We start from the raw sequence: 72089 nt of genomic DNA on the forward strand, positions 1-72089 counted from the left end.
CCTGCGGGGGGGGATAAATGCCACATGTATACCATCAATGGCACCAATGATGTTGGGGATATGTCCCAGGGCATAGAAGTCACCTTTCACTGTGGGCAAATCCTCCACCTGAGGGAAAACGACGTAGCTGCACATGTGTTGCGGCAGGGCAGACAACACTATGGACAACACGTTAGAGAACATTGGCTGGGACATCCCTGATGCCATGGCCACTGTTGTTTGAAAAGACCCACTGGCCAGGAAATGGAGTACAGACAGAACCTGCACTAGAGGGGGGATTCCTGTGGGTTGGTGGATAGCTGACATCAGGTCTGGCTCCAACTGGGCACACAGTTCCAGGATTGTTGCACGGTCAAGTCTGTAAGTGATGATGATGTGTCTCTCTTCCATTGTTGATAGGTCCACCAGGGGTCTGTACACCGGAGGATGCCGCCATCTCATCACCTGCCCCAGCAGACGTGCCCTATGGAGGAGAACAGTGAGCAGAGGGTCATCTAGCACTTCGGTATCACAATGCGTTATTTGCTAAAACATTGGAGATTCGCAATGTGCCTTTATCTGTCCGTATTCCAAGCCTAAATAGGAGTGACGCAGTTTTTTTTCCTGCCATGTGGCCCCCTGAAATGGCGGCTGCCTGACCTGTAAGGTGGGACAAGGGGAAATGAGGTAACTGCGCTGGCGTAGTACACCATGGCGGTAGGCGGTCAAAGAATACGGTGCAATTCTGCATTGGTTAACATTGGGCCCTATGGGTCCCAGGAGCCAATGACGATGTACGCCGGCGGTGACGGTACGCACCGCCGCGGACGTGGCAGCCATTTTCTAACCGTTCCCTCACTTGATACCTGACCTTCAACAGGAGAGGACCTACACTGCAAGTGCTGCTGTGACCTGTGTCTGGAAGCGACGATGGCTACAGTGTCTGGGGAAAGGGCCCCTGCCTTCACTTCAGAGGAGTTGGATAAACTGGTGGATGGGGTTCTCCCCCAGTACACGCAACTGTACGGTCCTCCAGACAAACAGGTGAGTACACTGTGAGCATGGTGGATGGCACATGATTGTTTAGAGTGTCGTGGATGGAAGAGGGTGGGGAGGGGGACAGACGAGCATGTCAGGATTGTGTGTGTATGTATCTCTGGGCCAGGGTGGGAGGTGTTTGGCAATGCATGAAATTAAATGTACGGGATAGAAACATCCATTGTAACTTCACTTTTCCTCTAGGTCAGCGCCCACCAGAAGAAGGGTATTTGGCTTGCCATCGCCAAGGATGCCCGGACCCTGGGGGTCTACCATAGACGCAGCACCCACTGCCGTAAAAGATGGGAGGACCTGCACAGATGGAGCAAGAAGGCGGCGGAGGCCCAGCTGGGGATGGCCTCCCAATGTGGAAGGGGTGCCCGTCGCACCATGACCCCCTGATGTACTGGATCCTGGCGGTGGCCTATCCGGAGTTGGATGGGTGCTTGAGGGCATCACAACAGCCACACTCTAATTCAGCTGACCCTGCGCGCTTTACGAGGTGTCTGGGTGGAGGAAGTGGGCTGTGGGTTCCCCTAGGCCAGGGCGAACTTGGTAGGCTAGGTCCTTTGTTAGACAGGCTCTGTGGCACCCCATCCCCACTACTGGTAATAGCCATCTATACCTAGTCAGGCTCCTGTGGCTTCCAGGTGTGCAGCAATTGGGCTTAGGCATCGTCCCCCATGGGCATGTGAATTTGTCAAGAACTGTTAGTGCATGGCTTAGTGCATAGGGGTGCTTCCTGTGTGTTGTGTTCGCCAACAGTAGTGGTGTTGCATGCACTGACCATGTGTTTTTTCTGTCTCCCCCCCTTTTTGTTTTGTCACCCTGTTCTAGCGTGCATTAGCATCATCTGGTGGAGGAGCAGTGGCACCGGAGCAGGAGGTAGCTGCATCCCACATGGCCCTGGAGGGTGAAGCAACAGAGTCTGTAGCCACCATTGGGACAGAGGGCGAGGGGAGCTCGATGACGGGGACAGGAGCACACACCAGCGACAGCGACTCCTCCTCTGATGGGAGCTCCCTTGAGGTTGCGGTCACCTCTGTGCCCACCGCATCAACAGGTACAGCTGCCACCCCCCCGTACCAGCACCGCCCTTCCAGCAGCCCCTCAGTGTGTGTCCCGTGACTGCTCACCCAGGAGGGTGGGCATCTCCTTCGCCCCAGGCACCTCAAGCCCTGCCCCAGTCAGCCCTGCTGCCCTCAGTGAGGAGACAATTGACCTCCTGAGATCCCTCACTGTTGGGCAATCTACCATTTTGAATGCCATCCTGGGTGTTGAGAGGCATTTGCAACAAACAAATGCATATCTGGAGGGCATTCATTCTGGCATGGCGGCCCAACAGAGAGCGTTTCAGGCTCTGGCCTCAGCACTGATGGCAGCCATTGTCCCTGTGTCCAGTGTCCCCCTCGAACTTCCTCCACCCAGACCCAATCCCCTGTACCTCAGCCTATCCCAAGCACACCATCAGACCAGCATGCACACTCATCAACACACAAGAGTGGACATGGCAAACATAAGCACCACACATCCCACAAGCACTCACACAAGCACCATCCCAATGCAGACACAGCAACATCCACTGCCTCCACTGTGTCCTCCTCCTCCACGTCCTCCTCCTCCCTCCCAGTCTCAACTCCACTGACACCTGCATGCACTGCATCCTCAGCCACTACCTCCATCACCAGCATGCCCATCACCGCACACCGCTCACGTGCAATCACCACCCCCACTGCCATTCACATATCCCCAGTGTCCTCTTCCAGTGTGTCTGTGAGCCGTCCTCCCAAAGTACACAAACGCAGGCACACACTCACCCAACAGCCATCCACCTCACAACAGCCTCCGGCCCATGCACCTTCACCCAAATTCAGCAAACGTACACCTCCTACAACCACTACTTCTTCCTCCACTCCCAAACCCCCTCCATCTTCCCGTCCCAGTGTGTCTAAAAAACTTTTCCTGGCTAACATTGACCTCTTCCCTACAGCTCCCCCCACGTCCTTCCCCTAGGGCCAGGCATTCCAGGTCCCAGCCCAGCACCTCAGCCACCAAATCCCCAGGCACAGTGGTGCCAGCAACTGCAGTGTCATCGAGTGCGCCACCCATCAGTGCTGCCAGTGTGCCACCCAGTGAGGCCAAGGACATTCCGCCACCTGCCAAGGTGATGAAGGTGCCCATATCCCGGAGGGAGAAGCCGCATTTACCAGCCACCAAGGGCTCCTCCAATCCAAAAGGGGACAGTGACAAGACACCTGTGGCAACATCAAAGGTGGGGAAGGGACACAAGCCGAAGAGCAGGTCAGGACAGGGCACAGTGGCTCCGACTGAGGGACTAGAGTCACCCCTTCTGTCAACCACTACACCAACCTGTACGGCGGTGGGCCTCGCCACCTGCACCGCCACCAGCATCGCCACCTGCACCGCCACCAGCACCGCCACCTGCACTGCCACCTGCACTGCCACCTGCACGTCTGCAGCCTCAGCAACAGTCCTCAGCATCTTCCCCAGTGGGCAGCTGTCCGAGGCTGCAGGAGACGTCCTGCTGTGTCCCTCAACAGGTGCTGACACATGCACCACCGCCAGCACCTCCACCACAGACACCACCGCAAGCACCGCCACCATCCCAGCGACGTGCTCAGACAGTGCCAACACATCTGACATGGCTACCATCCCCAGTGGGCAGCAGTCCGAAGCTGGAGGAGACTTCCTGGACCCTGCCCAGCTTCCATGAGGCATGACTCTCATCACTGTTTGCACCTGCATGTGGCAGGCGAAGCCGCAGCAGGGTGGAGTATGTTTCTGCCTCCATGGCGTATCATGTTACCTCTTCCTAGGCAATCTCATGGCACACACACCCATGTGAGGTAATGGGACCAGCACACTGCATGTGAAGCACTCTGGACACCAAGCCTCCTCCAGAGCCAGTGGAGAGATATATCCACTTCCTCAGTCCTTGGCAGGATGAAGCACTCTGGGCACCAAGCCCCCTCTAGAACCAGTAGAGAGATACATCCACTACCTCAGTCCTTGGCAGGATGAAGCACTCTGGGCATCAAGCCCTCTCCAGAACCAGTGGAGATTGTTATCCACTTGAGAGACTGTGGCTTTGCACTCCCCAGGATGAAGCAGTGGGCAAACCACCCACTAGAAAGACTTGAGAGATTGTGGCTTTGCACTCCCCAGGATAAAGCAGTGGGTAAACCACCCACTGGAAAGACTTGAGAGACTGTGGCTTTGCACTCCCCAGGATAAAGCAGTGGGCAAACCACCCACCGGAAAGACTTGAGAGACTGTGGCTTTGCACTCCCCAGGATACAGCAATGGGCATGGAGCCCCCTCGTGCAGCAGTGGCATTGTGCGTTTATCCGGCTGAGGTGCCCCCCATGCCCCTGAGGTGCCTGTTTAATTTCGATCTGATGCCCCTGCAGTGTTCTCTCCGTTTCGAGTCATGTATCTTGTGTGGGCTTCGCCCATGCATTTTGGGACCACTTGTCCATGGACAATGATTGTAACACTATCCGGACTTGTGTAGTTGGTGTACATATTTGTATATACTGATTTTAGAAGTTGCACTATCTGATTTTTCTTGATTACACACGTTACAATCATTTCTTTTTGTCCTTGTGTTCTTCCAGGGGGTGAGGAGGTGTATATGTAATGTTGCTGCATGTATTTGTGTGTATGGTGTTGTGGGTGATGGTGGGGGTATTGCGTGTTGCGTGTGTGTGTCACTCTCTTATCCCTTCACCCTCCCAGTGTTGTAGGTGCAGTACTCACCGTGGTCGTTGACGGTGTCTGTCCTGCTCCCTATACAGAAGGAGGACCTGTAACTCGGGCTCCATGGCATCCTGGTTCCTCGTTGGGTGTCGAGAGGTGAGTGGTTTCCCTGCTGTGTACTGTTTCCACCATACTTTTGATAGCGTTGTTTCCCCCCGGAAAAGGTGGTGGATAGGTGTGTTGTAATACAGTGGGCGGTACTTTGTCCTCCGCCTGTCTGTTGGCGGTGACCGCCGTAGTGGTTTTTGCTACCGCCGTGGTGGTTGGAGTGTTAAAGTGGCTGTCTGTGTTGGAGGCTTCCGCCATGGTCGTGATTCCATTTTTTTTCCACCGGCCTGTTGGCGGTATTACCGCTGCTTTAACACCGACCGCCAGGGTTGTAAAGAGGGCCAAAGTCTTTTTTGACAATTGAATACACTCAGAGACCCAGGTCATATATGCTTCCTAAGATTCATAAACATTCCTGTGAATCACCCTTCAGACTGATGGCATTGGCTGGAGAGTCTCTGCATGAACCTGTTGGACAATATCCAGACTTTTTTCTTCAACTATTTTTACAACTGTGGCAGTCATACATCAAAGAAACTGTAGCCTTCCTCAACACATTAATCTAATTACCAGCAGATGACATGTCACATTGGTGGTTGTGCACCATAGATGTGAATGCGTTGTACATGTCCATTCCTTACAGTGAGGGTATGGGAGCAATAGAGGGGGCCTTATTGCAACAAGATGAAATAGGTGTCAACAAAGTTTTCATTTCACCCTATATCACATGTACTTTCATTGGCAAGACAGCTTCTATTTGTAAATGAGGCGTACTTCCATGGGTTTTTCAGGAGCACTGAGCTACATTAACATTTTATGCCTATATTTTAGACACATTTTGTGTTGGATAATGAGTACTGGTAGAAAAATCTGACAATGTAAAAACGGTTGATAGATGACATTTTTCTGATATGGAAAGGCAATTCGCAAACATTGGATTAAGAGCAAATATCCTTTCTGGATATTTTGGTTAAAAACACAACTACAGGCATTCGAACCAGCATTTGCACAGAAACCATGGACAGGAACAACAGTCTTCATTATTGCAGTTTCCATCAAGCAGCCTTGAAATATCATCTCTCGTTTTCACAGGTCATCATATTAAAAATAATTAATTCAGATCCTTAAGACTTTGTGTAAGAAAGTACCATCTTCCTTGGCATGTTACCCCTATTTTTACCTGTATGGCAGTATGTTTTTGCCTGTCTCACTGGGATCCTGCAGGTCAGGACCCCAGTGCTCATAGTTTATTGCCTAATGTGTGTGTCTGTACAGTCCTTGACTGTGTCACTGAGGCTCTGCTAACCAGAACCTCAGTGCTTATGCTCTCACTGCTGTTAAATTTGTCACTCTAGGCTAGTGACTTCATTTACCAATTTCAATTGACACACTGGACCCCCCTTATAAGTTCCTAATATAAGGTACCTGGGTACTTAGGGCATTGGGGTTCCAGGAGATCCATATGGGCTGCAGCATTTCTTTTGCCACCCATAGGGAGCTCAGACAAACCCTTGCACAGGTTTGCCATTGCAGCCTGCGTGAAATATTGCACATGTTATTTCACAGCCATTTTCACTGCACTTCAGTAACTTATAAGTCACCTATATGTCTAACTTTCACTTGCTGAAGGTTAGGTGCAAAGTTACTAAGTGTGAGGGCACCCTTGCACTAACAAAGGTGCTCCCACATAGTTCAGGGTAATTTCTCGTGACTTTGTGAGTGCAGGGACGCCATTACAAGTGTACACTACATATAGGTCAATACCTACATGTAGCTTCACAATGGTAACTCCAAATATGGCCACGTAACATGTCTAAGGTCATGGAATTGTCCCCCCATTCCAAATCTCGTAGTGGGGAGCCAATTTCATGCATCCTGGGGGCTCCACTATGGACCCCCAGTACTTCCAAACCAGCTCTCTGAGGCTTGCACTACAGCTACAGCTGCTGCCACCTTACAGACAGGGTTCTGCCCTCCTGGGGTCTGAGCAGCTCAGTCCCAGGAAGGCAGAACAAAGCATTTCATCTGAGAGCAGGGTGTTGCACCGTCTCCCATTGGAAATAGGTGTTACAGGCTGGGGAGGGGTAGCCTCCCCCAGCCTCTGGAAATGCTTTGAAGGGCACAGATGGTGCCCTCCTTGCATAAGTCAGTCTACACTGGTTCAGGGACCCTTTGTCCCCTGCTCTGGCATGAAACTGGACAAAGGAAAGAGGAGTGACCACTCCCCTGTCCATTACCACCCTAGGGGTGGTGCTCAGAGCTCCTCCAATGTGTCGCAGACATCAGCCATCTTGCTTTTCTAAGGCGTGGAGGCACTCTAGAGGGCTCTAAGTGGCCAGTGCCAGCAGGTGACATCAGAGACCCCTCCTGATAAGTCCTTACCTGATAAGATAGCCAATCTCCCTCTCAGGGCTATTTAGGGTCTCTCCTGTTAGGTGCTCTTCAGATTCTGCTTGCAAGTTTCCTTCAGGAATCCTCTGCAACTACTACTTCATCCTCTGACCTCGGATCAACCGCAGTCTGCTCCAGGAACCGCTGTAACAGCAACAAAGTAGCCACAAGGGATACTTTTCCTCTGCAACTTCAGCTCCAGCCAGCAACTGCAACAGTTTCCACAGTGTGCAAGCTCTGGGGACTCCCTGTCTTCATCCTGCATCAGAAGGACCAAAGAAATCTCTTGTGGGGTGACGGAGTCACTCCCCTGCTCACGCAGGCACCTTCTAAGATGATGACAGGTACCCTTGGACTCCTCTCACAGCAACAAGCATGCTCCTAAGGACAAAGAGGGTGGACTCCATCGACATAGACTGTCCTGAGGTCCTGCTGATGCAATTTGGAGGAGGTAAGACCTTGCCTTCCCAGAGAGCAACAGTACCCCTGTGTACTGCATCTTCTTCACCTCCTGAGGCCTCTGTGCACTATTTGCAAAATTCCTTCATGCACAGCCTGGCCCAGGTCCCCAGCACTCCATCCTGCAACGCTCAACTCGCTGAGTTGTTTTCCAGAGGCGTAGGACCTTCCTTTGTTGTGCTGCACCAACCGTGTTTTGCACCTCCTTTGTCCCTGTGTCCTGGGACTCCCGTGGGTGCTGCCTGGCATCCTTAGGGCTCTCTGGAGTGCTGAGAGCCATTTCTTCCTCCTCACACAGAGTTGAGGCCCCCAGGTCCCTCCTGGGTCCAGCCAGTGCCATTTTGAAGCAAAACACACTTCTGTTGTAACCAATGCCTGTTGGCGACTTCCAACATGAAATCACATCTGCATCCATCTTCATATCGTGGGACATCCTTTGCATCATGCAGGAAGCCACTGGCATCTTCCTAGGGTGCATTCCTGCAGTCTTCGTCCAACCGGGGACTCTTCTTTTGCACCCTCTTCTGGGTTGGCAGGGGCTCCTGCCCTTCCTGGAACTTCTTTCGACATCTGGACTTGGTCCCCTTCTTTTGAAGGTCTTTAGGTCCAGGAATCCAGCAGTTGTTGTTTGCAGACTTGGTTGGTTACTGCAATTTCCCAATCGCGAGGTATAGTGTGTCCTAAGGAAACTTGCAGTACTTTACTCCTGCTTTTCTGGGCTCTGGGGTGGGGTAATTTACTTACCTTTACTGTATTCTTACTCTCCCAGTGATTCTGCACACACTACACTTGTCTAGGGGGGAATTTGTGATTCGCATTCCACTTTCTTAGTATATGGTTTGTGTTGCCCCAGACCTATTTTCTGCCATTGTATTCTATAGCATTTCCTATTGTTTGCACTATCCTATGTCTAATTACTTACCTTATTTTAGTGTCTAGTGTATTTATTGCGTATAATACTTACCTCCAGAAGGGGTATTGTCTCTAAGATATTTTTGGTACTGTGTCACCCAAATAAACGACCTTTATTTTTGGTAACACTGAGTATTGTCTTTACTTGTGTATAAGTATTGTGTAACTATAAGTGGTATTGCAGGAGCTTTTCATGCCTCCTAGTTCAGCCTAAGATGCTCTGCTATAGCTACCTCTATCAGCCTAAGCTGTCAGAACACTACTACTTCACTAATAAGGGATAACTGGACCTGTATAAGGTGTAAGTACCCAAGGTACCCACTACAAACCAGGCCAGCCTCCTACACTTACACTCAACAAATGTGTTATTCAAAGCAAGGTTCCGAAACATAGGTTAGCCTCATTCAATTTTGGATCAACCAATGAACCGAATATAGATCTTAGACAGGAGAAAACATCTTTTGGAGAAAACTGTCAAAGCTGATCTGAGAAGGATGTTATGTGTGTTGAAACATTCCACAAAATTGAAAACAATCCAAAACATCATCAACAAAAGGTGGGAAATTCTACAAAGCGAACGTGATTCTCATGGATAAGCCGCTGTTTGCACATAACGGATCCAGGAATATCAAAGAGATTTTATTTGTAAAGCACCCAAAACACAAAGAAAAATTTTGAGGCTTGCAAAGACGTTTGAATTGTGTCCATGGTAATAATGTTAAACCAGGCGACACAGTGACATATTCTAAAAAGGGCAACAAAATAAGGATGAAACGTTCTGCTGATTTCTGTACAAAAAATGTAATATACCCCTTGAAATGTCCATGTGGAATGATGTATGTTGGAAAAACTGAGAGAAAAATTAAGGTTCGAATCACCCAACACAAGAGTAATATCCGCAATAAATCAAAAACCTCCAGTGTAGCCACCTATTGGTTCGAGACAGGCCAAAACATTACACAATTTCAATTTCAGGCTCTGGAAGTAGTCATACCAAGGGTGTGGATAGACACTCATAAGAGGCTTTCACAATCTGAAAAGACTAGAAACTATGCAACCACATGGGATGAATGATAAACTGGAGTACGCTTGTTTACTTTTATTAACAATTCAAAGAAAATGGTTTAAAATCATCTCACTTTCTGAGTTCAGTAGGACCTAAGTAGTCAGTTGTCATGATTGCTATATTGATATGTTGACATGTTTTTGTATTTTTGTTTTTCAGCATGCTCCCTGGGTAACATCAGGTTTATAGAGCTTACAGGGTTAGAGATAATGTTTTGGGTTTGTGAGGCATCTTTATTGCCAGCCAGTTTTTAGGCATTTCCATAATCCTCTTCAGGAGTAGGTTAGGCTTTGTATGGGTCAGGTAATAATTCAAACACCAAGGAATTCATTCAAATTTGTGGGGAGGGAAGTGTGACAATTACAGCCATATATAAGTATGTTGGGGGAGTCATTTACCTATGCTGTTCTGTTTAGTATATGCCAGGGGTTTTAGGGGCTCCTTATGAACACGGCGGTCGAGACCGCCACATAATGAACACAGGGAGGACTGCCACAGGCGGCCCACCACCACCACCGGCTACCACCGACAGGCAGCCTGACTATGGCAGAATTCTTCTTCCGACAGGGCAGAGCTGCAAGCAGCGCTGGCCTCCGGATGAAGAACTCGTGTTCCGCCAGCCATTCCCTGGCAGTTTCACCTGCCAGGAAAAGGCTTGCTGAAGGGGTGCTCCGGGGCCCCCCTGTGGGCCACTGCACTGCCCATGCACTTGGCCTGGGCTGTGCAGGGGCCTCCATGCACAGCCCTGTTGCACAGGTCACTGCCCGATTTATGGGCAGTGATTTGCGCGACAGGTGCTGCTGCACACACCGCACTGCGGCTTTGACCACGGCTCCATGTGGAGCTGTCGGCAATGTCCTGGCCCAGCATTCCGCCGGCCCAGTGGAATGTTGATTATACGGCCAGCGGGTCTCAAAGGGGCTGGTGGTCTATGTTTAGACCTCCGTGTTCATAATGTACCCCTAAGGATTGAATCCAGTAGGGCTTCATATGAGCACTTTTGAGTTACTCACAAGTCAGGAGCATGGGTGAACATTTTTTGCCAGTTTTATTTATATTCATTTTTGTTTAGTTTCACACTTGTCCGTACGGGACTACACAGCACACGAGTTATGCTTATTCACTTTGGCCGAGTGGGTCATGCAGTTTTATCATATATATAATAATGCGCCGCTCAGGATGGTATTGTGGAAAACTGTGTGGTTCCTTTACATTAAAATTGGCCCATTCCGGACCCAATATTACATGGCTGACTGGTTCATTCATGGTCCATCCGGAGTTATAAGAATGCCTTCCAGGGCACCGCGTGGTGGAGAGAATAGTAGCACAAGTCTGAGGCACATTTACGGTGAATTCTATCATGGGGCACTTTGTTCACTTTTGCCAGCAGTAGCTGGTATACATAAGAAAATATAATTGGTGAAGTTGGTCAAGTAAGAGCAGAAGCACATTTTCGCATGGAGTACTTTATTTTCCATTGAACTGAGAGGTGTGCAGCATAATAGTGCAGCATTAAGAAAAGGAGCACAAGCATTGTGATTTATGGAGCTCTGTATTTACCATTGAATTGTGAGGTTTGCAACACAGTAGTGCAACGATTGAACACGGGAATTCGGACACATTCAGCATTGTGGTTTGTTTACAGACTTTTTTTCACTGGTTTTATTCTCATGTTTTTTCAAGGACGTAATAAGTGCACAGAAAATGTACATTGCTCAGTTTGCATCTCAGAATTCTACATTAATTAGTAGGATTAGCCACCTTGTTTGGAAATTATCTCACAAGGTAATTGTCATTGGTGGTGCATGGCAGATTTAATTTGGGCACAAAGAACCGAGGTGTCATTTGTCTTTGAGTCGTACATTTTGTTGTTTAATTGTTTAATTGTGGTCCTCTGGTGTGCATGATACATACAGTGATATGTTGTTTTGCTATAGAGACCTCTGATGAAGGGTCCCATGACTCAAAATGCATTGGGGATAAAAAGTCGCCAGGTGATGGAGAGTTAAATTTGTTGAACAAGATGTTATGCCGAGATGGATGTTAACAGTTGAAGAGAATCATGTTAACAAATGAAAATAATAAACAAGGAATAGTCAATAAAAGGAGATTCATCTAATAACGTGTTTAAGGAACATTTATTCAAAAAGCTTTTGAAAACTGAGGTCCTCATTATGACTTTGGCGGGCCGAGGACCGCCTCGGTGGAGGTGGTGTTGCGCCGCTGTGGGCCGGTGGAGTAGACTGCCATATTAAAACCATGGCGGTGATCCAACCGCAACACAGGCAAGACACCGCTTGTGCCGCTAATGCGGTCGGACCACCGCCAACGACAGTAGCAATTTCAGGTCATCAAGGACCAATTCGCCGCCCACCATATTACGAGTCAGCAGACCGCCAGGATTTCTGGGGCGGTGCACCGCCACTAAAAGCCTGACTGAAACTGACAGTATAAAAGGAGACACTTACCTCCAGGTACACAGATACATCCGCGGCCGCCATGGCAAACGAACTGCAAGTCTTCCCAGTATTGTACCTTGCCTTACACCTTCATGGCAGCGATGAGGACGAAGACAACAACCATAAGTACCCCCGCCTAGCACACATTGGAGGGAAAGGCAGCATTACACACCCACACACAACACACTCACCTGGCATGGACAGCGAAGGCCACACACTGCAAACAAACGTACCTTACCAGCACACACATGTACATACACACATGCACAAACAACACACAACACATCCAACATACACGTCATTTCACACACCACACAGCACACACACACCACCGCCACTGTCAGACACATCCACACTCGACACCACCGAGTCACACAACCGCAACACCATCATAACCACACAAACGCACTGGCAGAGAGGCACAACACACCTCCACAGGAAAACACATACTACCAGCAACACGTAACAACAGCACACAACCAATACAAACAATCACAGTCCCAAACAACGTGTCACATCACATGCCACGTCCACCCAACACACATAGTACATCACAGATGCGTCACAACATGCGCACCACCACCACACTATGCCACACAACACCAACACAACACATCACAACAAGCCCATAGCACAACTCACCCACACAACTCATGCTGCTACACAAACACATCACATACATTCACGACATACACCAAATTGCACATATACAACACATAACTCTAGAAGGAAAGGCAGGACAAGTATGTAAACCATGATACCAATGGGTGACTGGTGCAGATATATTAAAATCATGTCCGAATAAAATTATAAAACTACATACAACAGAGGTCTAATGTCCAGTCCAAATTTTTCAACTGCCCCAGGCACACTGGGCAGAGTTCCTGGCTCCAACTTGATTCCTGACAGCAAAGTGGCCTCCATATTAAAGGGTCATCAATGGGGCAGGCAGGCATCGCCGAGGTAGGTAGGTGGGGGTTTGGGTTTGGAAGGGGGGTCCTTGGGTCTGGGTTTGGGGGAGGTGGGGCTTGGGGCTTCTGTCTGGAAGGTCAGGTGGGGTTTTGGCAGGGGGAGGGACATGGGCACTAGTAGGGGGGCCCTGGGAGTACTGGGAGGTGGAAGGGCTGGATAGGGGCAGGGCTGCATGGCATCTAGGGGCAACACGGGGTGGAACAGGAGTAGGGAACAGGTCTAGGAAGACTAGGAAGACTGTCTTAGGGACATGGGTGTGGTCAACTGAAAAAGGTTTATGAGTGGAAGTAGAGGGACTGCTTGTTTGATGTGTTGGTGTGCTGGACATGGATGCAGGCGTGTGAAATATGTGCTTGTGTGTGGTGCATGCATGTTGGGTGGGTGAGTGAGTGAGTTTGTGTTTCTTGGGAGGAGGGGAGAAGAGATGCAGGGAGAGGGAATGGAAGATGTGTGAGTGTATGCTGGGGTGATGGCTGCAAGTGAGGAGGATGTGCTGCATGTGGTAGTGATGGTGGTTGTGGTGACTGCGGATGTAGTGTGTGGGGTGGGTGTCTGTGCATCTGGTATTGTGGTGTCTGAGGGTATGACAGGACTGGTGGCAGTATGAGGGTGTGATGATGCAGTGACAGCAGGTGTCAGGAATCCCCAAGGTGCCTCCTGCATTATCTGTCAGCATCCCCAGGTATTAGGGTTAAATCATGTCTCTGTTCTTGGTTAAACCTTTATGTTTTTAAGTAATCATAATGTGCTGTGTTACACAATTGGTTTTATCAATGCTTTTTTTTTTACCAATGCTTGTTTGCTAATGTGAGTAGGTGTAGACATGTGCTTCTAATTGGGTGTGGTGACTCATCCACATGTGGAAACTCAACTGCTTTCCTGATTGGCTATAAATAGCAGAGTGAAGCATGCCTCCCTGCTTGTCTTTGTTTTGCTTCCTGATCTCAGCATCTGATTTGGCAGTCCAGCCACTCCTGTCATCCTCCTATTCAGGACTTTTGAGGCAATTCTTTTCTTCGTTCCTGTACCATCTGACAATAGGCATTCCTCCAGCACTCCGGAAAAGACTGCAGCTAAGTGACTAGTATTCTCCAGGGAGTTTGTTCTTTGAGCGCCGCGCTTTCCTAGAACAGCTGGTGTATTTCAGACCTCGTATTTTGGCAGAGTGCTTATCTTGAAGAGACAAATGCATTTCTGGACATTCTACATTATTATTGTAGTTACTTGCCTAAATGTACTTCAGGAAATCTGCTTGAGCTCAAGTACTACAAAAAGTGACAGTGCAATTTTAAAAGATCATTTACATGACTTTTCTTTCTCTAATAGCATAACTCTTGGGTTTAAATTGTGTCATTCATGCCTGTGTTTCAGGTTTGAGGAATTTGCTTTTGAAGGGTTTTCCACACCCGCATTGAAACCAAACCAAACTGTGCCACCCTAACTGTTTAAAACCAAAGTGGTCATTTGTATTTCTTGGATTGTTATTGTTCCTTTTAGTTTAACCCTATGCATGCAGGAAAGTTATACATGATATAATGAATGCCCTTGTTTGTCTTTCTTGTGCATGATAAGTGCAACCACAGTTCTAATTGTAGTGTGCAACAGTGAATCTCTGTGAAGACTAGCCCTAGTTTTGCAGTACTTGTTGTTATGGTACTCAGTTTGGGTTTTTGGTAATGCAGTGTTAGTAATTGTGCCAACAGTTATTATTATCCAAGAAAGTGCTGGAGCATCCCGGTGTTCTTCTACCACTCCCGTACCCTTATCAGAAAGAGAGATTCAGTTTCAAGGAAGTTGAGTGCACTAACTCTACTATCACTCTGTCAACAACGACCTGCCCCCCCAAAGATACAGGGTGCCTGGCTGGACCGGCAAGATGTGGCAGTGTTTTGTCTTTTTCTCTTCCACTCCCCCTTCCCTTTTAGGACATCTGCTGCGGTTTCTGTGTCCACCAGGAAGTGCTGAGTGGTATTCCAGGAGGTCGGGGTATACCATCGCCCCTGCAGACATCCTCCTTTTAAGGTGAGTGGCCCCGTCTCGAAATAAAGCCAAGCCACAACATACTGGGCTGCCTGGGCGATAGATTCCTCAATGGGCACTTTCAAAGGTTTAGTACAGGCTTTAACAGCTGATCAGGATGCACCGTCTTTATTAGCTTTAACTAGGGCCCTAGCGGGATTACAGAAGGAAGTTATTTACTTAAAGCAAGAGAACCTGGAGTTGCACACTCAACTACAGCAGTATAAACCACAAGACACCCCCTGGGGAGGAGTCAAACTAAAACAACGATCTCCAGAACTACAGGCCCCTCGGTTTGACCCGTCCAATCATGTTCCTAGACCCGATTCAGGCCCAACCACTTCCACCACACAACCCATGCAGGTAATGGTCACAACACCAACCCTGTGCCCTTAGCTCCTCCAGAAAGGTTTTTTGGAGATAGTGCCAAGTTCAACATTTTTCTTAACCAGTGCCAGCTACAGTTTTTGTGTCGGGCAGCTGCATTCCCCAACAATGCTGCAAAGGTAGCTTTTATTATCTCTTATTTGGGAGGCAATGCAGCTAATTGGTCTATTCCGCTGGTGGAGCACAATTACCCTATACTGTATGATTTCAACCGGTTCAAGGAAGCCTTGCAGAAACTGTTCGCCAAACACCTCTTCATGCAAGCCACTGACAATGAGTTGCTGAATTTGCACCAGGGAAACAAGGATCTACTGTCCTATATCACCTCTTTCAATCGGTTGGTGGCAGAGACTGAGTGGCCCAAGGAGAAGAGGACCTCCCTCTTCTATCGTGGCCTTCGGGACAATCTCAAGGATGTTCTAGCCCAAATTGTGAAACCTCCTAAGGAGTGTTCCGAGTTAATTGACCTAGTGGTACGATTGGATCACCGCTTGAGTGAACATAAGGGAGAAAAATTCCGGGTAGTATATTCTGGCTAATACTGTTAGGGTTTGTACACGGCAAAGAGCATGTCCCCTCTCACTGCACTAGTGGGTTCTGTAATAGCTCCCTTTTAAACTTACTATTGAAAGCCTTTCTTGTTATCTCACCTTCCCCCCCCTAGGCTTCTGTGTATGTTGTTTAATGTGCTGTTTTGTTTACACATTGGGCCTTGCTTTTACCAAGGCTTCTTTAAAATACTCCTCCCTAGGCCATGTGTTAATCCAACTCATTTGTATAATAACTGAAACTCTGCACACCTTTCAAGAACATGTGCAGCATGTGAGGACCACACCTAGCTCTTCAAACCACACCCAGCTCTGCACACCTTCCAAGAACATGTGCAGCATGTGAGGACCACACCCAGCCCTTCAAACCACACCCAGCCCTGTCTATAAAAGGCATCCCCCGAGCCTCACCCAGTGCTTGTGCTCGTCTACCTCCCGTTTACCTGAGAACAGATCCCTCGGCGCTGGCACTCCTGCTCTTTACAGACTTTCATTGACTTCAATGGGCGCAGCTTCTGGCTCTTCCTTCTTCCGGTTTCCGGTTCCTCCTTGCTTCAGCCTCTCTCCTATGAGTAACCTGCAAAAGAGAAAGAAGACAAGGTTAGACTGATCAGTATCTTTTGCCAGCAACAAGTAAGTGCAAAACCTTTTATTACCTGAAAGAACTTTGACAACAATTTCTGGATTCGTGTATAGACAATTTGAAACGAAATACCTTCCACGAACATTGTGATTCAAACTCTTTGTTACAAGAATATTTTGCAGAACTTTGTGAAGCAAACATTGTTTTTTCTCATGGAACTTTTAAGAATCGAACAGTGGAAACCATTAACAGCAAGGCAAACAGTAAATCAAGGACTTGCACAAATTACATGCTGTATTTTGATGTAAAAGTACAGTATTTGTTTTATAAAAGATTCTGGAAATATGGGAAAAGTGAGTCTGCTATTGGGAATTTAGGCTTTAGTTATATTATGATGAATGTTTGATATTGGTAATTCTGATAACGGTATTTGTTTAATATTTTAGAAGCTTTACAGTAATAGAAAACACATCCCAGAGCAGTAACACATTCCAAACCTGGAAACTAGAGACCAGGATCCAAGAGGTACTTTTAGAAGAGAATTTCTAATAATTAAAGGGATAGTCAGGAACCCATTTAGGAATAGGTTGCACTTATCTGTTCTTTGTTTATGTTTCATTAGGCACCAGTTTCTACAGAAGTCAGAAAGGGCTGCAGATTTGTGCAGCACTTCAACAGTGGAAACGCAAGAACGGTGTTGTCTCTCTTTTTTATTTTATCCACTTCCCCCCTTCCCTTGAGCTTCTGTTCTTAGTGCACTGTTTTAAAAACTAGTGTGCTGGAACAAGCAGTTTCAGGGTGGGGTCGGATTGTCTTCAACCTCCATCAGAACTGAACAAGAACTCAGGTGAGCTGGGCTTTGACAAATACCACCAGTCCAGTACCTCGACATCTAACTCTTATTGTGACGTTAGTGTTGTCGTAAGGTCATTCTCATATTGCTTGAATCTGGGGCTATCGGAAACTTTTTAGACTTGGGTTTGGCTAAAACCCTAAATATTACGACTATCATAAGAGAAGTCCCTGAACCAGTCAGAGCCGTGGATGGCTCAGAATTGTCCTCTGGGCTTACCGTTTATCAAACAACACCCTTGCCCATGCTTTGTGCAAACAACCCTACAGAACAATTTCTGTTTTACCTCATAGATACCCCAGTATTTAGAGCCATTTTGGGGATACCCTGGCTTCAGTTACACAATCTCAAAATTGACTGGGCAGCAAGGACAGTGACATTAGACTCTAAACATTGCTGGCACTCCTGTTACCAAGACAAGCCATTACTAGTAACACCCTTGCATATTGGGTCCACACATAGTATGGCTATCAAGTCGGACAACACACTGGCCATTCCTGCACCATATAAAGACTTCCATGATGTCTTTAGTGAACAGAAGGCCACCCAGTCAGGTGATCTATTGGCTAAGGGTTTCATTCATCATTCAACATCTCCAGTATCGTCGTCTTTGTTCTTCGTGCCCAAGAAGAATCATGAGTTACGCGCCTGTATAGTTTATTGCACAGTGAACAAAGTGACCATAAAAAATCGGTATCCTCTTCCGTTAATCCCGGTACTTTTAGATCAGGCACGTCAGTCGACCATTTATACTAAACTCGACCTCCGGGGCGCCTACCACTTGATCTGAATGATGAAGGGGGATGAGTGGAAGACGGCGTTCCGAACTAAATTCGGACTCTTTGAGTATACAGTTATGCCCTTCGGGTTGTGTAGCACTCCTGCAGGGTTTCAATTTTTCATCAATGAAATGCTGCAGGAGTTTCTGGATATCTGTGTAGTGGTATACATAGACAACATTTGATCTATTTGTCTTCCACTGAGGAACATATAGGGCATGTAAGAGCAGATTTACAATGGCTTCGTGAGCATCATCTCTTCGCCAAGCTGGAAAAATGCGTTTTTCACGCTGCAACTGTAGAATTCCTGGGATGTGATCACTCCCGATGGAATTTCCATGGATAGGTCCAAAGTACAGGCCATCCTGGATTGGGTAGCCCCAAGATCCATCAAGGAAGTGCAACAGTTTTTGAGCTTCACATATTTTTATCAGAGATTTATACCCGACTTTTCTACTGTGGAATCTCCCATAACTCGTCTCCTACGAAAGGGGGTTAAGTTCCTCTGGGATGCAGAAGCTGAGAAAGCCTTCCATCATCTTAAAAACACATTCACTGAAGCACCCATTCTCCATCATCCCGACCGGGCTCAGCCATTTTTCGTGGAAGCAGATGCCTCCCAAATGGCAGTGGGTGGTGTCTTGTCTCAACGTGATCCTGAGTCTGGGCATTCCCATCCAGTAGCTTACTTCTCAAAGAAAGTACTACCCGCAGAGCAAAATTACATGGTGGCGGAATGGGAACTTCTGGCCAACTAGCTTGCCTTCCAGGAATGGCATCACCACCTACTAGGGGCTAGACATACCGTAACTATTTACTTCGATCACAGCAATCTACAGTTTTTTCAAGCAACCAAGGCCCTGACACCTCGTCAATTACACTGGCTTCTATTCTTTAATAAGTTTGACTTCGAAATCACCTAAAGGCCCGGTACTAAACAACAAAAGGCAGACACATTGTCTAGGATGGGTTTCTCCTCTGATGTTGCGCTAGAACAGGTCAGAAGCATTATACCCCCAGAAAAAATTGTGGATGTGTGCACTTCCCAAGAGTTCCTTGAGAAAATACGGGTAGCCCAACACAAGGTTCCCTGTTCAACTGATGTGTATGAAAAAGAGGGTTTACTATACCATGCTGATCAGTTGTACGTCCCTACCAAAGAATTATGGGATACAGTATTACATTGGGGACATGATTCTGTTCTCGCAGGTCACCCAGTGAGAAAATGATGTTAGATCTCTGTCATAGATGGTTTGGGTGGCCCACACTTGTGCAGGATGTCAGAAGCTACATCCAGACTTGTTCCACCAGTGTTCGAGCTAAAACCCCACATACTCCAGCCACAGGATTGTTACTTCCCATGCCAATTCCGATGGCCTCATGGCATACCATAAGTATGGATTTTATTTCTGATCTCCCAGCTTCCAATGGACAGACTGTCATATTGTAGACTACCTAACTAAAATGGCTCATTTTGTTCCATTAAAATGCCTCCCTACGGCTTTCAAGCTCTCTGATTTGTTTGTCCAACACATTGTACGGCTTCATGGGTTGCCCACCACAATTGTCTCAGATCGTGGGCCCAAATTATATCACGGTTTTGATATAGCTTTTGTTCCTCAGTCGGTATGGAACTCTGCTTGTCCTCTGCATATCATCCACAAACGGATGGGCAGACGGAACGTGCCAACCAATCGCTGGAGCAAACCCTGAGATGTTACATTGACACATGGTCTACTGAGTGGGATAAGGCTATATCTCTTGTTGAATTTTTATATAACAACAGTGTCCACATGGCTACAGGAGGATCCCCATTTTACTGTTTGTTTGGTCTGCACCCAAGAAGGCTACCTATAACTGGGTCCCAAACATCCACAGGAGTCCCATCAGTACAGAAACAGCATAAAGAGTTAGAGGAGATTCAAAAACAAGTACAACACCATTTAAAACTCTACCAAGCTCAAGTAAAAAAACAAGCAGACAAAAGATGGAGACCTGATCAGGTGTGGCTCTCATCAAAAAATCTCCATCTTGCAGGATCCGGAAAATTAACCCCCCGATTTCTAGGCCCCTTTCCTATTGCCAAAATCATCAATCCTGTGGTACTAGAACTCACATTGACAGATGATTTCAAGGTACACCCCGTGTTTCATGTGTCGTTACTCCATCCCTATTCCCCTGATGTCCGCAATGCCCCACCACCTCCCCTGGTAAAAGTACACGGGCAATGGAAATTTGAAGTAGCCAAAATTCTTGACTCCATGCACGTCCATGGTGTTCTACACTATTTATTGGCTTGGTAAGGCTATGGGCGTGAGGACAATTCCTCGGAACCATCGTCCACAGTTCATGCTCCACGTCTTACTAAAAAATTCCATCTCCTGCACCCTTCCAAGCCCCGCCCTTTGAGAGGGTCCTTGGTGGAGAGGACTGTCAAGAATCCCCAAGGTGCCTCCTGCGTTATCTGTCAGCATCCCCAGGGATTAAGGTTAAATCATACCTCTGTTCTTGGTTAAACCTTCATGTTTCTCAGTAAACATAATGTGCTGTGTTGCACAATTGGTTTTATCAATGCTTGTTTTACCAATGCTTGTTTGCTAACGTGAGCAGGTGTAGACATGTGCTTCTAATTGGGTGTGGTGACTCATCCACATGTGGAAACTCAACTGCTTTCCTGATTGGCTATAAAAGCAGAGTAAAGCATGCCTCCCTGCTTGGCTTTGTTTTGCTTCCTGATCTCAGCATCTGATTTGGCAGTCCAGCCCCTGCTGTCATCCTCGTATTCAGGACTTTTGAGGTAATTCTTTTCTTTGTTTCTATACCAGCTGACACCAGGCATTCCTCCAGCACTCCGGAAGGGACTGCAGCTAAGTGACTAGTATTCGCCAGGGAGTTTGTTCTTTGAGCGCCACGCTTTCCTAGAACAGCTGGTGTATTTCAGACCTCGTATTTGGGCAGAGTGCTTATCTTGAAGAGACAAATGCATTTCTGAACATTATACATTATTATTGTAGTTACTTGCCTAAATGTGCTTCAGAAAATCTGATTGAGCTCAAGTACTACAAAAAGTGACAGTGCAATTTTAAAAGGGCAATCATGTCTGTGTTTCAGGTTTGGGGAATTTGCTTTTGAAGGGTTTTTCACACACACACAGTGAAACCAAACCAAACTGTGCCACCCTAACTGTTTGAACCCAGAGTGGACATTTCTATTTCTTCGATTATTTTTGTTCCTTTTAGTTTAACCCTATGCATGCAGGAAAGTTACATGTGATATAATGAATGCCCTTGATTGTCTTTCTTGTGCATGATAAGTGCAACCACAGTTCTAATTATAGTGTGCAACAGTGAATCTCTGTGAAGACCAGCCCTAGTGTTGCAGTATTTATTGTTATGGTACTCAGTTTAGGTTTTTGGTAATGCAGTGTTAGTAATTGTGCCAACAGTTATTATTATCCAAGAAAAGTGATGGAATATCCCAATGTTCTTCTACGGCTCCCGTGCCCATATCAGAAAGAGAGATTCAGTTTCAAGGAAGTTGAGTGCACTAACTCTACTATCACTCTGTCAACAACGACCTGCCCCCCGAAGATACAGGGTGCCTGTCTGGACCATCAAGACGAGGCAGTGTTTTGTCTCTTTCTCTTCCACACCCCCCTTCCTTTTGGGACACCTGCTGGGGTTTCTGTGTCCACCAGGAAGTGCAAGAGGTGTTCCAGGAGGTCGGAGGGCATACCATCGCCCCTGCAAACATTCTGCTTTTCAGGTGAGGGGCCTCGTCTCGACAGGAGGTGTGACTGGTGATGTGATTGTAAAGGAGGAAGTGGTGGGGGACAAAGTGTATGAAGTGTCTGTTGTTTTGTTTGTTGATGTGTGTTGTGTGTGTGCATGCTTGTGGTGTTGCTTGTGGTGCCTGTGTATGTCTTTGCGCACCTTGTCTGTTGTAGTGGATGAATGCTGGTCTGTAGGTGTGCTCTGGATGGGTGAAGGGAGAGGGGTCTTGGATTGGGAACAGGTAGCTGGAGGGGGAACGGAAGATGAAGGGACACTGGCTGCTGTCAAAGAGGAGGCCAGAGCCTGAAATGATCTCTGAAGGCCAGACAAGGCACTGTGAATGCCTTTCAGACAGGCAATGGACTACTGCATCCAGGATGCCCGTCCCTGGATGGCATTCATTATGGTTGACTGCCCCACAGAGATGGACCTCAGGAGGTCAATAGCCTCCTCATTCAGGTCAGCAGGGGTGACTGGGACAGGGGCAGAGGTGCCTGCGGCAAAGGAGACGCCCACTGTCCTGGGTGAGCGGGCACTGGCAACTGGGTGGGGAGCCACGGGGAGGGCAGTGCTGGAAAGGAGGGTGGCGGACAAGGATGGTGCTGGGATGGTCCCCGATGAGTCCACCACTGCCAAGGAGCCACCATCCAGTCTCCCCGTGGTGCTCCCCTTGCCCTCAGTCCCACTGGTCTCCTCGGCATCAGTGGACTCTGCCTCCTGGGTCCTATGGGATGCAGCTTCCCCACTTGCCAGTGGCCCTTATCCTTCGCCAGATGACGCTAATGCACACACAGACAGAGGAGGACAGAGAAGGAGATTGGGAGAAAGGGTCAATACCTACCCCTCTTGTACACATACCGACCAGATAGCCACTTTTTCCAGCGTGACTATTAGTGGGTATGACACAAATGCTATAAACATAGCTCAGGTAACCATGACTAACTATGCAACCTATTACCTCACCTCTTCACCCAAGAGACAATATTGAATCTCCTACCTGTCTTTCATTTGTACTCACATGTTTATTTATAAACTCCATGAACATACTTACTTACATGTCAATCATAACACAATGAAAAATAAATACATTTCAGAGGTACTGTATACACATACAATATGACAGGTATGCGTGGAATACATATTGTACACATTTCTTTTCTTATTGCAATGAATCCTCTTTCAATGTTCACTACACACACCTGTCAAAACTTTGGCCGAGTAAAGTAGAATCAGGGATAGAGAATGAAGGTTGTAGAATGCCTCAGTATTAAATTATTTACTAATTGCAGTTGACAATTTGGTACAGCACCACCACATCACTGTTTGCATGGCTTTACAAAGCTAACGCACATCACTGCAACACAATTGGAGTCACAAACATGACTGTATACCCCTCTATTTCCATTAGACCTCATCAATACCTATGTCCAGTAAGGGACAGAGTAGAAAACCTTTTAAATGTCACCTAACAATCTGCACTCACCCCCTTGTGGCTGCTGTGCTGCCCTCAAGTACCCATTGAAATCGGGGTAGGCCACCACCAGTATGCAGGCCATTAGGGGGGTCAGTGTCCGATGAGCACCCCTTCCTCACTGGGAGGCTGTCCCCAACTGGGCCTCTGCGATCTTCCGGGCCCAGCGTCTCAGGTCCTTCCACTACTTCCTGCAGGGGGTGCTCCACTGGCTATGGACCCCTAGGGTCCGCATTTGTTTGGCGATGGTTCTCCATAACCCTTTCTTCTGTTGGGCGCTGACCTGCATAGGAGACGGACAAAAAAAGGAGAACCACATGTAGATGATACTAAACATCATCAGTATTTACTGACATACAGCATACATAGCACATGCACATACCCAGTACCCAGTACACTGTACACCACGCACATGATTACCATGCCATTCCACCTTTCTGACATCCCATTTCAATGTGCACATACTTTCTCTGTCAAACACCACCCGAGATGTAAGTAATCAAATGCTGTACTGACCTGTTTATCAGAAGCCCTATACAACTAACCATACAGGGGAAGAACCCATTCCACTAGTTTTTCCAGTTCTTCTAGAGTGAAAGCTAGGGCCCTATTCCCTGCAGCATGGGCCTTGTGGCTCCCAGATACAGAACACAGCAGCTCAAACAGTGGAGGTCTTGCTTGCTCGAATGACAGGAGTCAAGTGAGCTGGGCTATACAAAATGGCAGGCTCATCCTCTGCAGTCATGACTGTCACCGCAGGCTGTGATCATTATTGGCTCCAGTTTCCCATAGACATCAATGTTAACCAAAGAGGAGTTGCACAGCGGATCCGACCGCCTTTTGTCATGATGACTTCTGCAGGCGGAATGAGGACACTTCCATCTGTCCTCTGCATGCAGGACAGGCTGCCATTTTACATATTTAAATGTATTTTATGTGATCCCACTGCGTCATTACTTGAATATTTTCTCAAAATGCTTAATGCAAGGTGTCAACTCATTGATACTCACATATGAAGTGGGTGTCAGCTGGCAATACTTTAGGTGTATGTGCATATCCATGTAAGAACATTCCGTACTATGAAACATATAGGAAGCTTTTGTTTGTTCATGACGTCATCTCCTGTACATGTCCCGCAGTCACAAGTATGGCAATATGGGGTACTACCATAATGTCTGGGTAGGAATGGTGTGTGAATAAATGTTTCCATCTGCAACATGCCTTACAACTTACAGGACCAATCCTTTCTGATTATCCTATGATAGTTATTGGTCACGACAGTGTAAGAAATGTACTGAGTACTGTTTGTTCCCTTGCCTAGATACCGCCAAATTTGAGTGATGAGGAATGCACCAGTCTACCAGCCCCTAGTAGATCTGAAAACCATGGAAGAGAGGCACATTATGATGACTATCAACTAAACCATCTGACCATCAGGGAACTTGTTGCCCAGTTGCAGCCTGACCTCCTGCCAGTCTTAAGGAATCCCCATGCCATCCCTCCAACAGTACAGGTGTTGTCTGTCCGCCATTTTCTGGCTATTGGCTCATTTCAGGTGACTGTGGGACTGGCTGCAGGGATTTCACAGCCGATGTTCAGTGTAGTGTTACAGGATGTGCTTAATGCCCTACTAAAGCATATTGACAGGTACCTAAGGTTCTCACAACGACCAGAATTCAACACTGTTAAGGCTCCCTTTTACAACATAGCTGATGTGCCACATGCAATAGGGGCCATTGATGGTACTCACATCGCCTTGGTACCTCGGAGGGCCAATGAACAGGTGTACAGAAACCGGAAGAGGACATATTTGATTAATGTTCAAATGATGTGTCTTGCAGAGCAGCATATGTCACATGTGACTGTGAAATTCCCTGGTTTGGTACATGATTCCCACATCCTGAGGAACAGAAGTGTCCCTGCATTGATGTTACATCTACAGCGAGAAAGGGCCTGGATCATTGGTAAGTGTACTGATGTCCATGTCAGACGTCTGAACTACCTCTCCGCACAGTCAGCTCTATGTCTATCATAGTTCCCTAATGTACTGTTCCCATGTCTACACAGGTGACTCTGGATACCCCAACCTGCCCTGCCTCCTGACTCCAGTCAGATATCCAACTACAGATGGGGAGGACAGGTACAAGCAATGATACGGCATGGCAGTGTTTTGCTGGCGGACGCTGCTGCTGACAGCAGCGCTGCAGACCGTCTTAGACCCGAGAGAGGGGTGGGGGATGTTGTGTGTATGTATGGGGGGGGGATGTGTATGTTTTGGGATGCAGGTGGGAGTCGCGTTGGATGCATGCATGAATGAGTGATTGCAAGTGTTGTGTGTTGTGGATGCGTGGTGTGACAAGGTATGTTGGTGTGTGTTGTGGTGTGTGGGTATGTATGTGTGAATGCGTGGGTGGAGGTGGGTATGTGTGTGTGCATGTGTGTACATGGGTGCGCATGTGGGTGTGTATATGTTTGGGGGCAGGAGAGGGTGGGGAGGGTGGGGGAGGGTGGGGGAGGACTCTGGGGCAGAGGTGGGGGGCAGAGGGGACCCCTATCAGTGCCAAGGAAAGGATTACCTGGCACTGATAGTGCCTACCGCCATGGTTTTCATGGCGGTACAGAAACCACGAAAACCATGGCGGTAGGCTGGGTCGTAATGCCGAGGGTGGGAATGTGACGGCTGCTGGGCTGGAGACTGAAGTCTCCAGCCCAGCAGCTGTTACCACCCTGGCGGTCGGTGTGTTAAAGTGGTGGTGTTGGATGGCGGTAACCACCAGGGTCCAAATCCCATATTTTTTACCGCTGGCCTGTTGGCGGTATTACCACCGCTTTAACACTGACCGCCAGGGTTGTAATGAGGGCCATAGTTTGCAGTTTCCATTAAATCGCAATTTATGCATGAGTATACATTAAAGAGTCAGTAAGTCTAGATTCTAGGATCAGCCAAGTGACCCCTCCTTTCATTGCTATGATATGAGCCTCTCTCTGAAGGGATCAAATGCCCTCTCTCCCCCCTCCCTTCCCACTTGCCGGTCATGTGGCTGGTCAATGCTATGTGTCAAAAGATTTCAGGGTACATGTGTTTCCCTGTGAGGTGACAATTTATATACCCTAAAAAATTAGTTTTATTGGTTCGTTCCTGTCTCAGTACATATTTATTTTATTGTACTGTGGGTAGTTTTGAGGGTCTGTAGCCCTGTGAGGTATTCAGGAGTTTAATATGTCCTCCTCTCACTGGTCCCAGTCGTTTACTAGTGTACTCCAAGCCCTAGTTCTTTGCATTGGGCCCTGGCCTCTCTGTGCCTCCTGGTGCCTTATTGTCTCCTCAGCTTTAGCCCATTTTAGGACTTCCCTTTTCCATGTGTGTAACCGTGGTCCAGCTGCTGCTTTCCATGTCATTGCAATTTCTCTTTTGGCCAAAACCAAGGCCAAATCTTGAAATTGATTAGTATATTTATGTTTGGGCTGTTGGCCATAGCCTCCCAACAAACAGTGTCTGGGGTCATTAGGTACCTCCCGTCCAACAATGTCAGTGAGGAGCTGCGTGATCTATTGCCAGTATTCCAGTAATGTTGGGCAGAGCCAGAACATGTGGATGAATTCAGCACCCTCCTCAGCGCATCTGGGACATCCGGCCCCCAGGGCCCCAAAGTGTCTCTTGATTCTACCCAGGGTCAGATATGCTCTGTGTAAAACATATGTGTTGATCAATTTAAATTGAGCGTTCCTAGAGGCTCTCGGGTCCAAGTCAGTATTTCCTCCCAACCTTTGTCCTCTATAGTGGTTCCCAAATCCATTTCCCATTTTTATTTAAGATCTGTCAGTGGTTGGGACATTGTGGTTCTTATTCTTCTACAAAGGCAGGTCACCGCCCTATGCGTCCCCGTGGCACTTACAAGGTATTGAGTCACCTCTGAAGTAGGGGGTTCCGTACTCCCGGTTTGCCAATGCCTGCCCATCACCTCTATGATCACTCTGTGAAGTAGGAAATTCCTTGCTGGAATCTGATATTGGGTTCGAAAGTCCTCAAAAGGCAACAAAGAGTCTGCCTCATATAAGGCACCCAGGGTAGTAGCCCCCACCATCTGCCATCTTCTGATTTCCCCCCCTCCAGTGTCCCCCATGCGGTAGCATTAACAGGCATCGCATCGGTGTCTCAGGAGCATAAGCTCTGGGGAACCCTATCCTACGCAGGTGGCGTCTCCAGCATTTATGGATTACACCCAATGCCTGAGGTCTAGATGTCGCTGGGAGGCCAAGACCCAAGATCACCCTGGCCACTGTGGGTAGTTCGGGGGTTAGAGGTAACACTTCATGTCCTGGCCTCACACGGCTCGCTATCCATCTGGTTAACCATTGTAGTTGACCTACCAGGTAATAAGCTTCAAAGTCTGGAACAGCCAGTCCACCTCCTCGAGAGAACGTTGTAGCACCGCGAGTGCCAGTCTTCGTCTACCCGTTTCCCATATAGATCTCGTGATCATAGAATTCTGATCTTTAAAGAAATACCCCGGGATCCACACTGGTAAGGTTGCAAAAAGATATAGCAGTCTGGGGAGGGCTATCATCTTCAAGAGCACCACCCTGCCTGCAACTGAAATTGGCAGGGTAGCCCAGAACCCCATGGAGCCCCTAATGCCCCTCAGAGCCCGCTGCACATTCCCCTCAGACAAGTTCTGGACATCGTGGTAGACATGGACCCCTAAATATGTCAGGCATCTAGGTTCCCACTGTAATTCCCCTATGTCTGGGTGGTTGGTTCTTCCCTCCATAGTTGGGAATAGGCTGTATTTCTGCCAGTTCACCCTCAGCCCAGACAAAGCACCAAATTCTTTTAGCAACGTCTGAGTCCCCCGCAGATCACTTTCTCTATCCTTCAAAAAGGGTAGGCAGTCATCTGCATAAAATGCTATATGATGAGTCTGGCCTGCCAGCGTGATACCTCTATAAGCTCTACCCTCTCTGGACATGCAGGCCAATGGCTCTATTGCTAATGCAAAGAGTAGAGGGGAAAGAGGGCAACCCTGCCTAGTTCCCCTAGCCACCTCGTAACCTTCAGAGATAGTATTGCCTGTTCGGACTTTAGCTCACGGGCTACTGTACAACAGTCTTGTCCAGGCTATAAAGTGATTTCCTAGCTCAAACTTGTGAAGAACTTCATATAAATAGCGCCATTCCAGACTATCAAAAGCTTTTTCGAAATCAATGGCAAAGATTACCGCTTCTCGTTTGTCATATCCATCACCATGTATTAAAGCAAGGAGGCGTCGTATATTCAGTGCTGTTTGGTGCCCTGGAATAAATCCAGCCTGATCTGTATGTATCAGGTGAGGCATGTAATACATGAGGTGGAGCGCTAATATTTTACTCAGTATTTTATAATCTACTGCAAGCATCGATAGTGGGTGGTACGAAGCCACATCCATCTGAGCTTTCCCAGGTTTCAACAATGGTATGATCAGGGCTTCCCGTGCAGTCATTGGGAGGGTCTGACATTCAACCGCCGCCTCATAGACCGCTGCCAGTCTAGGCCCCAGCTTGGATAAGTAAGTCAAATAAAATTCTATTGGGAACCCATCTGGGCCAGGTGTTTTATTGCGTGCCATAGAAGTTATGGCATCTTTCACCTTGGTCACCGTAATTGGTGCACCCAGTGCAGTTGCATCTTGGGCCGATACCATAGAGAGTGGTAGATGGTGCAGGAAGGTTTGTATTTCCTCATCTGAAGGATGTACCTTACTAGTGTATAAGTCTGTGTAGTATTTACTGAACTCATTGTTAATAGCCAATTGAGAACCAATACAATTTCCTCTGGGTTGTATGAGTTCTACTACTATTGAGCCTCTCTTTGCTGGGTTCACCAGCCATGCCAACAAGGAACTCGCATGGTCACCGTCTGCATGCGTTCGTGTCAAAAAGGCCCTATACTCATATCAGCGCAGCCGGTCTATTGACGCTATAGTTGTTTCTCGCACGGACTACATTGACGCTCGCAATTCTGGGGTCTTGGGGCATTGCCGCTCTATCCCTCTCTGATTCCGTTCGGCCTCTTCTATATAACAAAGCAGTGCACATCTTTTACCGGCTACTGCAGAAAGACAATTCTCTCTGATGACCACTTTAAACGCATTCCACTCTAACACTCTAAAATAAGTGTCTATTGCTAAACCAATGGTGTGATTAAATGCCTGGTCCTTCAGCAGAGAAGGCTAGAGCCGCCATGTAGGTATTGGTGTCCGTGCTCTGGACCATCTCAGACTAAGGAGAAGTGGGTTATGGTCTGAGATTGTACGTGTAAGGTATTCGCTTGCGTGAACTAGCCCATGTACCCCTGGTGAGGAGAGAAAGGTGTCTAATCTGACATGTAAATCATGCATGGGTGAGTAAAATGAATAGTCCCGGTCTTCTGCGTGTTGGACGCGCCAAGTGTCTACTAGTCCCCAGTTTGGTTGCCATGTCCGGTATGATTGGGTTGTTTGAATGGTTGGGGATGAAGATAAGGGGTGTGTGATCTATCCAACATCATATCTGCTATACAATTGAAGTCCCCTCCCAAGATTACTGGTCCAGCTAGGTACGCTGCCAGCCTTGTCGACATGGAAGCCAAAAATCCTCCCTGATCTGTGTTAGTGCCATATATTTTACCTATTCTAACATCGAGTTTTCCTGAAATAACAGTGTAGCCACCCAAAGGTTCAAAAATGATTGTCATCGTTGTCATGTGCTGGTAAGGTACCCAAATCAGTGTCCCTCTGGCAAAGGCTGAATAGGTGGTACAGAAGACCTGACCTCTCCAACGCTTCTGAAGAGCACGACTCTTGTTAGCATCTAGATGTGTCTCCTGGAGCATCGCTGTTAGAAATGGGGTTTTTGGTTGGCAGTCAGGTTGTCCAAGCAAGAACCCTCACTCTGGTCAGGGTAAGTCACACACAATCCAAAATTACCCTGTGCCCACCCTCTGGTAGCTTGGCAAGAGCAGTCAGGCTTAACTTAGAAGGCAATGTGTAAAGTATTTGTGCAATAAATCATTCAATAACACAATAAGCACCACAAAAAGACACCACACAGTGTTTAGAAAAATATATAATATTTATCAGGTTAATTGTAGGTCAAAACGAATAAAGATGCAATGTGAAATTGTAGAGATATCACTGAAAAGTGATATAAAGTGTCTTAAGTCTTTAAAAAGCAAACAAAGGTGGTCATTCTAACCCTGGCGGTAAAAAACGCCAGGGCGAATGACCACGGTAGCACCGCCAACAGGCTGGCGGTGCACCGCTGGGCATTCTGACCGCGGCGGTTCAGCCGCGGCCAGAAACGGAAAGTCGGCGGTGTACCGCCGACTTTCCGCTGCCCTTGAGAATCCTCCATGGCGGCAGAGCGCGCTCCGCCGCCATGGGGATTCTGACACCCCCTACCGCCATCCTGTTCCTGGCGGGTCTCCCGCCAGGAACAGGATGGCGGTAGGGGGTGCCGCGGGGCCCCTGGGGGCCCCTGCAGTGCCCATGCCAATTTAATCTACAGGCCCTAGGCACATATAGTGCACATTACTAGGGACTTATAAGTAAATTAAATAGTCCAATCAGGTATGATCCAAGGTTACCATGTTTAAAGGGAGAGAGCATATGCACTTTAGCACTGGTTAGCAGTGATAAAGTGCGCAGAGTCTAAAAGCCAGCAAAAACAGTGTCCAAAAAGTGGAGGGAGGCAGGCAAAAAGTTAGGGGTGACCACCCTAAGGCTGTCAGGTCTAACAATCGCTATGTGGATTCCCCCTCTAGAGAGAATGGAGAATACATTATGATGCTTTGCCATGGACCTTATCCCTCGAACATTCCATGTAAGGAATTTCAGGCTCAGTGGACAACCCATCAATAATGAATTGATCACCCCACATTCTATAAGTATGCAGTTTGCCTAGGCAACACAGCGTGTTTTGGATCATAGCTAAACAACTGAAATCCCAACTCCCCTTCCCCAGAGCAAAGGACGTGATGTCTTCACCCAGACTATTAAACAACAACAGTATTTCAACAGTGATCATAGTCTCTATTGTGTAACACACAGTAATTGTGGGGGTGGCAGTCTCAGTATTCGACAGCTGGAAGCTCCGGGGCGTCTCCGGCCTGACCACCCTTCGTCAGTCGTTTATGTAGCAGGTATGATGAGATAATATTCCCATAGGTAGTCTATAAACATTAGTGGTGTGGGCGTAGTGTACTCCATCAGTCGCACCATCTTATTCGAGAGCTTGCCTGTTGAGTGACTCAGCATAGTGTTAATGTAGTCTTGTCGTGGCAGCTTTTTCCAATTAAATTATTTCATCAGCTGTTCCAGGAGTGATCGCAGGTAGGACTATGCTCGATTGAGTAGAGGTCGCAGTCTCACAGTCGGAGTCCGAATGTCCATCTTCCTTCTGTAGGCTCAAGGGCGAAGCCGCATCCGATCCCCCAAGCGCTCCACCAAACAGCGCCACCGCCTCCATCACCCGCTGTCTTTCTTTCTGTACTTCATCTGGGGTGGGTGGGTCAATGCTATGTGATGTCTGTCACCTTCCTGACCTAGGCCGACGTCTCCTCTTTCTGTGGTTAGAGTTGTTAATGGGATCTGAAGCAGAGCACAACTCCAACCAGGCCCAGGTTTCCTCCGGTGCAGACTACCCGGACTCTGGCCAGAAATAACATCGAGTAAGGAATCTCCAGGTCACGAAGATTGCGCTTCACTGAGTTATATTCTGCTCATCATCGTTGCACCTCTCAAGAAAAATCTGGGAAGATGGAAATTTTACTGTTTGCTATTGTCATCTCACCATTTTGCCAGGCTTGGCGTAGTATATGGTCCCTATTTTGAAAATGAAGGAGTCTCACTATCACAGGCCTTGGAGGAGCCCCTGGAGGTGGTGCCCTGCTAGGCACTCTGTGAGCTCTTTCCAGGGCAAAGAAGGTGGACAGACCCTCTGGGGCAACTACCGTCTTCAACCAGTTCTCCAGAAATTCCACCATATCAGGGCCTTCACTCTTTTCCAGAATCCCTATAATTCTGATGTTATTACGTCTCGCTCTGTTCTCTGCGTCTTCTGCCCTATTTTCCAGTTCTTTGAGGCACTTATCTATGGTATTCAACCGGTTATTCACTAGAGCCAAGGTGGGAATTGCATCGGCCAGGTCCCGTTCCGTTGTGGTAACTCTCTCTGCCAGTCTCTTATGATCGTCCCGTAGGAGGTCAGGGTCTATACTCAGCATATCAATTTTAACCTCCAGCGCTGTCCAGGAGCCCGCTATGGCTTGAAGCACATCCTGGAGTGTTGGCACGGTGGACTCTATCTCTGGTACAGTATGTGTGACCGAGTCCCCCCCGCCCCCCTGCTTGGTCTGGGGCGGAAGAGGCCACCCATGTCGCAGTCTCTTTTTTTCAGGATCTTCCCCATTTGTAAGCCAAGGATAGGTCTCTCACTGCTCACTCACGTACGTGAGTCTGGATTATAAAGTGATGAAGTAGCACTGTCCCGTGGTAACATGAATCTTTAGCTTAAGTTGGAGGCTCAAGACGCTGCACTTTTAACATTTTGAAAGTACCTCCTATCTGTAGTGCGTCACCTCCCCTGGAAGGCCCGAGGGTCTGTAGCGGCACGCTGTGCACTGTTTCTGAAGCCCAGCCACCGGTCCTGGGGACTAACAAACCGATCCTACTTCAGTGGTCCCAGATGCGTTCACTTGGTTATCCTCTAGCAGTGGGGACCGTCCAAACGCCCCACCTCTTACTGGGATCTTGGCCATCCATGGTAAAGTGCTTGTTAGAGGAGCCCCAGGTGCCAGTGTTCCCGTGAACCCCAAGGGGGACAGTTCCCTCCCCAGTATGTGCAAATCTTCAGTAGAATGGGTAATTCAGGTCCCCGACGTCATGCCTCTCTCTTACCGGCAAAGTCATCTGGGATGCACACTTTGTCTCCCCGTGTCTTCCGCAGGTCCCTCACTGTTTGCCGGGGTACAGGCATTCGAGCCGAGTCTGCGCTGCCCAAGTCCCTCTGAACATGGGACTCTGGGCAGCGCTCCAGTACATTGGGTTGGTGCCTCTCCGGGTTGCAGACTCCCGATCCGCCCCAGCTGTCACACCTCCTTGAAGAGCTCTGCAGCTCTTAGCCACGGCCGCGCTCGATCGCCTCTGCCCTCCTAGGCGTGCGAGAGTCAGCCGGTCCGGGCGTTTACTTTGGGTCCCGTGCTCGCTTCGCCAGTGGCTCTTCAGTCTCCGTCTCCTTCCGGCATCGACACCAGGAGGCACTCGCTGTTCTCAGGGCGCTCCACTTCACAGCATCGCCCCAGCTCCCGATTCACAGTGGCGGCGCCTTGTTCGCGGCCGAAAAGAGTTAGTTCGGGGCTATAAATTTAACCCCAGTAATTCCGCCTGTTTCCCAGGGATCTCAGGAGACTAGCAGTATCTCCCCTGCTCTAATTTCATCTCAGGATAAACAGTGGGGAAGAACAGGCGGCCGCAGGTCCCGGAGCTCCCGTAGTCTGCTGCCTACTCCATGCGAGTCTTTGCCATGCCCCAAGACATATACATCAATACTTGTGTTCATTGGTGTTTATTTTACCATCACAGTTCTGAGGAGTGGGGTCATGGTTTTTGAAGTCATCAGAGTGGGTGGTCCAGCTGTTGGCTCCAAAGGTCCTGTATCCATGAGCCAGGGGAAAATGGTGTTCGGCATTGGCCAGTCAGTGTATCAGTGGCACACAAAGGAGAATGTTCAGGAGATAGATCACTTCCTGGCGGTGCGTTTGATCTTGGCCTCAGGTCCTGAAGGATATCTGGATGGATAACTGTTTTTGCAGGGGGTTCCTCAGCTGCAGGGGTGCTGGTGGCATGTGGGTCCTCTTGCTGGCCCTCCATTCCAGTAGCTGCTTCATGGCCTTCTGATGGTATTCCCTCTGCAGCCTCTGGTTCTCCTGCAGGGTGATGAGTATCTGGCCCATCGGCCCCTGGGATTGCCGGTAGGTTCACAGGACTCTGGAGATGGCCTCCTGGCCAGTCAGGTCGGGTTGCTGCCTCATCCATTGGCCCACAGTTGTCCTCCCACTCATCCGTGACCTCTATGCCTGTGCCCCTGGCACAGTGTTCCCCCTCCCACTGACACCAGGACCTTCATTGTCTTGGGTTTGGGATGTCGACTCTGGTCCCTGTACTGTGGGGCACACTGATGATTGATCTCTCTTTGGGACACAGGTTTGGGGAGTTGGACTCAGCTGTGTTGTAGGTGCCACAAGGGAGGGGGATTCAGTTGTGGACAGGGTGAGGCTGGTGGTGGTGGACTGAACAGTAATGCCTGATGGGCCAAGTAAGTTGTCCCTTTCTGGACATCCAGGGTATTCTTCCATTATAGGACCTACTTCCAGGAGCTAGCTTTCAGTCTCTGGCATCCTCTGCTGTGTGGCAGTACTAGGGATACCTATGGAGTGAGAGGAAGTCTGTTACATGATGGTATAGTAGTTGTGGTACACATGGTTGTTTGCAGTAATTGCTTGCAATTGCTGACCAGTGAAGGCACTGACAGTGTCTTGTAAACAGCAACTTTTTGGGTCTGTTGAAAGTTGCTATTGTATTATTTTGCTATATGGTTGATGGTGGTATTGGCTGTTGTCATTGCCATGTACTGATGTGCATTCAGATTATCTTGATGATGAGGGGGTGACATGGTTATACGTGCAAGTGTCTGAATGTGGAATGGAATTAGCAGTTCTACAATGGTTGGGAGTATTACATTGCGGTAGTACTTGCTGCAGTGTGAGAAATCCATGCATTAGGTGGGGATGTATGGGAATGGAGTTAGTGGGGTGGTGTGGCATGCAGGGGAGGGCGTTGGGTTCAGGGTGAATTGGCGCACGTAGGGTGGTGTGAGGGGGAGACAGGGTGGTGGGGGTGCATGCTGTGCAGGAGTACATAGTGCAGGGGAGTGCTGTTGACTTACCTGAGTCCAGTCCTCCTGGTATTCCCGCCAGACCCTCTGGGAGTCGAATGGCCAAGACCTTCTCCTCCCACAACGTTAACTCTGGAGGAGGTGGTGGGGGTCCACCACCAGTCTTGTTGATGGCAATCTGGTGTCTGGATGCCATGGAACACACCTTTCCCGATAGGTCATTCCACCTCTTCCTGATGTTCTCCCTTGTGCGTGGATGGTTTCCCACTGCATTCACCCTGTCGACCATCCTCTGCCATAACTCACTTTTCCAGGCTAGGGATGTCTGCTGAACCTGTAGCTCCACTGTGACAATTTTGTTGACCCTGACCCTCAACTCCTCGTATGTGAATCATGGGTGTTTTTGTGGTGCCATGGTGGTTGTGTTGTGGGTGGTGGGGTGTGTGATGTGCAGGGATGCTGGGAGTGCTGTTTGTTGGGGTGAGGTTGAGTGCTAGGGTGTGCCCGTGGTTTGTGGTGTTTGTGTACAGTAGTGATGTGCGTGTTGTGTTGCTGATGCGGTTGCGTGTTCAATGTGATGGTGCCTATGAAATCCAGGTGCAGTGTCTTCTGTTGGTACGGTCTTCCTTCTCTCTGCCAAATGCTTCTGTATGCAAAGGATTGTGGGGGGGTGTTATATAGTGCTGTGATCAGGTATGTGTGATGTGTGTATGTATATCCGGTGTGGGGTATTCGTATTGTCCAATGTGGTGTTGTGTTCTGTTGGAGGTGCATTTGTGACCGCGGTGGTTCGGACCGCCAATGGATTACTGCCGTGCAAAGACCTTGGTGCTAATTTGTGGGTCGTAATATGGAGGGCGGGATGTTGTCGGCATGGCTATGCTGGCAGTAGAAGTGCATCTCTCCCGCCGTCAGTCAGGCCGATCATTTCAGGTTTTAGGCTGTTTATGAATGGTGTTCTGTTGGTGACTCGTAATACGGTGGTCTTCAGTCCGCCATCAGTGGCAGTCTTTCGGCACCCGCTTAGACGGTGCTCTTCGGGAAATACTGCCAAACTTGTGATGAGCACCTGAGTGTATATTAGAGGAAACACAATATTGATGAACCTTCGGGTCGCAGTGAAGGGCGTCTGGAGGCTGGCAACTGGGTTCCCTACCAGCACGTTCACAATATAGAATCAGTGGTGCAAAACTGGACAGTGCGCACACAGACTGCACACATGAGAAATTATCGAAGCCAATCTGGATTAGAATAGGTGTGCAAGGAGTTAGCAAAATAAACCTTTTGCCAGGCCTCAAACCTTCCTTTTTAATACGTATAAGCAGTCAACAAGAGTAATCCACCAAAAAACACAGGGAAGGGATTTAAAAAAAATCCCAAAGAAAAGCAAAAATACAATTTATCGAATAGGGATCCCTCAAAGGAATCCAAAATATCTAGGAACCAAAACAATCTGAAAATGTGTTTACAAAAATAAATGCTCCTGGAAACCCAAAACAAGGAAATAGAAGTTAAATACATTGGTTTATTATGAACCAAAAGAGATTTCCTTTTAAAAAAATAGTCAATCCAAATGCCCATAGAACGTGCTTGGAGAGAAAACCCTGAAAAGTAAAACAGAAAACCCTTCCAAAAGTACATATACATTACACTTAATCACCATAAAACAAGGAACACAATGCAATATAACATACCAATAAATCACTAAATCAGTGTACAAAAACGTAAACCAACACACTAATGAAAACATTATAATTAAGGCAACTAAGGGCCTCATTACAACCTTGGTGGTCTGTTGACTGCGATGGTGGCAGTGACGGTCCGACCGCCATCGGGTTGGTGGTCAGACTGCCAGATAATGAACCAAGCTGGTCTGTGGAGCAAAGATCGCTATATTCCCGTCCGCACCGTGACTATGCAGCACAGACCCCCACAGTCATGAGGCTGCACATACAGGTTGGCAGAGCCTATGTTTCTGATGGACACTTTATGAGGTTGCAAACCACCAATATGACCATGGCGGTCTAACTACCATGTCTCAGCAGGCAGAAACAGGTACTATAATGGGAGACACTCACCTGCAGGCTGCCTCTCACGTCCAGTGCCACTGTGGAGCCCATCACACACTTACTGCTGTTCTTGATGATCATCGATGAAACCCAAAATTCATGATGCCGAGGGCACATCCAACCGTAAGTACACCTACCTACCTGTGTCATTAGGCTCAACTACAGATCGTTGCACAATTGTTCACACGGTATGAGAGTCACGCTAAGGGCACCAAGTACATGTGTCATTGTATCCTGTGTCAGACACAGCTAAATGGACGCATACACAGTCTAATAAAAAACAAAGGTAGCACAACTGGACACATTACATGTCTGTACAAACAAAACTCAAGCTGACACACGTCAGATGAATACATACTTCATATCAGGGGGACAAGCCTAACACCATACATGCTCACATTGGACAACACAAGATGAAATACTTACCATAACAAACAGTACACAATGCTATGACACCATCATTGCATGTACACTGACATAACCATACAGTCAACATATACCCTTATCATGGGGGACACCAGCACTGCCTACAAAGTCAGATACTGTAAACGTCAGCAGTTGGACCAGCAAGCAGGCTGAAACACACACAACTGTAGGCAGACTACTCAAGTTACTCAGGTACAACATAAAGGAAGAAATGGAATCACAGGAAAAATGTGTACCCTAAACAAACAACTATTTGGGTTTATTATTTTGAAATTCAAATAGTCCAAGGCCATTGGCCAGTCCATTTGCCACAGTCCAGGCACACCATTGTGCTCACACTTGACCCATTTACTGTCAGTGAGCCTCCAAAGGAAGGGGCATCAGGTGGGCAGGCAGGCACCTCAGGGATCATCCTTGGGAAAGGGGGATCAGATTTGGGAGGGGGGTTTGGTCTTGGGTTTGGGAGGGGTGGTCTACTTTTTGGGAGGGGTGGCCTTCTTCTTGGGGAAATAGGTATAGGTGCTTGCGAGAGGGCACAGGGAGGCTTTTGAGGTGAAAAGTAGGGGTTGGGAGGTGTATTGTAGCATATGACCACTGTGCCATTGTTTGTAGTTACAGGACTAGTGCCTGCTGGGAGTTATAGTCATGTCAGTGCTTGTACTTCACATTTTTGACAAATTTTATCAGTCACCTGGGTTATTTGAAGACGTGACCACTGGTCTGGTATTTGGAGTTATATAACAGTGCCTGCTGGGAGATGTGGTTATGTCAGTCTCTGTACTGCACATACTACACAAATGTAATCTCCCCCGGTGAGTACACTTGAATCGTGAGTTGTCAAATAGAGGACTTTGGACAGGTGAACACTGGGATGGTGAGTGGAGTGACATTAAAAGTGGCAAAAGGTGAGCTGTGAGCATGCATGACATAGCAGTTTGGTGACATTTTTAGTATTGTGACTTACCAGACTCCCCCAGGTATTGCTGTCAAGCCCTCGGGATGCAGGATGGCTAAGACCTTCTCCTCCCAGGGATATAGATATAATGGGGCACTGGGAGGGCCACCTCCGGCCTTCTTGGCCTGCAGTTGGTAACTGGAGGCAAGGGAACTGACCTTTCCCGTGAGGTCGTTCCACCTCTTCCTGATGTCCTAGTTTGTGCGCAGGGTGGTGCCTACAGCATTCACTATGTCAACTATCCTGTCCCACATTAACATTTTCCTACTGAGAGGAGTATGTTGGACTTGTGCTCCAAACACTTGTGGCTCTACTCTTATGATTTCATCCACTATGACGCTCAACTCATCCTCAGAAAAATGTGGATTTTTATAACATGACACTGTAGAATTTCAAAATAATTCATATGTGGCAATGACTTACTAAAGAGGGGAAGTGCGAAAAAGGTGTGACTGGAAAAACTTGTGTGCTGGGTGTGAAAAGAGATGGTGAGGAAAAAGTTATGCTTAGTATCTGTGCTGCTGTGTTGAATTATTGGCTCTGGCTTTTGTCTTTGACGTTGATAATGCAAATGAATGTTGTATGCCAATGGGTGTGTTTCACAGTGTCCTTTGCAGGTGTGTCCAGTGTGATACTGTGTGTCAGCTATGTTGTTTTCAAATCCATCCAATGTGCTGTTGTGCATTACTTTGGTGACCGGGTACCCCCGTCAATCAGACCATCATTAGCTGGCCACTATGAGTGCACAGCACTGCGACTTTGTACTTCTAATCAGTCTGTGGTTGGTCACTGTGCTATCAAGGCTGGAGGTCAAACCGCCTAGTTCCAGACCTCCGCGCCGCTGCTTTTTGCTAGGCAGTCAGCGGTCCTGCCTGTATAACTTGTAATGTGGCTGTCTAAAAGACCGCTAACATGGCAGTCTTTTTAGAACAGCCAACATGGAGATCTCACTGTGTGATCGCCAAACTCCTAATGAGGCCATAAATGTACAGAAAACCCCAAAACAATACTATAACTATCTCTAGACCTTCCACACCCTCAGAACCCTAAAAAATCTTTTTTGAAAAGTTCTTATCTGTTTCAATGAACAGCAGCACCTCATCATGGCCTGGATCCCATAAAATAGACTGCAAATGACACAAATAGACTGCAAAATAAAAGGGAGCAGTAAAAAATGGCCGTTAAATTCAACAAAAAAGGGACTATTTTCCCATAAAGCAAATGGAAAAATAAGTAAAAGATGTTGAAGAAATGTATTATCAAAATCAAAAGAAAATAAACATGCAAAACAATTACAAAAAAGTTATAAAATAGTTTAATTTTTTTTAAATGTAAATCAACTTATAGTATAAAAATATTCAATTACTTAACATTTATTGAAAAAACTTAGGTTAAAATGATGTTAGAAATATGTATATAAAACAATAAAAAAAAATTGAAAACAGTAAACAATAGAAACAAACTGGAAAATGTACAACATGCAATATTCTTATATATGATTTACAGTGTTTATAAAATGTGTTTTATACCAATATATACATGTTTAACTAGACATGTATGTATTTTAAAAGTAAAAATATACCTTAAATAAACTTTCAAAAATAAATAATAAATGTAAATGTGTTACTTGTCCTTATTTTATGGAAATATGTAAATAATGGTGTTATTTATTACAAATAGACAACTAACTACTGCTTTTAGTTATCTTTCAAAACATCAATAATGCTAATTAAATGTCATAAAATACTCCTCCTAAAAAGAGATACAATTTTTAAAAAGCATTTTACTCTACAACAGTTACATTAAATAATCACGCTCCAATCTTAGCCATTCAGAAAAAGATGGTGGACACTAAACGTGTGATATTTAGTATTCCCACTCCAGTCTAATCCAATTTGAGGAAGGTGTTGGGCTCTAGAGAGATGACATTTAGGCCCTCATTACAACCCTGGCAGTCGGTGATAAAGTGGCGGTAATACCGCTAACAGGCCGGCGGTAATTACTGCCAAATTATGATCACAGCAGAAACAGCTCAGACAGACAGCCACTTCAACACACCGACCGCCAGGGCGGAATCAACAGGCACCATGGCGGTAACCGCCAACAGCCAGGCGGAAGACAATGTTCATATTATTATATTCATATAGTGTTCCGCCCACCATATTAGGAGAGGCCAATCCGACACCTTTTCCGGGGCAGTACCAATGAAATCAAAAGCCTGGTGGAACCACTGCACAGAAGTCCAAGGACTCACCTGTGGAGACTCAGGAACAACCACACCACCATGGAGCCCGAGCTGCATGTCTTCCCCATGCTCTTCTATGTGCTGCTCCACTACGAACACCAATGAAGGCAAAGACGCCCACGGTGATTACAGACACCTAGCAGACAGGGGAGGGAGGAAAAAGAGAGTGACACACACACATGCAACACTCCCACCCCAACACCATACACACAAGCAGATGTGCCAACATAACATATTTACCCAGTGCCCCTCAGGAATAATGCAAGGACAACTACAATAGAGTAAAAAGAGTGTAATTAGACAAATTTGTAGCAATACGTGCATCCAAATAAAAACAAATATATATATTTACAAATCAAAGGACACTTTTCAGTCCTCAATGTTCGTGGGCCACAGGGCCGCATTACAAAGTCCAAGGCTCCACCTAACTCCTGCAACAATACAGAGAGAACACTGCAGGGGCATCAGCTCGAAAATAGTCAGGCACCTCAGGGGGATGGGGAACAGGGGGCATCTCAGCCAGAAGATGGTACAACCCCACTGGTCCAGGAGGGGGCAACATGCCCTGTGCTTGATCCTGGGGAGTGCAAGGCAACAGTCTCTCAAGTGGGTGACTTGCCCACTGGCTCTGGAGGGGGCATCGTGCCCTGTGCTTTGTCCTGGAGAGTGCAAGGCCACAGTCTCTCAAGTGGGTGACTTGCCCACTGGCCCTGGAAGGGGCAACATGCCCTGTGCTTTGTCCTGGGGAGTGCAAGGCCACAGTCTCTCAAGTGAGTGACTTGCCAACTGGCTCTGGAGGGGGCAACATGCCCTGTGCTTTGTCCTGGGGAGAGCAAGGCCACAGTCTCTCAAGTGGGTGACTTGCCCACTGGCTCTGGAGGGGTCATCGTGCCCAGAGAGCTCCATCCTGGAGAGGATGGGTGAGTGGATGGCATATCCAATGGTTCTGGAGGGGGCATCGTGCCCTGTGATCTTCATCCTGGGGAGGATGGGGTGAGTGGATGGCATCTCCACTGGTTCTAGAGGGGGCATTGTGCCGAGTGAGCTACATCCTGTTTAGAATGGGGTGAGTGGTGGCATTCCCACTGGTTCTGGAGGGGGCATGGTGCCCTGTGATCTGCAATTTGGGGAGGAAGGGGTGAGTGGATGCATCTCCACTGGTTCTAGAGGGGGCATTGCGCCCTGTGATGCAGATCTTGGGGAGTGCAAGATCACAGTCTCTCAAATGGATATCATACCCACAGGATTTGCAGTGGCCAGGCCACACAATAGCCCATGGCCGCATGACTACACACTGTCCGCCGGCAGTAACGGCTGTTCAGTGGTGGCAGTTGTGGTGCTGCTGGCAGAGCTGGTGGTGGTGGGGGGGAGGCTCCAGCCCATCCCCTGCAGCCTTGGACGGCTGCCCACTGGTGCTGCTGCTGCTGCTCGTAGTGCTGATGGCAGTGCTGCTGGCGGAGCTGGTGTTGGTGGGGGGAGGCTCCAGCCCATCCCCTGCAGCCTTGGACAGCTGCACCACCATGGTTCGTGGTGGGGTCTTCGACTGAGTCCCAGCAGGCCCTTTGTTCTCACTGGCTGCTGGTGCAGGCCCCTTGCCCTTCCTTCCTGCAGCACTTGGGGCTGACTCCTTGCCCTTAATTCCTGAAGAACTTGGGGCTGCCTCCTTGCCCTTCCTTCCAGCAACACTTGGGGCAGGCACCCTTTCTGGCTGGCTGGCTGGTGGCCGGGATCCTTTCCCACCTTGAGTTGCTGGGGACACTACTATGCCCGTGGACTGGGTGGCTGAGGTGCTTGCCTGGGTTTTGACCACCCTGGCCTGATGTGAAGGACAGGGGAGGGGTAGGGAAGAGGTCACGGTGGAGAGGAAATCTTCTTAGGGACATTGAGAAGGGAAGAGGGAGATGGTTTGGGAGTGGAGGAAGAGGGAGTGGTTGTAGGAGGTGTCAGTCTGCTGTGTTTGGGTGCAGGTGCATGGGCTGGATGCTGTTGTGAGGTGCATGACTTTTGGGTGTCTGAGTGCTTGCGTTCGTGTACTTTTGGAGGAGGGGTCACATACACAGTGGGAGAGGACACAGGGGAAGTGCATGGATTGTGGGGGTGGTGACTGCCAGTGAGGGGTGTGTACTGATAGGTGTGCTGGTGATGAAATAGTGGATAAGGATGTAGTGCATGCAGGTGTGAGTGGAGACACAACTGGGAGGGAGGTGGAGGAGGAGGGTGCCACAGTGGAGGCAGTGGATGTTTGTATGTCTGCATCTGGATGGTGTTTGTGTGAGTGTCTGTCGGATGAATTGTGGTGCTTGTGTTTGCCATGTCCACTATTGTGTGTTGTCCTGGGTACATGGTCGTCTGCCTGTGTGCTTGAGATAGGTTGGGGTTGAGGGGAATGGGATTGGGTGGAGGAAGTTGGAGGGGGGAGGGTGGAAACAGGGACAGTGGCTGCCATCAGAGAGGAGGCCAGAGCCTGGATTGATCTCTGTTGGGCTGCCAAGGCAGTGTGAATGCCCTCCAGAAATGCATTGGACTGTTGCATTTGCCCTGAATGGCATTCACAATGGTTGACTGCCCTACAGAGATGGATCGCAGGAGGTCAATAGCCTCGTCACTCAGGGCAGCAGGGCTCACTGGGGCAGGGCCTGAGGTGCCTGGGGCAAAGGAGATGCCCACCCTCCTGGGTGAGTGGGCACGGGCAACTCGCTGAGGGGATGCTGGGAGGGCGGTGCTGGTACGGCGGGGTGGCGGCTGTACCTGTAACGAGGGTGGGTACAGAGGTGTCCCCTACCACCAGGGAGCTTCCATTGGAGGAGGTTTCCGTGTCTGAACTGTCCCCTCCAGTCTCCGCTGTGGTGCTCCCCTCGCCCTCGGTCCCACTGGTGCTGTCACCGTCGGTGAATCCGGCCTCCTGGGTCCTGTGGGATGTAGCTCCTTCTGTAGCCGGTGCCTCTGCTCCTCCACCAGATGAATCTAAAGCACATAAGGACAGGGTGACAAAACAGAAAGGGGTGGGGAAGAGGCAAAGGATATACTTGGTGAATGGTGGCACCAACACCACTGTTAGCATACACAACACACACACACAGAGGGAACAGCCCTACACACTAGGCAATGCTCTACCAGTTACAATGCTAGTCACCAGCCCATGGAGAGGGACACATACCACCAATTGCATCATACCTGAGACCCACAAACCCCTGCCGAGTAGTGGATGCCTACTAGCTTGGATGGAGGACATTCACATCAGAACCCTGCCCGAAATGGGACCTACTCTGCAATGTCAGGCCTGGCCTAGGGGCACCCACAGGCCCACATCCCCCACCCGGATACCCCCCCCACCAGGCGTAAGTTGTAATGAAGGGCACTGTACTCACCCCCTTGTTGTTGCTGTGATGCTCCCAAGCACCCAACCAGCTCCGGATAGGCCTCTGCCAGTATGGTGGCCATCAGGGGGGTCAGGGTTCGACGGGCACCCCTTCCTCGTTGGGAGGCCATCCCAAGCTGGGCCTCCGCCGTCTTCCGTGCCCAGCGTCTCAGGTCCTCCCACCGTTTTCAACAGTGTGTGCTCTGCCTGTCGTAGACCCCCAGGGTCCGCACGTCCTTGGTGATGGCACGCCATATACCTTCTTTTGATGGGCACTGACCTGCAGAGAAATACACACAGGGAAAGGTATTAGTCCAACTGTTTTGCCTGTTACACTTATGGCCCACCATGCCCCTTCCCATCACCATTAGCACAGACATGGCCCAGCATACATGCTGCATGCTGCCCAGAGCCCATCCAACCCCCTCCCACATGAGGCCTTCACACACACCACTCAATGCATTCATGCTCCATGCATCGTACTCACAGTGTACTCACCTGTTGGTCTGGAGGCCCATACAGCAGTGGGTACTGGAGTAGGACCCCATCCACCAGTCGCTCCAACTCCGCCGAGGTGAAGGCAGGGGCCCTTTCCCCAGGTACACGAGCCATGGTCAGTTCCAGACACAGGTCACAGCAGCAAATGCAGTGTAGGTCCTCTCCTGTTGAAGGTCAGGTAGTAAGTGAGTGAACAGATAGAAAATGGTGGTCACGCCCGCGGCGGTGCATACTGTCACTGCCGGCGCACATCACCATTGGCCACTGTACTCCATAGGGCCCAATGTAAACCAATGAGTAGTTGCACGGCGGTTCTCGACCACCTGCTGCAACGGCGCACAACGTCAGAGGAATTCCCTCATTTCCACATGTCCCTCCATACTGGACAGGCGGACGCCATTTCAGGGGGGGGTCAGGCCATGGATCCTAACTATGTCACAGTACACAAATTAACATTTTGGACATCTGACACCAAACAACTGTAACAATCACAATATGCATTGAACTGTAGTGGTTACAATATACAGATAATGACCGGCTGCTCACTCTTTTGCCCAATAGATTGGAACCACTGCTGGTGAATAGGAGATGGAGACATCCCCCATGTACAGACCCCTGGTGGACTTGGCAACAATGGAGGACTGGCACATTATCCTCACCTATAGACTGGACAGGGCCACAATCACAGAGCTGTGTGCCCAATTGGAGCCTCACCTAATATCTGCTATCCGTCACCCCACTGGGATCCCCCCTCTTGTGCAAGCCCTATCTGTGCTCCATTTCTTGGCAATTGGTTCTTTCCAAGTGACAGTGGGCTTGGCAGCAGGAATGTCTCAGACACTGTTCTCAATAGTGCTGACCAGAGTGTTGTCTGCCCTGATTTAACACATGTGCAGCTACATCGTTTTCCCCCAGGTGAAGGATTTGGCCACAGTGAAGGATGACATCTATGCAATGAGACATATCCCCAACATCATACGTGCGATTGATGGGACACATATTGCATTTGTCCCCCGCCCTGGCAAAATGAACAGGTCTTTAGAAACCATAAAAGTTATCACTCAATGAATGTGCAGATGGTGTGTTTGGCGGACCAGTACATCTCCCATGTCAATGCTAAGTATCCAGGCTTGGTGCATGATGCTTTTATCCTGAGGAATAGCAGCATCCCAAATGTGATGGCCCAACTCCAGAGGCACCGGGTGTGGCTAATAGGTGAGCCATGGTTCCCATTCAGTGGATGTTGGTGTATGGGTATGTTGTGCGCCATCAGGGTTAGGGTGTGGCTAACAGTTGTCCCTCGATATTTGCAGGTGACTCTGGTTACCCCAACCTCTCATGGCTCCTGACCCCTGTGAGGAATCCCAGGACAAGGGCAGAGGAACGTTACAATGAGGCACATGGACGAACAAGAAGGATAATAGAAAGGACATTCGGCCTCCTGAAGGCCAGGTTTCATTGCCTCCATCTAATTGGTGGATCCCTGTACTACTCACCTAAGAAGGTCTGCCAGATCATCGTGGCATGCTGTATGTTGCACAACCTTGCCTTGTGATGCCATGTGCCTTTTCTGCAGGAGGAGGAGGCTGGAGATGGCAACGTGGCTGCAGTGGACCCTGTGGACAGTGAAGCTGAGGAGGCAGAGGATGAGGATGAGGACAACAGAAGTGCAGTCATTCGTCAATACTTCCAATGACACACAGGTAAGACAGTGTTATTTCACTTGTCATTGACAGTTTAATGTGTGACATTGTCACTGGCAGGTTGTGGATTCCTACTTCTATGCCCACTCACTGTACCCTTTGGCATCTCTTTTTGCAGATGTTGGTGTCCCACTATTGTTCCTGGTGTGTTCACTGCTGCCAACTACAGGTCTTTATTATGTATACATTACTTGAATTGCAATGTTTGAACCTTGGTAAATGAATACATTTAGAAATCTTTTGACATACTCCATACTTGTATTTTTTCAAAGTGTGTTTATTGCAGCACTCTGAAGAAGAAGGGGTAGTGCAATGGGCTTTGGTGATGACGGAGGAAAGTCCAGGTTAGAGTCCAGTCTATTTGCAGCACAGGTGCAGTGTCCAAGCGGGCATAGGAAGGGGAGCAATGGCAGATTACGGTGGACAAGGTGACAGAGTAGGACACAAGGGTGACAATCAGGAGAGTCTTATTTCCTGGTGGGGATCCTGGCAATAGACTCTGGCTTCTGCCTGGATTGCAGGGAATGTTTGGGGGTGGTTCTCCTGCAGGGGAGGGTTGCTGGTGGCCTGTTGGTCCTGTGGCGGGGCCTCCTGTCCACTAGCGGCAGCGGAGGTGGAAGGCTGTTCAGTAGTCTGGCTAGTGTCAGGGCCCCCCCTGGTGTGCCACTAAATCCCTCATACTGTTGCCCATGTCTGTCAGCAGCCCTGCAACGGAGAATAGGGTGGTGTTGATGGCCTTCAAGTCCTCCCTGACCCCCAGGTACTGTCCCTCCTGCAGCCGCATGTTCTCCTGCATCTTTTCCAGTATCTGGCCCAGCGTATCCTGGGAATGTTGGCATGCTCCCAGAATCGCGGTGAGTGCCTCCTGGTGGGTCAGTTCCCTAGGCCTGTCCTACCCTTGGTGCACAGCAATCCTCCCAGCTTCCCTGTTGTCCTGTGCCTCTGTCTCCTGAACTGTGTGCCCACTGCCACTGACCCCAGGTCCCTGATTGTCCTGGGTTTGTGGTAGCCCTGGGGTCTCTGTAGTGATGGACACACTGCTGATTGACGTGTCCTGGTGACAGAGGTATGGGCCCGCTGGGTGGGTGCTGTGATGGTGTTTCCTGAGGGGGGAGTCTTTGTGGTGATGTGACAGTGTGCCTGAGTAACCCATTGTCTGGAGGTCCCTGATGGGCCAGGTTGGTCATCGAGATCCAGATAACCAGAGCTGCTGTCATCACTGTGGGCTTCTTCTGTGGGGGGACTGGATGTTGCTGGTACCTCTTCTCTGGTGAAATTGTCTGGGATACTGTGGTTCTAAAAATTCTGGACCCATGTAATTTACTTTGCCACAGCAGTACGATTTTAGTATCAAAAGACCAATAATGACTAGTACACTAAGCATGAGCATTTTCGCTCAATTCCAGCAGCGTTTTCACCTCAAAATCGCCATTTTCGTCCTGCACTCGTGGCTCCCATTTTATACACGGCAGCCATTTTTAAAAGTTGCCCTCACATAGGCTTATAATACAGTCAGATTTGATTCCAAAGACACGTACACCTTGATTGACTTTTCTCTGACCTAGGCAAGCTGGAAACATTGCCTCAGGCCAAACCTGTTTGGTCAGTCCCTCTCCCAGTGGCCGAATCAGATAGCATCAAGGCACACCATGCCATAAAACCCTTATTATCGCTCACACACCCTGCCTGATCTTGCTCACACCTGCACCTGCTCTTTTCTTCTTCTTACTTTACGAGGGGGAGGTGCCCGTTTTTATTGTGGGTCCACACTTATCTGATGTAAAATACTAGGCCTTGCCGGGTAATTTATTATGGGTTAGATGACATGAAATATGAGGTTTCATCATGACACTGTTTTTCCTTTGTAGTGAAAACATGTGAATGACCAACCAAAATGTCAAGAATGTTTGCCTGAAGCTTAAAAAACTGTATATAAGGAAACCTGACTTTGCATTGAAACACAGTCTCCTGAGAACATACAAACTGTGCTGTTGTACTTCTAGGACGCTTGTCACTTGGTTGCAGCCTATAAATTTGATCTTTGACTTCACCTAGAAGACTCTGAGTTTCTGTGGTCTGAATCAGGAAAGTACCCGAGGTCTTTGGGTGTACCCTGGCACCACTGGGTTACCGGATCAGTACCGGTTCTGAAAAACCCAGTACCTCAGTTGGCGCCCAACGTGGGGGGATACCAGCGGTACCGGTCCAAGCCTGAGGTCCGTGGGGAGCTTCGTGTGAAAATTCTGGAGGAAGGCCGCCACTTCATCGACCCCTGTATGTCGACGTGGTCCGAAAGTCTTTGCTGCGAGGTTCCCCGCTTCCCGATGGCTACGAAGGACTGCGGCCCTGGCTATCGCCCTGATTTGGACCCTTGATGTTTGGAAGAGCGAAACGATAAGACGAGTCTTCTGGTGACGTCATCGATATTTTTAGTTAAGTATAAGTGGAGCGTCTCCCAGTCCTTAGTTGGACACTTGGTTTGGTCCTTAGTTGGACATTTGGTTTGGTATCCCTTTGGGATCACTTTGATTTGGAACTTGCAAGTACCAAAGCCGAAGGACCCGTGTATTCACGAGACTATCGTAAACGATAATCCTTTGAAGTTTGAAGCTAGACTAGTGAGCGAAGATGCCTGGTCTTAGCAGACTTGGAAATTTGTTTTGTCTTGGTTGTAAAAGGGACTCCCGGTTGGAGGACTCATGTCCGGTTCCTCCGATTGGAACTCCAACCTATGAACTATATGTGAAGCACGGAGTAGGCCCCATCACGTTTAATAAAGTATGGGTCCACTATTCTTGGAAATAATTGAGAAAAGTTTTCTTTTTTTCTTGTAAATATGACTTACAACTAGGATCTGCAAACGGTTCTTTAAGTAAATTGCGACGGCGCTGTTTATGAAAAATGGCTAAAGCGCGCTGTATTGTGTGTACTGAGTGTTTTCTGTTTATATCTGAAATGAGCTCAATGTGTGTTTGTGGGTCTTCTTGATGTTTACAGTTTGTTAAGTAAAATGTTGGTTAATTAATATTAAGTAGAAACTTAGAAAAAATCCAGAAATGAACCATCTGATGTGCTAACATACCTATATGTTGCTCTTTAATTTATAGAATGAGCAATTGTGCACATATACAAAGCTGCCGTTAAATGCTTAATAAATTAGAAAACACATTCAATAGATATAAATAGGGCCCCAAAAAAAAAACGAAATTATCTATTTTTGCAACAAAAAAAAAATACATTTACAGCATTTTTCTTAGATGCATTGTATTAGATGTTCACAGGCAAACTTTTCAGCTGCAGTATATTTGATAGGAAGGTTCAATTCAGCCAGCACTTTCCCAGTTAAACACGGGTGGAATTTTGCATAACCTTCCTTTTAAATGAAAGTGGCGCAAAAATGTGACGCATTTCAAGTTAGGCTTATGCGCTTAGGCTTGTGAGTTAATGTATCCCAAATAATAGGCAAGGGATGCAGCTTTCTTTTATATGTGGAATTATCACCAAAAAAAAGAATAATTGGGTTTTTTTTAAAAAAAAAAGAAAATTATTAATTATGGAAAAATTATTTAAAAAATAAGTGCCTTTCAAAATCGTTTTTTAATATTTATAAAGCTTAATACCTATACTATGACCTCCTAACATTAAAATTTAATTTAAGTTATGTTGCACCGCTAAAATGACATTTGTATGTGCAATTTTCACTTGCCGCAGGAGCAAACAAGCTCATTTCTATAAAGTATAAGTTAATATTTTCAATGGCTGACTCATAGATTGTGTAATAGACATTCTGGTAATGCATATTATGCAAGAAAATTGTAGGATATTGATTTTTTAATGCCTAAAATATCAAAGTCGATTTTGGGCAAAAGCACTGTTTAAACTGCATTTTCTTTCATTCAGAGTACTTTTTAAAGTGTCTCAGGCTTCAGTAAATGCATACATTTAGGCTTGATATATATTTGCAGATTGTGCCTTCTTATGATTCAATGAGTCAATGTGCCAGTACAAAGGCTTGTTTTAATATCGAGGTTGAAGGTTCTAACTTCAGCTGGGCCTACTGAGACGTTCATTCATTCGAGGTTGATGAAATATGTACCATTGCATGGGATTGCAACAAGCATTTATTCTAACAACTGGTATGTCTGTAATTAAGGTTTGTGAATTATTCACAGTAAATGTAGTTTAATAATCTGGAACTAGAGATAATTTTTTTTAGTGCCTAAAAAGGACAACTTTTTTTTTAAAAATAGAGTGAATTATTGGAGGTTAGAAGCAAAACAGGAAGGCCTACTGTCTTTGACAGATTCAGAGTGGCAGAAGCTAGGAGAGCTACAGAGGCTGGCTCAAGTCACGCTGCTGAGATGCTATCTTTAGTTTTCCCATAAAAAATGGAGGAGGCTGTCATGTTGACACTTGTGACCTTTTAAATTAGGGCCTTGTCTCTGTGAAATGCAGAATGACCCTACAAGCCTCTAAAAGTGGGATTTCTGGTTTCTCCAGAAGAACATCAATACAATTAAAGAACTTAATTCCAAAGGGAAAATAATAAAAAAAGGGGTTTCTTCGAAAGTCCCAACATCATGTTAAATGCTCTGCAGAACTGATACATTTGTGTCTCCGCTCTAAAAAAATAAAATGATGCCTGCTAGTTGCTTTTATTTGACAGAAAACGAAGTGTTGCATTAAGTCTTAGACAGAAAATAAGATGCAGCCCTTTTCTAAAATTTTGAAGGCTACATGCCTTAATGAGAACGATTTACCAATTAAGACTTATTTTTTCACAGTGGAAATTGTAGGTGCCAAATTAATATGGAGTGTCAGTGTAACAATTTTTACTTTTAGAAAGGTAAAACTAAGGTGGCTTGATGTTGCGAAGTAACTGACAAGAGGGTAACAGTTAAGTAATGGAAATTTATTTTTGTGTATTTGGTCCTATCATGAATTGTTCTTGCTGGTCCTGTATGTTAGAAGAGAAACAGTAAAGTTATATTTGACAGCAGATTTCCATTGCCTGGTGATCTACTGTCAAAAGGAGGGTAAGGATTTTAAACCTGACAAATTAAACAGGCCCAAATATTGGGTTTTGGGCTGCAGGTTTACAGTGCATAAAGTACATGACATGGTGTTGTGTGTCACCGCTTATTCACACATGCTATTGTTTTGTCTATGCTTTTTGTGCTTGATACACAGCAAGTATATCTGATGGCTTGACGTTTTGTGCGTTTTTATTATTTTTTATTTGTTTTTTGCATGTTTGTTGCTGCTTTTGATACTATTACAAGCTCCCCTGTGTTGTGAGGGGATGGTCATGACGATGCCCATCGCTTCGCAACAGTTGGTTGAACTTGTTCTGGTTACTAAATTCCACAGATAATGATATTTCATGCTGTGAACATAAAAGACAACACTTCACCAGTGCATGTCTATTTGGCTATAATGGTATTGAAGGAAAATAAAAAGAGATATACAGGATCAAAGTGTGTCACCTGTAGTTAGTCACGTTACTGCCCCTTCCATTAAAGGAACAGGCAGCCCTACATTTATGTAGCCTTGATTGGACCTAAGGATGAAATTATAGATCTGTGACTCAAGGTGGCCTAATTTCTATATTACATTAATTAATGATGTTCTGTTTCCTAAGTAGCATATGGCTTTTGTTCCTTAAAAGAAAACCAGGTTTTCATTTTTTCCCGAAGAAGGAACTGAAACATTAGCTATGAGTACCGTATATGGTGTAGTCACCAACGGTAGAGTTAAAATTTGTGTAACTTTGGCCTTTGTGTATCACCCATACTCTCGGTGTTGTGTCACATGCCTGACTATCACCCAAATATTTTTTTTGTTCTTCCTATAGATGTTTTTTCTTTTGTTACTTCCCCTGACCAATGTCGCATCATGCTTAGTTATTGAGATTTTAGCTATGTCCTAGTCCCATTTCTCTTTTTCAAATTCCTTTCACCAGTCAGACCTTTTATTATTATTGATGTATTGTTCAGGTTCACATTTCCAGACTTCAGTGATGTACCAGGGACCCCCATGTTATGTATAATTCCCTTTGGTATGACCATACTGGTTTTCAAGAATTTGCCTTAGGCCTGCTTCAATGTTTTCCAGCCTGACTGTCAGGGTAGCGATAGACTGGCTAACTGACTCAATTGTATAGTAAGACAAGTTTTCCATCTCAATAGGAGATATCTTATGGTTACCTTTTTGAACATAACGAATTTTCAATGTCTATTTTAATTTGGTTTTCGGTTCCCTTCTGTTCCTGCTACTTTAATTTTTGGTGGGATCAGATGTGTCCTAATCATGCAAATATCAGGACCCTCTAGTTCTTGTCTTTTTGTTTGCACATTTGACTATTAGCCTGTGTATTGCATAGTGCACCTGATGCACAGTTTTTAAAGGAAGGTTTCTACATGTCCCTGATAATCGGTATCATGTGATTTCTCTATTGAGATGTTCTAAGATAAGGAGGAACACCTAGACTTAATCATTGAGGAAAATATGTGTTTACCCCATTAGACAATGCCACTGTGTGAGGAAATCCATTCAGATAGAATTCTCATGTAGCTATAGATGGCAGAGAATAATGGAAAGAACCCAATTAAAGATGCTAGAGACCCTGTTTTGCCCTTCTGCCTTTGTCTTTGTATTTTATGCCCATGGTGTATTGCTACTCCTTTGAAGATTGCAGACCACCTGCTTGCAGTCCCCTTGCTAAAAACCATGAACCTTTTTTTTACTAAATTGAAGGAAACTAACAACTGTGGCACATTTCCTACGTCACTAGATTCTGCGGGTATCAAGTCATAATAACCTGCAGGACATTGATTTAAGCCTAATTCCCATCAGTGACAGCTACAGATGAAAGACGGACGTCTTGGCCCTACAGTCTCAGCACCCAGAAAGTAGCAAAGCTGGACAGCGATCGCCAGCGCATGGTATCGTACTTGCTCCATCAGACGGCGTTGGACATCGCAGAGCCAAAGTTTCAGTGTAAAGGAGCTAAAGAGAAGGATTCCTGTTGTTGATGGCAGAGCTGTTTTGAGGTTTCATTTCTCTACCTGTCATGTGCTGGTAACCTCTGACAGTGTGCAATCCCTTGAGCCCCTTGGCCTGAGTTTTGGCCACACACCCCCTTTTCTTTGCTCCAACGGAAGAAGGGCAGTGCACCGGAGATTTCAAGTTTGGAAAAAGGCACTATATTGTGGTGCCCATGAAAGAGCAGCTTGAGCGTCCTCTGACACTAAATAATGAGTGTTGGAGTCTGAAAGTGCTGCTGAGCTTGAGCTATTTCCCAATTAATGGTGCTTGGGTCTGCACGAGATGATTTGTGTCCTTGATCAATGAAGAGCACATTGTTTGTAGTGTCTGCCACAGAGGAGAGACACTGTGCATTGCTTTAAGACATTGAGACTTTCGAGTGAGCTGTGGGTGTTTGCCAGGAGGGCACTCCAACTAAGCAGTACTTTTCTCACGAAGAGGCCTGAATTGAGAGGCCCATGCGAAAGAAAACAAAAAAAATAAATTTGATGGACAATAGAAGCCTGCCAGAGAGGCTTTTTGAACGGACTCTGGGCATAGTTGGTTTCACAAGAGGTTTCCGTGTGATTGTATAGACTAGGTGTTAGGAGACTGATTGTTTTGCTGGCATTGTTTTAAAGTACTATTCTGTTTAGTAAAAGCAGAATAAAGTCCATTTTCTGTGGAAAGAGTACCCCCTTTTCACCTTAGAGCATTGATGAGAGTCACCACTGTTCCACCTGAACATACAAAAATTACTAAAATGCAGAGGAGCCCTAAAAATTTTACTAGATAATTTTAGGATTTGCTTTTTGGTTAGGGTTGGGAAAAATTATTATTTCATTTGTAATAGTGGTCACTACTTTCTCCCGTTGTCTATATGTTCTTAATAACGTGTTTTCTAGTGTCTTTTAAACATGACGTTGTCATTTATGGGTGGGATTGTTTTTCTCTACTCAATTGACTTCTGCACCCACTTCCCAACCTATGTCTTTTCCTACTATTGTTTCTTTGCACTCTTTTCACCCTTTTCCTGAACATGAGCAGGTTAGAAGATCAGAATTCGTAAGCAATTCTTTTGTACAGCTTCTGCATCAACACTAGTTAGTAGTGAACATCACTAATTGTTAGGTGTGTGATCTTATGCCACCTACTGCAGATAGAGGTATTCCTTATTTTGTCCCGCCATATGTGGCCTTTTGTGCTACTTCATGTTCGAGGAGACCTGTCCAGAGAGAGTTACCAAGTACTAGAATTTTGCTCCAGCAACATCTCCATGGCCTTATAAACATAGACCTGGACTCAGATTAGCATGAGAATAGGTTTATTGCCTATGTAAGGGCAAAAGGAGGGTTTGTGGTTCTAAAAATTCTGGACCCATGTAATTTACTTTGCCACAGCAGTACGATTTTAGTATCAAAAGACCGATAATGACTAATACACTAAGCATGAGCATTTTCGCTCAATTCCAGCAGCGTTTTCACCTCGAAATCGCCATTTTCGTCCTGCACTCGTGGCTCCCATTTTATACACGGCAGCAATTTTTAAAAGTTGCCCTCACATAGGCTTATAATACAGTCAGATTTGATTCCAAGGACACGTACACCTTGATTGACTTTTCTCTGACCTAGGCAAGCTGGAACCATTGCCTCAGGCCAAACCTGTTTGGTCAGTCCCTCTCCCAGTGGCCGAATCAGATAGCATCAAGGCACACCATGCCATAAAACCCTTATTATCGCTCACACACCCTGCCTGATCTTGCTCACACCTGCACCTGCTCTTTTCTTCTTCTTACTTTACGAGGGGGAGGTGCCCGTTTTTATTGGGGGTCCACACTTATTTGATGTAAAATACTAGGCCTTGCCGGGTAATTTATTATGGGTTGGATGACATGAAATATGAGGTTTCATCATGACACTGTTTTTTCCTTTGTAGTGAAAACATGTGAATGACCAACCAAAATGTCAAGAATGTTTGCCTGAAGCTTAAAAAACTGTATATAAGGAAACCTGACTTTGCATTGAAACACAGTCTCCTGAGAACATACAAACCGTGCTGTTGTACTTCTAGGACGCTTGTCACTTGGTTGCAGCCAATAAATTCGATCTTTGACTTCACCTAGAAGACTCTGAGTTTCTGTGGTCTGAATCAGGAAAGTACCCGAGGTCTTTGGGTGTACCCTGGCACCAATGGGTTACCGGATCAGTACCGGTTCTGAAAAACCCAGTACCTCAATACCTGTGGGGATGTATATGCAGTGTTATTATTTCTGTGTGTGACATATTGTGTATGGTTGTTACTGCCCTGGCAGCTTTTCCTTGTGTGAGTTGTTATTTGGTGGGCTAGGTGATTCTCTAGTGTGCATGCTTTAGTGATAGGTGTCCATGCAGGTCTCTGAGTGGTGTCCATGAATTGGTGTGGCATGCAGGGCCTGGCATTAGGATGAGTGAGATGTGATGGTGGGGTTTATGGGAGGTGGTGGGGTGATGGAAGTGAAATAAATTTGCCAATCGGTAATTGAAAACTGCAAATAGCGAAAAGGGCAAACCAGAACAGCCTGATGACATCACAACCAGGAAGTGAGTCAGCCCATGCTGTTTCCAGGAGCCACACCCAAAGGAGCAGTGAGAGAGACACCACCCAGCACCAGGGAGTCAGCATTGTGAGGAAGCCAGGATCAAACTGCAACATGGCCAATGCTGGCAATGGGAAGGAGAAAGGAGACAGGAAGAGGAAGCTGAAATTCAGTGAGAAAGAATTGGAGGTGCTCATTGAGGAGGTTGTTGTGAACCATGATAGACTATTTGGCAAGAGCACACTCCAAGTACCTGAGAGTGAGAAGCAGAAACTCTGGTCTGACACACAGACAAAAATATGCGCAGTGGGTGTTGCGCAGCGCTCTGTGGAGGAGATACGCAAGCGATGGTACGACTTGTGGTCCCGTGCCAAGGAGAGGGTGGCCAGCAGGCTATGGGAGGCAAGGAGCACCAGAGGCGGACCATCCACCCACACACCGTCCACCCCTATGGAAGACCTGGTGGAGTCCACATTGCTGCCAGAAGCTGTCAGTGGTGTAACTGACATCGACACCTCAGGGACACCCAGCACCAGCAAAGGTAAGGCCAGTGATTATGTGTATCCCCACATGTGCATGTACACATGACCCTTAGAAAATAGAACATAGCTTGATGCATAATGAAAAGTAGTCCATGTCATATCTTACATACAACACAACAGTGCCTTGTGGGAGTGGTAGTACACAACCCTAAGGTGAATACACAACATAAATAGCAAGATAGTGGGCAGCCACATAGAGAAACACCACCAATGACTCAGGGTGACACAATTTTAATAGTACATATAAAGCAACACTGTGGACATCTGTGACAAATGCTACAACAGATATGCTGCACATTATTCTTGCAGATGACTCGGTCCCTGCTGCTGCAGGATCAGAAAAAGAGGGGGAAGCAGAAACACAGCCACAATAAGTCTCAAATACAAGTGAGTCCTACAGTATTTTTCTGACTAGACGCAGGGCAAGGGTGTTACCACTGCCAGAGTACAATCTGGACTCAGGTGAGATGCCAGAACATGAACCCACACCACCACCAGAGTCGAGTCCCACAGGAAGACAGCAGTCCCTGCACCAGTGCCAGTCAACTCCCCACAGGAGGCACCACAATGCAGGCAGACAGGGCACAGAATAAGGAGTGGGCCCATCAATCTTTGGCGGCCTGGAAGCTTCCATCCTGAAGGTACAGCTCCTGCAATGAAAACATTTGAAGTCATTGCACAGACAGTTTGTGTCTCACAATAGCAATTTGGGCTTACATAACAATCACTTGGAGACCCTGATTGAGGGACAGCAAAGAGTTGCTGAGAACACCAAGGAGTTGACACAGGCCATTGGCGAACTATGCACAGAGATACGGCAGGAGTGCGTCAGCCAGCGCAGGCGCCATCACCAATATATGGCTAAGTTTGACAGCTTCTATATATCAGTCAATGGGCTTGCAAGTACAACAGCCCAGATATCACGGCGTGCCATTGCCACACAGGTGGAGATGGCACATTGCATTAGGGACATTGCACAGGGACTGGTGCAAATGACCAACATAGTGGATGTGATGCAAACAGCACGCAGTGCCACAACCAGCAAACTGGGTGTTAGTGACAGTGAGGAATCCTCTAGCCTCAGCAGTCTGACAGTCCATGTGATTGATCCGAGGCGTCGCAGTGCCAGATACAGTACTGCAGGTGAACCTGCTACTAGAGGTGCCAGCGAGGGCACTGAGCACTCAAGTGGAGTGCATGGACGGAAGAAGTGATGTTGAGGGCTACAGGGGACCACCTCAACATGTGTAATAAACTCATGCTATGATGCTAATAGTGTGACACTGTCAATAGATCATGTCTGCCCATTGTGAATAGCTATGTCCTACTGACACAATATTTACCTGAAGTCAAGGTAATAAAGATGCTGGTAGAAGGGGTGGTAAGGGATCATCATCCTCATCTGAGCCTGGCTCCATGAGTTCCACTGGTATGCCCCTGGTGGTTGCTATGTTGTGCAGGATAGCACATGTGGCCACAATTTTGCATGTTGTCTCTGGGCTGTACTGTAGTGCACCTCCACTCCTTTGAAACGGCTCTTCAGCAGCCCAAAAGTGGGCTCCACCACATTGCGGGTAGCCCTATGTGCAGCATTGTACCTCCTCTCTGCTGGGGTGGCAGGGCTCAGGTAGGGCGTTAGCATATAGGTGGGCACTGCGTAGTCACTGTCTCCTGAATGCACAGAGAGTAAAATGAGTACATTTGCTGTCCGACATCATGCTTACATCAATGCATTATTGTGAACTATCAGATTACCTAGTAGATATCTTTCCCCAAACTCCCCAGCTAGCAGTCTTGTGTGTATCCCGCTGTCACAAAAGATGTAGGAGTGATGTATGCTCCCTGGGTATCTGGCCACGGGATCGGTAATGATGTAGGAGGCATTGCATATCACCTGTATGTTCATAGAATGATGGTTTTTAAGGTTGCGATACACATACTCGGTGGCCGATGGTGGACCGATTGCTACATGTGTCCCATCAATGGCACCTAGAACATGTGGGAACTGTGATATCTGGTAAAAATAAACTTTGGTTTGTTGTACTGCCTGTGGGCTGAGCTTAACCTGTACTTATCATAAATTTCCTCCTCAGTCTGGTCAAAAAGGGTTATGCGCACTCTGAAAATACGCTCCTGTCTCCTCCTCTCGCTCCTCAAACCTGCCCAGATCCTCATTCTCCTCGCCATGACGTAGAGTGCAGCCATTGTGGAAAAGGAGCTGAGGCATTCTGGGCCTCTTTATATAGGTTGCACCTGGTTACCACCTGGTTTCAGTTTGTGCTAAATTGCATGTGCAAACGGCCATTCTGCGAATAATCGCAAATTACAAATTTTTCCTAGATCGCATTGCAAATCCATTTTTGCGTGTCGCAATCTGCATCTCGCAAATAGCGGCACGATTCAGGAAATCGCTATCTGCGAATCGCTATTCTGTATCGCAATTAGTGTTTCGCTAACAGCGATTCAGTAAATAATATTGCTATTTGCAATACGCTGCTTGCGACACGCAAATTCATCTCTCATTCGCAAAAATTAGAAATTTTTGCAATTTCTTATTTTCCCACTGCAAATGCATTTCATACATCGTGAAACACATTTTTGCATTCACAAACGGACATTCGCATTTTGCGAATGCAAAATTCTTTGATACATCTAGCCCTTACTGCCCTATTACAAGTCTGGAGGTCCGATGAACGCCAGACTCACGGTGGAGGTCGGACCACTGCGGCTGTGGCGGTCTGATTGCCATATGACAGGATTGGCGGGTGACTGCCGCCAAAACAATGCCATCTCCACCAGGATCTCTGATCCTGACAGGATTACGGAGGTCATGGTTATAATCAGCCACGGTGGTGCTGAAGTCAGCGGCATCATGCTGATTTCAACCGTGTTCTCCGCTAGCCTTTTCATGGGGGTTCAACTGCCATGAAAAGGCTGGCAGAGAACAAGTGCAGGGGGCCACATTCCCTCCACTGCCCTTGACATTGTCATGGGCAGGAGAGGGGCCCACCTCCGCAGCACTGGCAGAATGTGCACTGTCTGCTGTGCAGATAGTGCTCATTCTGAGAGTGCTAGGGGGCCCCTTGTGCGACAGCATTGGTCTCGGGTCCATGACAGTGGCAGTGTAGGGCCCCCCCGTCGCCCCTGACACTGGCTTTCCACCAGCCTTTTCATGGCAAGGTCCCTGCCACATAAAGGCTGGCAAAAAGAGGGGTTGTAATTAGCCAAGCGGAACTGAGTTGAGCACCACCATGGCTGATTACAATCCCAACCACCGTCAACCCGATGGGATCTATGATCCTGGTCGGGACGGAGGTCTTCAGGTGGGTTTGCCTGACGAAATCATAATTGGTCAGTCAGAACATCACAGCTGTGGTTGTCCGACCACCACCACGAGTTTGGCAGTCTCATGACCGCCAAGCTCATAATGAGGCCCTATTTTTGATAAACTGAAAAACATAACTTAAAAAGTACTTACATGATTTTGATGATTTTATTATAAAAAAAATTATAAAAATCTGAAGTATTTTTGTAAATTGGTCTCAAGTTATTCCTTTGAGTGTGTGTCTTGCTCTATTGATACTGAGAGTAAAACAAATGCTTTACACTTTTCCAAGATTGGCCTAACTGCTCAAACAAGTTACCATTAAATTGGAGCATTAGGTGGTCTACTTTTTACCTCTATAAACCAATGTGTGGTTGCCCGGACACTCTGCACAGTGCACCTGGTTTTGCATACTACAGAGAGAGCCAGTGTCCTACATTTGGTGTCTCAGCGGTGGGATAAAGACTTTAATTTGCTTATATCACTTTGTCAATTTGTGAGCACATGAATAACTCTCAAAATCATCTTTAGCTTAATTGCATTTTTTTCAATTAGCTAAAACGTTTGCAAAATTGTAAACTAACTGCTAGGGCCCTGGTTAGATCCCTACAACAGTAGTTAGAATTTAAAGTCCTTACTTTAGTTGGCCTTATCCAAAAGGGGTTCCAAATTTCTAAAAATGTCCCAACTTTAGTAAAGTAAACATGTCAGATTCAGAGAACCAGAGCCAGAAGCTCGACCTAGCACCTTACAGGGCATATACCTATGCCTAGTTAAGGAAACTCTGCAAGCTGTACAAACGTCCTACTGGACAACATGCTAAAGTTGACCAGCTTAGATTCCTGGTAGCTCAGCATGAAAAAGCCCAGTCCACAGAGGAAGTAGAGGGAGAAATCTCTGGTGGAGATGACGATTCTTTAGACAATGGGAATGAGAGTAGCTCCTCTTCCCTTAGCATTAGTGCACCCACAGAAGAAGACGTGGCCTTAGCCAGGCTGACCAAAAGACTGACAGTAGTGACCCAGCTTTTAGAAATTGAAGCAAAAAGAAAAGAGTTGAGCTTACCATCCATCTCTGGTGGCAGCATATCAATAAATAGGGAGGAAGTTAGATCTTCCAACCTAAAACTCCCAAAAGGAGTTGTTCACCCTTACCAAGAAGGAGATGAGATCATGAAGTGGTTAATTGCCTTTGAAAAAGTCTGCATTTGGAGGGACATCTAAAGAAGCACTGGGGCATTCTGTTATGGGAATTATTCTCAGGCAAGTACAGGGATAGGCTCCTGACACTGAGTGAAACAGATACTAAATCCTAGGACCTCAGGAAGAGTACCCTAATTGAGGGATTTGGATTTACCACTGAGGAATACGCATGAAATTCAGGGGAACTCAAAAAACCCAGAGTCAGTCATAGGTAGAAATTGTGGACTTCTCAGTAAAGATGCTAGGTGGTAAGTTAGAGGGCAACAAGGTACATGATTATGAAGGGATGTACTATTTTATGATGAAAGAGCACATCTTGAGTAATTGTGTCCTTGAAAAGTTTTGGGACCTGTCTCCCACCAAGAGTTTGGGAGGAAGGCTGATCATTGGGTAAGAACTAGGGTGTCCAAAACTAGAAATGGAGAGGGTGACCAAAAGAACGATTCAGGTAAACACCCCCCCCCCCGGGGAAAAAGATGGACCACCTTAAAAATAAAGAAATTAGTCCTTAGGCCCCCAAACTTCTGTCAAGGAGGGTAGGCCCAAAGACACTTCACAAAACAAAAGTGGGTAAAAGGGTAAAAACTGGGATGCCACTAAGGCATGGTGCCATAACTGCAAACAGACAAGGCACCACACCAAGGACACTTCTAATCCCAAAACCCAACCCACTAGTAAAACCCCAGGGGTACCCAGTGTAGCCATAGGAGGTCCTCTTCACCTTTAACTGGAAGGTGGGCCCCACAGGTGAGTTGGAGATTTCAGAGGGGAGTAGACACTTCCATCACCTACTGGTGAATGGAATCCCAACCACTGCCCTGAGAGACACCTGTGCCAGTCACACAGTTGTGCATGATAGGTGGGTGCTCTCTAACCAGTACATCACAGGAGAGACTGCCAGAGTAAGGACTATACCAGGCAAGGTCACTGAAAGGCCTGTAGCCATTGTGCTCCTAGAGGTAGCTGAGACTCCTAGCTGGAGAAGGGTGATAGTCAGTACAGACCTCCCCCTTGACTGTCTCCTTGGAAATGACTACCCAGAGATTGGTCAGAGCCCAAGAGAGGAGCTGGCCCTGTGCCAAACCTCTCCCAGGGATTCTGGAGGTGCTACCCCTACAGTGTCTGCAAGTAGGCTGAAAAAAAAAAAAAAAAGGCAAAGAGTAGGAATGGTGGGCAACCTGTAACTAAGGCACCAGAAAGCCAAGGGGTTCCTGCTCCAATAGGGGAGAACTCCACTGTTGAAACTGGTGAAGCCCAACTTGACCCCCAAGAAGTCCTGACTAGTCAGGCACCTGTTCAACCTGAGTTGGTGGATCCTCAGCTGGCAGAAGACAGAGTGGAAGAAGAGTGTTTACTACAGGATGTAGTGACCCCTCACTCCTTTACAGCAGACAGGCACCCTGTGGGTGAAGAGCTAATCGTGTGGTTCTGGGTACTAACACCTGGCAGTGGCCTCTGCTGGGTGTTAGCCTTTATGACTGCACTGTCCTTGGCCACGGTGGTCTGACCCCATGCCAAATGGTAGGTTAGGCCCCCAGACCCTGTTGGTCATGGTGGGGTTACTCACATTATGAGTGACCTCTTTGGGTGAGTTAGAGGGTGCCCTGGCTAAGATAGGGATAACAGAGATGGATACTTCTGACCCCAAAGCAGAAGGGAAAAGTGCAGACACTGGTGGCACAGGTGCAAGACATTTCAGATTGGGTCCTATAGCTGTTGAGGTAGGTTAGTTCTCCAAACCGATTGACCGGTAGGGTGGACAGTAAGATGTGAGGGAGTGTAGGTATAAACAGTAGGATGTGAAAGTAGAATGTGAGGGAGAGAAGGACAGTAGGATGGACAGTAGGATGTGAGGGAGAAAAGGCCTGGCAACAAACCAGCCTGTTTCCCTACTCTACCTCACCTGACAGACTAGGAAGACTCTTCCAGATAGCTCAGTCTCTTGGCCTGTGGGCTGGGGGTGGGGGGGTTGTGTGGGTAACTGGTACCCTGTTGCAGTCTGCCCCACACTTTTTGCCTGGTCTCTGGATGCAACATGGGCTGGAGTGCACTGGGATCCTGCTAACCAGGCACCCAGTGACAGTGTTCTTTCCCTAAAATTTCAAATGCATTGACCCAATTGGCAGCACCTTTAGCTACCACTATAAGTCCTTAGTAAATGGTGCTTTGGTACCCAGGGCATGGGGTACTAAGGGTAGGCCACTGAGGGCCACAACATACATTGTGCTACCCTCAGGGACTATGCATCCAAGTGTACCCAGCACTGCCATTGCAGGCTGAGTGTCCTTGTCGAACCCTAAAATGCAAAACTGACATGGCACACAGCCTGTGTGCCCTGTCCGCTACACACTGCATGCAAAATAGGTAAGTCACCCCTCTGGCAGGCCTTTCAGCCCTAAAGCAGGGTTTACCTTACTACATGTGTGGGCATTGATGCATTATCAATATGCCACTACTGTGTCCCTGCCAAACCTGAGACAAAGTGAATGAACAGAGCAGCCATTTTACATGTCTGTGCTAGACACTGGTCAGTATGAGTTTCACAGCTACATGAAAGGCACTCTGCACCCTGGGTTATTTGATACCTAACAACTCAGAATGATAAATCCAAACTGGAAGCAGTATTGGATTTATTGCAAAATGTACTCAGGGGCCACCTTAGATGTGCCCCCTGCAAAGGCTAACTATCCTCTCATGGTTGCTGGCCAGTCAGAACCAGTCCGTCATCACCAGACAAGATTCTGGAACACGGGGTGAGAGCCTGTACTATCTGGGTCCAGAGCAAAAAAATGTCCTTCTTGGGCAGAGGTATTACACCTCCATCCCCAGGAATGTGCACAGCCTTGCCTATGAGCTTCAAAGGACTTAACACCATTGAAACCTGACCACCAGCCCTGCTGCTAACAGCAGATGGCCACCCCATTTGCAAACCCCCACTTTTTGTGGGAGCAACAGCAAGAAAATGCACAAAAGACAGGAGGAGTGGCCACCCCCCGCCTGCACCACCCCTAAGGGGTTTCATGCGAGATCACCTCTCCATTTCATTTTCCTTTATCTTGAATGGAAGAAAAATAGCCTATCAGGGATAGGGAAGTGACCTCTGGCCGCAAGAAGTGGTCTATTAGTGGGCGTAGCCACCCTCAAGTAGATGACCCATTGGTCACTACTAGGAACTCCCTTAAATGCCCACTAAATTCAGTATTAAGTGGGCAACCCTAATCCTGCAGATCAGATTACAAGGACACAAGAAGACCAACAACAATGAAGACCCAAGGCTCAAGAACTGCACTCCTGCTGCACAAAGAAAAAGGAGTCAAACCCTGCCTGCTGCACCCAGGACTTGACAATCGCTGCTGAGGGGTTGCTCTGACATCAGAGGGACTCAAAAAATCCCCAGAGGACCTCCACTCTTCTGAAAATTGCCAAAGATCTCCCTCTAGAGTGAAGGGATCACTCCTTTGCAACAAAGACCCAAAGACCAGTGAAGCCCATGATGAACAAGCAACCAGACACCGCAGCCAGACCAACCTTCACCTGATTGACTCTGAGGACAAACCCTGCAAGTGTGTCAATTTTGGTGGCACTGCGATCTCCAGTGGCTGAACCGTTTAATAGCCCGGGGTACCAGTCACTCAACATCCAACACCCAGAAAGAAAGTCCACTCTGGACTCCAAAAGAACCAGTAGGAAGCCCCTGTTATGGGACTTTGGAAATCACCCAAACCACCTACCAAAGTGGCCCTGCTGACCTGTAATGGACCCTTAAAGTGAGCTGCTTCCAAGGGCACCTTTGTGCACAGCTCTTGGCTCACCCATCTGCTCTGCGCCCAGCCTCCCTGGGCCCTGCATTAGAGAACCAACTGTGTTCTAAGGGTCCACAACCCCTTGCAACCTCTAGACTCCAAGAGAACACACTAGACTCACCTTGAAGTCCACCTGTGAATTGCTTTTCCAAGTGGTCCTGCACCAGCTCCAAAGACTTTTTAGCAGCTCCTCTCACCAAAACCGGCATCCACCTGAAATCCTCTGATGGCCCACAGGACTTCTTGGTGACCTCGACCGAAGAACAAAAGGAGACATTGGTAAAGGCACTGCCTGATTTTATATTCATTTTTAAAGTTTTCTCCCATTGACTCCTATGGTGCGTAATAACTCACAAAAAGGCTTTATTTGAAAAATCATAACTTAAAAAATACTTCCCGGATTTTGAAGATCTTGGTCTTAAAAATGTTATAATAATCTGAAGTATTTTTGTAAATTGGCCTCAAGTTATTCCTGTGAGTGTGTGTCTTGCTTTATTTATTCTGTGAGTACAACAAATGCTTTGCACTTTATCAAGATTGGCCTAACTGTTCGACCAAGCTGCCATTAAATTTAGCGCATTAGTTGGTCTAGTTTTTACCTCTGTAAAACAACCTGTGGTTACCCAGACTCTCTGCACAGTGTGCCTGGTTTTGCATACTGCATAGGGAGCCAGCCTCCTACACGTAGAGGAAAATGTGTTAAGCATTTCACAGCACAAACATGGACAATAAGTAATTGACACAATTTAAAAAAAAAACAACAGCAATTTATAAAAATATATCTTATTTTTATATAAATTTAGTCACCAAAGCAAATAGAATTTGTTAAGAATGCCAGAGTTATAAAATTCAGAACCAATATTAAATCACAGCAGAACTGGCATTTAAACACTGCATTGAAATCTAAGGAAGAAATATCACTGGTTGCAAAAATGCACTTAGAAAGCAAGTTGGTGGAAGGCTTTTGGGGTTAATTTTGTGCAGTCCTAGGACTACATCACAACAGTCAGTGCAGTTTACCTGGCGTGTGGCAGAGTTGTCCTGGCTGTCCGTGCTGCTGAACGGAACTTGCTTTGAAATCAACTGTAGGAAGTCACTGGTGACAAACGACCACTTTGAGGTTGTGCTGAGAGGAACCCTTGCACGATTATTGTTGTGCGGGTCCTGGGACTGGGCTACAGCAGTCAGTTCACTTCTACCGGGTCAGTGGGGTCCGGGTGCAGAGTTGTCCTGCCTGTCTGTGCTGCTGAACATGACATGCACTGGTGCTCATTTTACAGCTTACACTACGTTGCTGACAAACTGATGCAAAATCAGTGCTGGGGATGGGTTGCATGTGGGTTGCATGCTGTACCCCGCACCTGCAGTGTCGAGTGTAGTGGTTAGTTACTGGACTGGAAACCAACAAACATTGGCAGTGGTATGGGTGCAGAAATAATTTAGGAAATTCCTAGGGTAGGAGGGAGCGGTGTAACAGCCTAAACCTTGGAGGCAGGCTAGACTTTAACTCCCAGAAGATACTGGACCACCTGGTTTTCTACGATCCCACGGCGGGCCTGATGGCCGGTGAAGATTCTGAATCTGTAAGTGTTTTTGCCTGCTGTAGTTTGCAGGGGAGCAATGTCATTAGTCCAAGGGAGACTGAAGGTGTTTCTGGCTTTCACAGGGATCCCTCTGATCAGGAGTGATGAGTTTCACCCAAGGACGAGGGTTGATCACACAGTTCCCAGTCTGTTGCCTCAGTGACAGAGTATACCCCTTTTGCCTTGGTGCAGTGGGCAGAGTCCAGTTGTCAGTGATGCAGAGCTCCTCCTGGTCCTTCAAAGCTGGTTGGTCAGATTTGAGGTTCTGGTGTCAGGGTTGTCCCTTAAATTCTGTATTTAGGGGAGGTAGGGATGAGGAGACTAGTGGCCAATGGACAGTTAGCTCCAACAGCTAATCCGCCACTGAGGTGACCACATCAGTGGGACAGGTCACCTTTAGCTACCCAGAACCCTCTATTCAGCAACTCCTAGGATGGCAGAAATCAAAATTTAGTGTACAGACCGGGCTGCTCACACTAGAGGTGCGGTCAGCCTCCTGTGGGTGTGCACAGTCCTGCATACCTAAATTCCTGCCTGTCCACGACCAAATGTGCCTGCACATGTGTGTGATGGCACATATGGCTATCAGGGGCAATGAAGTGAAACCTTTGAAGCTCACTGGCCTGATGGCTCTATTCACTAGCCCAGCTGGGGAGGGTAAAAGGTGTGACCTCCTTCCTGTCTCAGCCTTTGTTCCTGACTTGTGGAAGCACCCAGGCTGCCTGGCAGGAGGCCAGACACCTGTTTTGATGGAAGCAAGTGTGCTAAAATGTGTGGGCTGCTCCGCTAGAGCACAAAGAAGGGTGGTAAACAAGTAGGCAACTTCTAGTGTGCCCCCTGGGTGCATTCCAGCCACCCCCTGACACCAGGTTTGTCTTGGGTGAGAGAAAGCAAGTTGTTTGATACCAAGCTCAACATATCTAGGCGGTTCCACAATGGAGCTAGCAGACCTGGTCTGTTGGGACTTAAGTCCCATGTTATCCTATAACACTATAGCGTACCTTAGTGGAAAGGACTCTATAGAGACTTATAAGCTTGTGCTTTTATGCCTGCACTTTAAATATAATGCATCCTGTCTCCTGGGCTGCAGAGGCCTTCCTTAGGGGTGTCTAACATATATATAGGCAGTGCATGGGACTCTGCCACTCATGGTGAGGGCACAGCGGAACTCGAACAGTTTGCACTACTTTGCCAGTCTGCAATTCCAGGCCTGCCATCAGTAGTTTTCATAGGTCATCTAGAGTCACACAAACTTGTGCTGCAGCCTTGGGACCCCTTTACTACCTATGCCCTAGGGACCCTTTACTAGAGACTTACAAGGGGGTAAAGCTTCGTCAATCAGGGAATTACCATGTTGACAAATAATTAAGGTAAAGAAAACATACACTGGAGCCTGATTAGCAGGTCTCAGTGCATTATCAGAGTTGAAAAAACAGATCTAGGAGGCCAAATGGAGGCAAAAATTGGGGGTGTACATCTACAAAGAGCCCAGTTTTCTTATATTTAACAAAATACATGTGTACATTTCACTTTATTAATCTGCATACCATTAAAGTAATGAATATTACATTTGGATTAAAAAATTAACTTTTTTAAAATCTCACCATCCTTATCTCCTACATCCCTCTACTAAAAAAGATAATATTTAATTACTGTAACTTCAAAATACAATTTAAAAATAAATCATACTTTATAAATTATCTTACTATACACACAAATAATACAAATTATTAAAAATGTAAAATCAAACACACTACACTAAAATATATACAACATAACACTTACAATACAATATAATTTGCAATATTTCCAAAATTGATATTTTTTACATTGATATTAAAAACAACACTTAAAACAATATTCTTACCTTCGATATTCCTGTTGATGATATTTTTGACATCCTGATATTGTCAACACAATATTTTTGTATCATAATAGTTTTTATTCAATATTTTGTCCAAACACCACTAGGCATAGCCCAGGGTATGGGATGTACGTTTGTGCTTGCAGTGCTATTGTTTGTTAGTTTTGTGTGTGATGTACCTCATTTAATGATTGTTTTCTTATTCATTTCAATTCATAGTTCATGTTCATAGTTCATGGTTCTGTGCCCATGCTGCACAGAACTAGGTATGTATAGGTATACACCTTAAATAGGAAAAGAACACAGTAGCAAATTTATAGTCATAAATTCTGTAGTATATGTCCACACACCGTCACGTAAGGTGTTGGAGACACGTAATCTTACTGGAAGTGAATATCTTTGCTCAGTTGATGAACTGCAGCCAGATGACAATTTTTTCTCAGTGCATGCACAAATCTATGAGTGCTGAGATCTCCACACATAAACATAAATAGGCACTGTTATTTAGAATTATTTGGAAACTGGTGCACCCCCTTCTGTTGCCTCCATTTCAGAACTCTTTGATATTGATATTATGGCTCCAAATTTCTTGGATGCATTATATAATGTCGCTTTCCTGAAACAGTGCTCTTAAAACTATGCCAGAGTGTCAAGAAAACCTATCAGAAAAGCTACAGCCCTGTTGTAAACAAATCACAGAAGAAGGCAAATGTGACAAAAAAAATCAGAAGAAAACCAGAAGGAAGTTTGGACAGGCAGTAAAAATAAAGTCCTACTGTAGTGCTATGATTTAATTCTTTGATACTTTTAATACTTTGATGCTCTGAATAAAGTACCACAGAATATGCTTCCTTAAAGTTTCAGGTGAAAAAAGACAAAATCATAGTTATCAACTGAAATAAATGTAGTTTTACACATACTTACAAAACCAGCAATGGAAGTTGTGTTTTTAATGTCACACCTCTGCGTGCTTTAATGTGAAATGGCTGAGGTTTGAAAGTGCCCACTGTTATTCAGAGATGTGCTGCAAATAATACAAAACACAGCGAGCACTGAGAGCCCAGGGCTCTTTTTGTGTTTAAATGAATTCACTTTACACAATGTATGTGCATACAAACAACTGCTTGGTTGTGCGTTCAGCCTGCGTGGCCCTTCATTACAATCTGAGTGTCCACAGTCCTCTTTAGGTTGAGAGTAATTGTACAACCTCTTGTATACTTCAGTATACTTCTTGTGGGCTTAAAGCCATTTCATTTGTTTGTTTCAGTGACTATTAAAAATCTTTCCTTGCTTGTTAGTGGTCAGTCCTACTTCTTTGTCCCTCCTTCTTTCCCTCTGGGAGCAGGGACCAAGTACTGTATGATTGTGCTTTGATTTGTTATCTGTTCTTTGGCGGCTATTTTTTTCTTCTTTTCCTGTTTCTCTTACTATTTGCCTGTGTTCAGATTAGGCACCCGTGGCTGCTTGCATTTTAATATAGCATTCCTCTCTCCCAACTCCTCCCATGTCACTGCATGCCCAGCCCACTCTCCCTTGTGCCTGGTGTTCCTGTCCTGTCCCTAGCCCCTTCTGTCAAGTTGCTTGTTTTATTTCATGGTCCACAGCCTGATAAGCAGAGACAGCATTGGGTTCTTGTTATAGCCGTAAATTTCAAACTACTTCTGTCCTTATCAATGTGAGGGTGGAGCCCTGGTGGGGCTTTCTTTCGTACTGATTTTGTGGCTGTTTACCATATCAAAGTTGACAACAATGCAGAAGGTAACCACTAGAACCAATGTACACTGTTCCACTGAGGTAGAGTATCTTTGAATTTGGAAAAATGATCAAACAGAAGCAGGTAATTATTAGCATGCCTGTCTCAGATATGGCCGCCTTTGTGACTTTAGCGCCTGACGCAGGCGCAAGGCTGGGTTATGTTTTCAGAGTATGCTACTTCGGAACTTTGAGCTCCACAGGCAAATAGGAGTGAGGTGGTGGTGGGTGGTAGTAGGTGGGAACAAGCAGCGCGCTGTGAACTGGCGTCATAACCTGCTGGATTTAAGCTTGGTTTAATGGGCTTCTCCCTAGTATGCATCAACCTTTCTTTGGTCGTCCAACGCTGGTGGTCTGGGTACAGGTCTCATTTTTTATCTTTCACCAGGTCTCACTGTACATAATTCCAGCGCTTTAAATTGGGAGCAGGGTTAATAAACTTTAGTTAAGCGAGAGGTTAAATGGTGCCTGGGAATGTATCAAATTGCATCTCTTCTCTTGCTCTGTAAACTTGTAGCAGCAAGTATTACATAATCGTTGAGGTCTTAATTGCTGAATGATAAGAGGGTGACCTTGATTTGTTCCTGCTTGTATGTGTTTTCCTATTGACTGCAAAGCATCTGGCCTTGGACGGAAGGGTTGTAAAATTCATACCCTGTCATTCTGAGTGCTTGGGCTCTTTCTGAGTACTGGTCAGTGTTATATTTGTGTAACTTCTTCTGTTGGATGGTGCAGAGTACTCCCTCCTTTGGTGGCCAGACTTCCTCAATAACTAGTACCAAAGTGAACAACTATTAGTGAGTTTTGCAGATGTGCACGAGAACCCCTGCGCATTTTGCTAAAGTACGCTTCCATAACCCAGTGCAGCTTAATTTTATGCACGGCCACTGGAATTATGTGGCAGGAAATAGCCAAATTATGAGGCAGGGTTGACCAATTTATGTACGAAAAGGCCAATAATGCATTTGCAACGCCAACAGCTCTATCTGTCACAAATGCGAGACCAATTGCATTGCAAATGCTTGTTGCTATTAGAATCATCTCGAATATTCTCTACATCGCTTAGAATACTCTGTCTAACTTTAGGTGCTTTTACATTTCACTCCTTTATTGTACGAAGCGCTCACAGAGAGCTCTGTTTATGAGTAGACCCAGATGTATTCCTTCCTTGACTTGTTCTCAAAAACCCTCTCTGCTGCATTTCTTAGTCTGCGATCAGCCAAATGGTGAAAATAGATTTCAGAAATGTTGCACATTTGTCATGTTAAAACCACCCTGCTCAGTTCAGTCTAGTGACCGCTGCAACATATTACTTATATATCCAAGCCTTCAAACATTATTCCTTTTCAGAGGAAGACGGATATAATGTTGTTTTCCTTCTGAGAGCCTAATTTTCAGTTTTTCAAGGCCATTACTTGTTTTTCCAGGAATTGCACCTCAAAGCAGTGGTTACCATAGTCACTCACGTTTGTATTGAGTTTCACCCTGGTGTCTCCAAGAGAAATAGTCAACACCTAGAAAGGAAATTCAATTACTTGATTATTCGTTTAGGTCAAACCAGCTCCCTCACTCTTAGCCACACCGTGAACGTCCGACATACACTTTTACAAGCAATTGGCTCTTAACAGCTGCACACAGAAAGCTGCTTTCTGATATCTATACAATGAGCTAATGATCACCGGGACCCAGTAAACCCAATGAGGTCAGTAATTTGAGTTGCCTTCAGGGCTTAATTT

This window comes from Pleurodeles waltl, chromosome 5 (genome assembly GCF_031143425.1).
Source record: "Pleurodeles waltl isolate 20211129_DDA chromosome 5, aPleWal1.hap1.20221129, whole genome shotgun sequence".
Taxonomy (NCBI): domain Eukaryota; kingdom Metazoa; phylum Chordata; class Amphibia; order Caudata; family Salamandridae; genus Pleurodeles; species Pleurodeles waltl.